This window comes from Phyllostomus hastatus, unplaced genomic scaffold (genome assembly GCF_019186645.2).
Source record: "Phyllostomus hastatus isolate PE091 unplaced genomic scaffold, TTU_PhHast_1.1 phas_contig_34, whole genome shotgun sequence".
In the NCBI taxonomy this organism is placed as follows: domain Eukaryota; kingdom Metazoa; phylum Chordata; class Mammalia; order Chiroptera; family Phyllostomidae; genus Phyllostomus; species Phyllostomus hastatus.
Genome location: NW_025333857.1, coordinates 10,306,452 through 10,378,540, shown reverse-complemented (window position 1 = coordinate 10,378,540; position 72,089 = coordinate 10,306,452).

Sequence of the window (72,089 nt, the reverse complement as noted above, 5' to 3'; positions counted from 1 at the left end):
CATTTATCTTCTTGTTCAGGTTTCTAGATGAACATTCTTATTGATTAGTGTTCAGACATCAACTACAGATGTCAGGAGTTTACCTAAACAGGAGGTATGTATGCAGCATGTCACTCACTGTGGTCTTCACCACTCTGAGTGCATTTGTATGCTCTGGCCTGAATCCACCACGCATGACAGAGGTGGTACTGGATGAAGAGATCTGTGCTTGTATTGTCCAGGGCACGGTTTCATTATATTCCTGTAAGCTATTTTAATTTGCATAATTGGAATTTCTCATTCTGGGGTGCACTATCAGTCGTAGCTACCTGAGTAGCTGGTGTACAGGTAATTCCTCTTTTAATACCAGTTGCTGGTGAAGCATGTAGGCCCTTTGTCAGATTAATAACTTCAAAACAACAACAATAATAACAATACTGTTTTTGTATCTATAGACCTCTTTTCAAATGAAATGCATAAAATAAAGTATACCAGGTTGCAAAAGAAACCAATTAAATTGAATATCTAAACATTAACATACACATTATATAGTAATATATGTGATTCTTTAACATGGTAAGGAAAAAGATCTAGCACTGATAACTACCATTATGTCAAAGCTGTGTCATACATAAGTATTTCTAGACTGACATCTCCATTGACAATAATTATAATGTGACATGCAAGCATATGTGATTTCTATTGGTGACAAAGTCACAAGTCCTGATAAAATATCACTGTGACTTGTCTCCATTTATAATGGAAACAAATGCTAAAACTCAATTGAAGGTTAGTTTAAATAAAATACAAACCAAAAAACATATTTCTTCCCATCCAAGCTCAAAATCCCCTGAATTCTATCCATGGGCCCTCTTGTGACCCACGGACTCCACACTAGGAGCCCTACATTCAGGTGATGTCTTAAAGCAGGACTGCCAAACTCACTTTCACTGGGGGCCACATCAGCCTCACCGTTGCCTTCCAAGGACCAAAAGTAATTTTAGGACTGTATAAATGTAACTACTCCTTAACTAGGGGTAAGGAGCTTAGTGCTGCCACTGGGTAGAAACAAGGTGCCGAGCCGGATAAAACAAGGTGGAGGGCCAGATTTGGCCCTCGGGCCTTGTGTTTGCCTAAAACCTGTGTCCTAAAACCTCATGAACTTGTATTAAAAAAGAAAAAAAAAGTTAACTCATCATGTTGTTTAATTTCTTCTTTTTGGACATAAAGATCTCTTACAGTAAAAACAGCCAGGTACACTTAAAAAAAAATACTCTTGCACACAAGCACTCATCTGATTCTCACAACATTCCTGTGAGGAAGGTCTAGATTAGCATTAACCCCACTTAACAAACGTGGAAACTGAGACAGGGCTTGTAGACCTGCCCTCCGCACATGGCCAGAAGTGCAGAGCTGAGATTCAAACACAGTGCTTCCTACTTTGAAGTCCAAACCCTGTCCCTAAATCCCATGTGTGATCTGTAACAGTGGGGAGGGAGACAACAAACATGAACGTTAAGACTCTTCTATCCACAGCAACCTACTGAACTAAGTTACTGCTAGACTGAACAGACCTTGGTAACTGACAAGCAACACCAGCTCATTCTCTCCTTGTTCACTCTCGTACACCATTGTCCATAACTGAGAGTCATTTTTTGGAATGCCAAAGGTTCCAGCAACTTGTATCTGGTCCTTCTGACCCAAACAGAATTCATCATTTGCTATTATTTCTGGAAGTTTCTTTCGTGTTTGTCATATTGTTTCTATGTTATTAGCTTTTTGTTTCCAGTGATTTTTTGACACATTTGTGATGACAAACTTCTCTGTTTGGGCTTTTTCTCTAAATGCTTTAAATTTCAGGTGACTTTCAATCTGTATAGTTCATGTTTTACATTTCAGACACAAAAGAGAGAATGGTTTCCTATGTTCAAACTACCTTAGAATATTCTTTTGTCAAAAATCTCATTCAAAACGCTTGGATTTGCTTGCCTTTGATTGTCCCAGTATATTGATTTATATCATCCTCCTGCTAACCTCTCTTTCTCCATACACATAAAAGCTTTGCTTTCTGGGAATACAACCACTCTGCTCCAATGGGCCTCAAAGGAGGAATTCTGATAAAAAAAAAAAACAACCCTAAAGCTTTCATTGTTTTTGCTATTTAAAAGTTATTTTTCCATCATAAAATGTTTTATAAAGTTTTATTTTCTTTACATGTAAATTTAATTTTATCCAATTTTTGTCTTCGATATTTTTGCTTTGACCTTTGAATTCATTTTGATACTTTTTTTTGGTATGAAAGTTCCTCTTGTTTTTCTGAAATTTAATCCTTATTCTGCCCAGCCTGCAAACTGACTCAGTCCACTCTTTAGGTCTTTAAGTCCTCTCCTTTTGCCCTTTCATAGAGTCCCTATGCTGAATTTCAGACACTGAAGAATGTTAGCCCTTGAAAGGGGTCTTTGCAGTTATCCTGTGCAGGAGTACAAGGTCTTTAACTTCTAAACAATAAAAATTATTCCCCAGATTAGAGAAAGAGGCTAGAGAGAGAAAACAAAGTAGTGTGAAAGGGAAAGATTAGGTCCAAGAAGTGCTAGCTTGGAAAGGGAAGTGGGAGGGAGAGAAGAAGGGAGGGAGGGAGAAACAAAGAGACAGAGTGTGTCTATATGGCATGACAGTGCTGTCCCATGGGAGTTCCCTTAAGTCCCCTGGCAGAGGTACAGTGACAGGAAGCACTTGAAACTTTGCAGGCAAAGCTCTAAGATGAACCACACCTGAGAAACTCTTAGGTAACCCTGAAGTGTTGCTCTCACTTTACACATCCACAGCCTGGGCATCTTGTCCAAAGCCAGTGGAGATTCAGCACTGGAAAATAGGTCCCTTCCTCTACTCCTCTCTGCCTGGGCCCCTACCCTTAATCCAACCTTCAAAGCACCATTTCACCTTCTTCCTTAGCCTTGACTCTTTTTCTGCTGGGTTCAGCTACATGAACTGCTGTCTCAACTCACACCTTCGTTATGCTGGCTCTGAAGGTTTTCCTTCAATCCTCACAATTCCAACAAGCTTTATACCACACAGAAGGTCAGGTGTGATAATAAAGGAAGGGGAATGATCATTTATTTAAATTTCACGACTGAGGAAGATATAATTATTTCCATTTCACAAAAGAGGAAACCAAGGTTCAAGGAAGGCAGTGCACTAACTTGCCCAGGGTTGCAATTAGTGGTATGCTACCCACACTTGCCACCTACACTTCAACACACAAACACGTATTAGAACTTTCATAGGTCAAGAAATGTTATTTCTTTTATTCCCTTGTTCATTGTTTAAAAAATATTCACTGACCACCCATGATGGGTTAGGTGTCCCAAAGGCTTTAACTGTATTCCAATTTCAGTGCCATGATTACACACACACACACACACACACACACACACACAGACTGTGTGATGCTTTTGGAATGATCTGCAAAGAAAATGTATAATCCATCTGAAATATCAGGCTTGATACTTCAAAGACACAACCTAGTTCTTTCAGTCATAAATATTACTACCCATTTCATCTATGTCTTTTGCCAGACCTGGACATGAAAAACTTAGAACAAGCTCTAAAAATTAAAGAAAAAAATGTGCTCTTACTGAGGACATTAAAAATGCCACACAAATGACTACCAAACAGTTTTTTTTACAAGAGTTCCACAAATATTCTGCTTAATTACTATAAAGTATAGCAAAGTAATTAAGAGTAGAGACGTGGGAACAGGAAAGACTTCCATTTGAATTCCGGGGCCACACTAGTCACCAGTTGTTAGAGCCCTTTAATCTCGCCAGGCCACAGTTTTCTTGTCTATAAAACAAGAACAATCATGGCACCTTGATTATAAGGTCGATGTGAAGATTGTTGGAGGTAATACAGATAAAGCATATGCAACAAAGCATGGCTCACAGAAAATGACCAACAGAGAGAGCAATAATTGTCATTGTTATTACTGCTCTGGCAATTAGAAGAGCTGAACACATTTTATTTTAATATTTGCTTTTGAAAAATAATCAAGCTGAAGTTGATACTCTACCTTTTTTGGAAAATAGTTTTGTGTTAGTTTTTAATAATTTGAGCATGTGTTCTGAAATAAAAGTAGACAATAATAAATTATGCTGTTCCATTTATATTTTAATATTCCCAGTATAAATTATGGCTTTAGGTGAGCTAATAATAGAGCTAACCCAGAGTAACTTTTCTATTATTCTGAAATATGTAGTTGTCTTATCACTTCTACTTTAATACATTTTGCAAAAAAATTCCACCAACACTTATGATTAGTATAATAAACTCTCCCTTGAGAAGGAAGATTTACTTTTCAGACAAATCTGCTTTTTAAAAATTATTCTTAATCAATTTATAATTAGCACTGTATTTTCATTGGTCTCTTTGTGATGTGTTACTTCAAAAAAGGAAATACAGAACATTATCTTTTACCAATTGCCAAATTTATTTTAAGAGAAAATTAAATTTTGTCAAATCTTTTGATCTTTGTCATTCCATATGATATAATGCCATTTTTCCAGAATTTGAAAAACTATAGGCACCAATGATAAAAATTTAATTGAATAATTAGTTACTTTGAAATATCCAATTGATTAGTCTTTTATATTTTCTTTTACTGACCTTTCCACATAATTTTCTCTTATCTATAAAGATATTTTCAGTACTTCTGGTTGAAAAACACAAGTCACTAAAAAAAATCTTTTGGCAAATTTGTTTTAATATTTAATAAGCCTAAGATATCTTATTATATTTTTCCTTTTATATGAAACTAGAAATTTATTTCCAGATATTAAAAAGCTATGATAAAATTTCAACTGTTCAATTATTAGAAGTAACTAGAATCCTACTTAAAGCCCCTCAGTCCAGGTACTAACTTATAACATTTTTACTTCAAATTCATTTTTACTTTACAATTCAAACTACTGTTTGTCATGACTAAGTTAATATGCACACAGATATTCATTTTAAAATAAAAATAAAGGTTGCTCTTTTCATTTAAAAAACCCATCCTAATCTGAATTCCAAAAGCAGGAATAACTAATAAAGCAAACTAGAATCTCCTTATTAGGGTGCTGGCAAACATGCAGCAGCATTATAGAATTATTAAAAAACAGTCTATCACCTGTCAATTGTTCCTTCTGTTTTTGAATTTCATATAGTTCCACTCTTATAGAAATCAGTTTTGAGTCACAACATAGAACATGTAAAGGAAATGTCAAGTGACAATATTACCAGTTAGTTTACTTGGAAATCCACTCTAATTAAAAGCCAGTTAAATCCTAATTTAAAAGACTTCATTCACTCTATGTAGATTTTACCACAGAGAGCTCACACTTTTATTGCTTTAGTCTATTGTTTCTTATGTGAGACACTGATTTTTATTAAGTTAATGTAGTAGAGATAGCAGGTAAAAGATCAGGTTTAAAGAAGGAAAAAATTACCAGAACCCCACAGGGTTACTCAGTAATGACTTTGTGACTTGAATTTCCATTTGAGTATACACTATAACTAAAAAAATCTGAAGTGATTTTAGTAAGATCTTATTAGTTTGACTTTTGAGAGACCAACCTTGTTTGCATCAATCTTTGGACTCCAAAATAGTTTCACCTCAAATGTATAATAATGTTGGTCTTGACTGGCCATTACATGTCACACCTAGATTAGTGAGAAGAGCACACATGCCCCAAGTTTCTGGAACAGGCCGTTCTGAGTTGATTTCTTTATCTTATTTCACACATATCCTATTTATTAACATGGCCAAAGTCTACCTGATTTGACGATTTGACAGAGATAACTTAAAGCGTTGGTTGTCAGATGGCACTGTGTTTCGATGGAGTTCTTTTCCTTTTCTGTTCTTTTTAGAATCAGGATTACTTTTAAGCAAAGAACTTAGATTTACAATACAAGGAAGAAAATCCAACAGAGAAAATCCAGCTACTGCCACCTCAGCAGTAATAAAACTTTTACATGACCAATGCTATATGATCCTGATCACTTTAAAATTTACCATTTTATTGTACTTTTTGCCTCTTCCAAATCATAGAGGCTGAAGTAAACACACACACACCCCCCCGAACCAAAGAACTACAATGCAAACTACAGGAATTCAAAGTAAGTGAAAAACCTACATGCATTCTTCAGCCACAATCTCTTAAATACTACCTACCCTGGAGGACTTATAATCAAATCATATTCCATATTTTTTTCCCAATTAGGTTGAAAGAAGTTTGAATAAGGCTACTGCCTATACACAAATGGCACTAATTTTCCCATTTGGTTATAAGTCTTTCAACTTCAGCTGTTACGCCCCTGGCAAGGAAGTGGAGCTGAATTGGACAAGACTAAAAGATTTCATGGGTTTGATCTGCTACGGATCATGAAGTCAGCTTTGCAAATGGCAGAGACACGACTGCCTTCTCTGCCAGTGCTAACTCACTGGAACCAGTATAAAAGGGCTGCGGGGATTCAGACTCAGAATTGCTCTTCTGGTCTGAATTCATGTGGACACAGTCTTACTGGGAAGAACTATGATCAGCCCATGTAGCTTGTTTTATTAATTTTCTCCTGACAGTCTCAAATCTCCCAGTACTTGACCCTTTGTCAGAAAAAGCAGAGATACAGAAATGGAAACTGGGCCCCAAACTACTTAGCATAAATGTCCCCAAGGCCAATAAAATATGCATTTTCCCTTTGCTAAAAGTATACTTTGTAATTAATACAACCATTCTTACTTTACTCAAAGGATTGGCGCAATTTGTGATGTTAAAAAACAGTCCCTTAAAAGAGGCATTTCTCTTAAAATGGAAATTACTTGTTTAATTAACATTTATATTACATTTACTTTATAAATTGGTCTCAAATGTTGAATAGCTTGGAAGATGGTATTTAGACAATACAGAGTAGGTTGTATATTTGTGATATAGCCATGATTAAGAATTTTCAAATGAGGTTTCTTTCCTCTTGTCTGCTGTATTTTAATACACTCAATAACTACATACTGGCTAAAAAGTCAGTTACACAATACAGTAGAAAGTGTAGGAAATCTGATTAACATGGATAAATTCTAATCCCAAACTCTTATTTTTCATCCTTTCTTTGCTGTAAACCAAAGCATGTATATAGCATAATCAGACTTGGATTTTTCACCTTCATTTCAATCCTCTTCAAAATTATTTTGATAATTTTCTGGACTCCTCTCCTCACACAAAATACAGGTGGACGGAGAGTTGGGAAGTCTCAATATCCTTTAATACAGCACGCACATGAGGGCACTTGCATCATACTAATGAAATAATTGACTTACTTGCTATATACTTATGTTTTTTGAAACAGGACACAGTCAAAAAGCCTCAGTGAAAATGTATTTTACAATACACAGATCAAATTTCATTTCTTATTTAAGATTCACCTAGATTCAGCAAGTTTTTTTTCTAGTCTATGCAAGTATGTTTTAACAGAAAATAAACTTTCTCATTCCTATAAAAACTTCTGAAACACTTGGAAGATTACTCCTAAGGAAACAGTCTGTTAAAAAAAATCGAGAAACTGTTGAAACATAATTATTGATTTTTTTGTTAATTTACTTTATGATTCCAAAAATTTAGAAAAGAACTATCAAAAACAGTACTTTTTAGAAATTATAGCATTATATGTATTCTAAAATGTCTTTAAAAGACATTTTAACTTGGAGGCAAATTTCATCCCTGAAATGCTAATAATTAGGGATATAATCTATCACTTTTCACAGTTTAAAGTTGTTAAGAGGCCGCATAGTGTTTGTATGTTAAAACTATCTAAATGCTGTAAATGAAGAAAAACTGCAGCAACTATATGAAAAATGTAATGACACCCACTGTCATTAAATGTCAATGTTCCAAGCAAAAGACATCTTACAAATCTATTAACAAAGAACAGAATCGTTAATGTAAATGATTTAAAGTACTTTAAACTGTCCCATACAGCCACCAAAAAAATGTACCTATAACTTTAATTTTAAGGCAAATCAAGATAAATATTTTTTTAATTTGAGAAAAAAATCATGTGCAAAAACATTCTTCTATTTCATCCAATTTAACATTGTTCACTTGAGGATGTGAGAGTTACAAGTGTGCATTCTCCTTGAAATTCTAAAAGTAGAGGGTGGGGCATAACTAGGTTTACAGTTGTGAGAACATGAAACACACAGTTTATTCTTGTATTATTATTTATTAATTATTGTATTATTTTCCATATAAACAACTTTAAACCTACTTTTTCCCCACCCTGTATAATACATACTTTTATGCTACATTTTTATTTTACTTCCTCAAGCATTTTTATAGTTTCTAGAATAGCTATCTAGTCATTACATTGTACAAACATTATATCCATAACTTTTCCTTACACTGCATTAAAAAAATGCTCAAGTCATTTTTTATCTCCCTTCTTAATCATCTATTTAAAATGACAAAAAGAGCCAACAATCCATGCTATCAGTCAAGAGTTTTATCTCAGATATACACTTTTTCAGAATGATAAAATTTCACCCAGAGAAATTTCACTCTGTACTTTTTAAAAGGGCTTCTTGACTTCTGCATACATTTACTTATGTAAGCAATAACCACATGTAGAGTCCAAACACGGGATAAATAAAAAATAAACACCATAAGCTGATAATTCCATAAAGTCTGATAATTCTATCAAGATAAGTATAAATAAAAATTTTTCATTTTCGGGCTTAAAATTCAACTTAAGATGTGTTTTACATTCTAAGATTAAGAAAGTTGCCCAATTTCTATAGGCCTGTCACATTTTAAGGCTATAGTTCTTACTTAAACCACTGATATTTTTATATTTGTCTCTTAAAACCAAGATAAAGCCCTGCACTTGAGGATTAACGTCTGGAGACAATGAGAAATAACCAGGATTAGATTTGAAAAATAACTTAAAAGTCAGTGTATTTTTAAATTTCTGTCCATGCGCAAGGATAATAAACTCCAGAGAAACAAAAGAAGGTCATTTCCTAATTTCACGTCAAAATTGCTACGGATTCAGTGAAGGAAGGTGAAAGGCCCCATTCCAGAAAGCAGAAGTCCGGAGTGGTGAAGGGTGTCTAGCCAAAGCCTCAGCTCCAACCCAGGTGTAGGTCCAGATCTGTATGTAATTCTTAGTCCTAATACCACTAGTGCAGGGGCAGAGGTAGTCCTGCAGGAAGCCCATTAAGGGGTCATTACACTTAAGTTTTCCTTAACTTCTCCCTCCCAAAGCGGCATTAAGTGACCATTTCGGTTGTGCTTCTCACTACTGCCAGTCTTGCTGTAGAACCAGAGGCTCTAATTTTAAGTGAAATACTGCTGGAAAATCGGGATTTTATACAGCATCGTTTTCCCACCTACATAAGGCGAAAACAAACTCTAATCCTACTACGTGGGGATTTAAAACACACGCCCTAACTTCTCTTCACTCTAAGAGGGGAAAGCTGAGTAAAGTGACAGTAATATTCGAAATGGACTCTCTTCAAAGGTTGGTAATTGAAAGCGCTCTCCCATAACCAGCTCCGGGACACACACAGTTCTTGCAGTTCCTTCTTCGCTGTTGAGGGAAAGACAGCGAACCTGTGACTTCGGAGATCGAGCCAGAGAAACAATCAAGGACTCGAGCTAGAGGAGGAGGCGGTTCTGCGCAGAACCAGGGCCGTGGTGCCCAGGATGCGCCGGACTCGGCCGCAGCATCCCCGCACCAGCGTCGACCCGCGCGCAGGCGGCCGTGTGCCCAGGCCCCGAAGCCGCTTCTCAACTCCGCGAGGGGCGCGTCCCCGCCCCGCTTCCCGCACCTTCCCGCTTACCTGCGGGTCCTGTCGCAGGGCAGAGGCGCCGCCCGGCCTCGCCCCAGCGCCTAGACAGTGGCTGCATCCTTCCCACCCACTAACTCCCGCTGGTCTCCCGCTGCCGCCTCCCGGATCGGGTCGGCGCGGTCGCAGCGTCCAGGGACGCGCGCGTCTTTTCCCCTCTGGCAGCCGGACGTGCTACCTGCGGCATCCCGCCGCGCCCCAAGTTGTGCACAGGTTGAAGCCATAGCGAAGATCCTGGGGGAATGCGGCCCCAGGCCCAGGCCGCTGGCCCGGGGCGAGCAAAGGCGAGACTGGACCGCCTCGCACCTTCACCTCCCACACCTGCCGCCGGCCAGAGCCAGCGCAGCCACGGCTCCTCCCCGGCTCCGCCCCGCCCCTCCCCCCTCCCCTGGCTGTCTGTGCCGCGGCGGTCGCGGGCAGGAAGGGGTGGAAGGAGGTGCTCTGGTTCGCGTGTGCAAACCCCGCCGCTGCGCCTCCTCCCTCCGGCCACGGTGAGAGGCAGGTCTCTCCACTGCAGCACTAGCCGGGGCGAGCGCCGGAATTTGGTGCGGGAAGCAGCAGCCACGACAATCCCCATGGCCGCAGCAGCCTTTTGCGGGTGGTAGCATCTCGCAGGGAGTCAGCGTGACGGAAGGGAGAAGATGCCCACGTGCGTAAACCGGACTTACCCGGTGCACTCCCCGAATCCAAAGTTGGCAAATTGCACAGCGGAAGTACCTCCTAAGTCAGACCCCTGTGTTTGTAGGGATCTTCTAAGACAGTGGCTAGTAGCAAGGGCCCTGAGGTGAAACTGACAAGATAGCAAGCGAGAGATGGGGGTGAGGTGCCCTTCTGGAGTGGCCTTCCTGTATCACGGTGTTTCCAGGCCTGTCTAGATACAGTCTCCACCATGAGATTTTTCCAGGTGGCCACCCGCTCCCAGATTTGATTTTGCCCTCTTTTGGACAACCTGGGGGCTTTTAACCTCTTCATCGGCCCTTCCTTTGGATGGATGAGAGCACTTTGTGAAAGGCGATGGACTATTTCACAGCAAATTAGTTATTTTTATTGTCCTGCGTGGATTCATATTCAGTACAACAGTATACAAGCAGGGCGGTTTGTGCTTTCCTAATCCTTTCCACTTGGGTTTAAATTCCTTGACGTCAGAGGCTGTAAGTTTTAGCTCTTCTCTGGAAGTTTTCAAGTAAATACTGAGTGGTACATAGCAGGATGATCACACCATGTGACCTAGTGGGAAATTCAGGTTGTCCCACTTATCTATATCCTCTTGAAAGTCCAGCATGACACCTTGTACCTGTATTGGGGGGTGGGGCGGTGTGTGTGTGTGTGTGTGTGTGTGTGTGTGTGTGAGTAATTAATTTTTGACAAAGGCCAGTTAAATTCTCATTAAAAAAATTCCCGGGTTGGGGATGTGGTGAGGCAAGGTTCACAGTGGTATTTTATTGATAGTGGAATATATCCATGTGAAAAATAATTTATTCAGTCAAAATAAAAAATCTTTACCAGATGTTTCCTAATCAATTGGTACTTCCTCAAGGCTCCTTTCCTTGGCCAACGATAGAAGGTAAGTCAAATGCAGTTGATGTATTGCATAGAATAATTTGCGTGAGCACTTGAGCTCAAGGAATATATAAAAGATTCAAGTTTAAAATTTTCTGTATGAAGCACAGTTGTCATTTCCTACACTTAAGTGTATGTTTTGAGTTGAGAGGTAAATAGTGTTTAATAATTAATAGTATTATGTAAACAGTATTAAGTATTAAGTAAATAATAGTATTAAGTAAACAGTATTAAATAGTAATAATTAATAGTACTAAGTAAAAGTATTAGGAATCCCACTTCATCTTAAAACAGGTTGAATTAATGAACTCTGTTTGAAAGAAGTGAGAAATTTCCAAGCTATCTTGACTATGGTTTTTTTTAAGTTTTATTGAATTTATTGGGTGACATTTATTTAAAAGTTAATGGATTTCAGGTATACAATTCTGTAATACATCATCTGTATATTGTATTGTGTATTCACTACCCAAAGTCAAGTCTCTTCTCACCATTTATCCCCTCTTTACCCTCTTCTACCTCCTCCTACACCCCATTTCCTCTTATAATCACTGTACTGTTGTCTGTGTCTATGAGGTTGGGGGATTTTTGCTTATTCCCTCTACCTTTTCACCCAGCCCTTCTGCCCTCTGATAGCTGTCAGTCTGTTTTCTGTATCTATGAGTCAGTTTCTATATTGTTTGTTTATTTTACTCATGAGATTCCATGTATAAGTTAAATCATATGGTATTTGTCTTTCTCTGACTGGCTTGTTTCACTTAGCATAATACTGTCCAGGCTCATCCATGATATTGTAGAAGCTATTTCCTTCTTTTTTACGGTCAAGTAGTATTCAGTTGTGTAGATGTACCACATCTTCTTTATCCACTTCTTCTTCTTTATCCACTCATCTACTGATAGGCACTTGGGCTGCTTCTAGATCTTGGCTATCGTAAATAATGCTGCAGTGAACATATTCTTTTGAATCAGTGTTTTGAGTTTCTTCAGACATATTTCCAGAAGTGGAATTGCTGGGTCATAAGGCAATTCCATTTTTAATTTTTTGAACAGTATCCATATTATTTTCCACAGTGGCTGCACCAATCTGCATTCTCCACATCCTCAGCAACACTTGTGTATGTATTGATGATAACCATTTGACAGGTGTGAGGTGATATCTCATTGTAGTTTTAATTTACATTTCTCTGATGATTAGTGATGTTGAGCATCTTTTCATATATCATTTGGCCATCTGTATGTCCATTTTGAAGAAGTGTCTATTCAGGTCCTTTGCCCATTTTTCATTGGATTTTTTTCATGTTGAAGTTTATAAGTTCTTTATGTTCTTTATAAATTTTAGATATTAAGCCATTATGAGATGTATCATTGGTGAATATGTTCTCCTATTCAGTGGGCTGCCTTTTCATTTATTTAATGGTTTCCTTTGCTATGTAGAATCATTTTAGTTTGGTACAGTTCCATTTGCTTATTTTTTCTTTTGTTTCCCTTGCTAGAGGACACATATAAAAAATTGCTATGAGAAATGTCCAAGATTTTACTGCCTATGTTTTCTTCTAGAATTTTTATGGTTTTGAATCTTATATTTAAGTCTTTAACCCATTATGAGTTTAGTCTTTTGTATGGTGTAAGAAAGTTGTCTAGTTTCATTTTTTTGCATGTATCTGTTCAATTTTTCCAGTTCCATTTATTAAATAGACTATCTTTACCCCATTGTATGTACTTGCCTTCTTTGTTGAATATTAATTGACCATAAAGGCATGGATTTATTTCTGAGCTCTCTATTCTGTTCCATTGATCTATAGACCTGTTTTTATACCAGTACCATGCTGTTTTGATTACTATGGCCTTTCATTGTAGTTTAATATCAGGTAGCATGATTTCTTCAACTTTGTTCTTCTTTCTCAAGATAGCTGTGGCTATTCAGGGTCTTTTGTGGTTCCACATAAATTTTTGGAATATTTGTTCTACTTCTGTGAAATATGCCATTGGTATCGTGGTAGGAATTGTATTGAATCTATAGTAATGCTTTGGGTTGTTTGGACATTTTAATAATGGTAATTCTTCCTATCCATGAATACGGTATATGTTTCCACTTATTTGTATCTTCTTCAGTTTCTTTCTTTAGAATTTCCTTTCTTTAGAATTTCCGTATAATTTTTGGAGTATAGGTCTTTTATATCTTTGGTTAAATTTGTTTCATTTTTTAAATGTCTTGATGCAATTATAAATGGGATTGTTTCCTTAGTTTCCCCTTTTTTAAATTTGTTTTTATTTTGTTTTATTTTTTTATCCTCACTTGAAGACATTATTTTTTTCATAGCTTTTAGAGGGAGCAGAGGGAGAGAGAGAAACATCAATGTGAGAAAGAAGCATCAATTGGTTGCCTCCTGTGGGTGCACAGACTGGGGATAAAATGTGCAGCCTAGGCAGGTGCCCTGAGCAGGCATCAAACCCACAACATTTCAGTTACAGGATAATGCTCCAACTAAGGAACACAGTACCTTAGTTTCTCTTCTTCATAGATAATTATTGGTGTATAAAAATGCAACTGATTTCTGGATGTTTACTTTATATCTTGCTACTTTAATGAATTCATTTATCAGGTCTGTTAGTTTTTGGGTAAAGTCTCTACAGTGTCATGTCATCTGTGAATAATGACAGTTTTACTTTTTCCTTTTCAGTTTGGATGCCTTTTATTTATTCTTCTTGTTTGATTGCTATGACAAGGACCGGTGGTACTATGATGAATATGAGTGGTGAAAGCACACATCCCTGTCCTGTTCCTGATCTTAAGGGAAATACTTTTAGTTTTTGCCCTTTGAGTATGATATTGGCTGTGGGTTTGTCATATATAGTCTTTATTATGTTGTGCTATATTCCCTCTATTCCCACTTTGTTGAGAGTTATTATCATAAATCAGTGCTAGATTTTATCAAATATGTTTTCTGCATTTATTGATGTGATGTGATTTTTATCTTTCATTTTGTTTATGTGGTGTATCACATTTATTTGTAGATATTGTACCAACCTTGCATTTCCAGAATAAAGCTCACTTGATCATTGTGTATGATCTTTTTAATGTGTTGCTGGGTTTGGTTCGCTAATATTTTGTTGAGGATTTTAGCATCTTTGTTCATCAGGGATATTGCCCTATAATTTTCTTTTTTGTAGTATCATTTTCTGGCTTTGGAATTAGGATAATGGTGGCTTTATAAAATGGGCTTGAAAGTTGTCCATTTTCTTGAATTTTTTGCAATAGTTTGAGAAGTATAGGTGTTAGTACTTCTTTGAATATTAAGTAAAATTCAGCTGTGAAGCCATTCAGTCTAGGACTTTTGTTTGTTGGGTTTTTTTTAAATTATTGCTTCAGTTTTATTAGTTGTAATTGGTCTACTCAGATTTTCTGATTCTTCCTGATTTAGTTTTGAAAGATTATATATTTCTAGGAATTTATCCATTTTTTCCAGGTTGTCAAATTTGTTGGCATATAGTTGTTCATAATATTTTATTTCAATTCTTTGTATTTTTGTGGAGTCAGTTATTATTTCTCCTTTTCACTTCTGATTTTATTTATTCAGATCCTTTCTGTTTTTCTTGATGAGTATGGTTAAAGGTTGTCAATCTTGTTTATATTTTCAAAGAATCAGCTCTTGGTTTCATTGATCATTTGCATTGCTTTTTTTAGACTCTTTTTTCCCCCATTTATTTTTGCACTGATTTTTATTATTTCCCTTCTTCTACTCACTTTGGGCTTTGCTTCTTGCTCTTTTTCTAGTTCCTTTAAGTGTAAAGTTGGATTGTTTATTTGGTATTTTTCTTGCTTCTTGAGATAAGCCTGGAATGTTATTAATTTCCCTCTTAGGACTGCTTTTGCTGTGTCCCACAGATTTTGGGTTGTTGTGTTCTCGTTTTCATTTGTTTTTAGTTGTGTTTTGATTTCTTGCTTGATTTCATTATTAATCCACTTATTGCTTAGTAACATGGTTTAGCCTCCATGTCTTTTTGCATTTTTCAGGGTTTTTTTCTTGTGATTGATTTCTGCTTTCATACCATGGTGGTCAGAGAAGATGCTTGATGTGATTTCAATCTTAAATTTATTGAGACTTGTTTTGTGTCCTAACATGTGATCTAGTCTAGAAAATGTTTTATGTGTACTTTAAAAGAATGTATATTCTTGATGCTTTAGAGTGAAATGCTCTGAAGATTCAGTTAAATCCATCTGATCTAGTATATCATTTAAGGCTGCTGTTTTCTTGTTGATTTTCTGTCTGGACAATCTATCCATTGATGTTAATTGGGTGTCAAAGTCCCTTATGACTATGTTTCTGTCAGTCTCTCTTTATGTTCATCAAGATTTGCTTTACGTATTTAGATGCTCCTATGTTGGATGCATAAATGTTTACAAGAGTTATATCCTCTTGTTGGATTGCTCCTTTTATCATTATGTAGTGTTCATTTTTGTCTTTTATGATAGTCTTTGTTTTAAAGCCTATTTTGTCAAATATAAGTATTTGATAAAATACTACCCCAGCTTTGCTACCCCAGTATTATTTGCTACCCCATCTTTTTAGTCATTTCCATCTGCATGAATTATCGTCATAATTCAGTCTGTCCAAGATTTTGCCAGGAGTCTGAGCTTAATAGGGTGGGAGTTACTGGGAGGAGGGAGGATGGGGCAAATGGATCTCCTGTGAGGGGGAGGTGCTGGTCAGGCTTTAGGGAAGATGGGCACCACACAACTCAGTCTGTCCCGGATTCTGCCCAGACTTTGGCAGGGTTGGGCCACCAAAGTTCAAGAGATTGGGGCCACCTGGAGCCAGGAGGGTGGGGTTAGAGGATCTCCCCAGCGAGGGGATAGGTGCCAGTCAGGTTCATGGTTAATTGGGGGGAACAGTCTCACCCCAAAGCCCTCTCAGTCACTGACATCCTCCTGAGTCTTCCCATACCTCTCTATACCCCAGCCCAGGCAGATGAGTCCTCAGCAGGGCATGACCTCTACAGGGTGGTGAGACAGGGAGTCTAAAGGGTAGGGCTATTGCATTCCCCCAAGCTGATGCCAGAAGAAGGGGCATGTTCCACCCAAGAAAGATGGCATCTGAGGTGCAGGAGAGTGACTCAGCACAGGAGGTCTGGAGACTGTCCCCTCACCTCTCTACCCAGAACAACAAACCCCAGTCTCTCCTCATACTACTCCAATCCACTCTTCCCTCCCTCTTTCGGAGCCCTGGGTGAGTGGTCAGGAACAGATTTTTTTGTGTTGGCCCTTTAAGAGGGCATTTGTTTCTCTAGCAGGCAAATCCTTGATCAAAAATGCACTGATTTTCACAGTCAGATGTTATGTGGGTGTCTCTTCCCTGCTCTGGTGCTATAGGCTGGGCAGCCTGGCTTGGGGTTGAAACCCCACACTCCTCAAGGGGAACCTTTGCAACTGAGATAGTCCTCTGGAAGGAATCTAAACAGCCGTTAGTGGAGTGGGGCCAGCCCTTTTCATCTCTCTGCCCTTCCTGCCAGTCTCAATGTGGCTTCTTCTGCAAATCCTTTATAAGACTTCTATTCAGCTAGTCTTCAGTTGGTTATTCAAGTTCATTGTTCTATATTTCACTTGTAATCCCAGTTTGGTCCTGGGAGAAGGTGAGTGTAACATCCACCTAGTCAATCAGTGTCTTGGATCCCTCTATCTTGACCATCTTGACCAAGAAATAATGAACAAATAATTAACAAGGATATTGCTAATATAATGTTCCTGATACTTTTGAAAAATTAGTTTTCAAAATTTATAGTCACAGTATAAAGGAAAAAGTAAATATTTTGCAAATTATGAAAAGTGGGCCATAAGATGTAAAAGACTATGAGCCTTAGAAAGAGTTCAGTGCTTTTGACTATGTGTATATTTAGTAAACCTCCTCATAGAAAACTCAAAGTCAAAAGCATTCTTTGAAGTGAAGAAATACGACTCTAACTTCATTATGGGAAGCATAATAGCAAATTTAAATAGTGGTTTTAAAAATAATATATAAAAAGGAAAAATAGATTTCATTATAAGTGAGTTGCATGAGGCAAGACTTTATCCCAAGTCCAATAGGAAAAGCTGTCAAATAAGTAAGCATAAGCATTTTATTTGTGAAACACAGTTTTAAAATTTTATACAGCAGCCCAGAATAATGTTGTAGAAAATGTCACACAATTACTTAACCAAAATTATATATCATAATATAATGAATAGAAAAGAGCCAAAGAAGGGATAATTCACTTCAAATAGGAAATGTCAACCCAAACAAAAACTACTTTAAACCCATGGAAGAAGAAGAAGTATCTTTTAGATTTCGGTTGGAGGCAAGTAAGCTGTTTGCCCTGAGACAAATATACGCATCACAAGGAATGCCAAGTTAATAACATAGCCATAAATGGCCCACACTACAAATTACATTGGCATCTTCTACTTAAACTATCAAAATGTCTGGCCCAGGGTATTTCATGTACAACTCTATAATGACAGTATTATTTGAAATTTGAGGTTTTCTATTTGTCCCTATAAATAACTTAAGCCAAAATTTCTCCCAGCATCTAAATAATCTCTAAATATATGACTTATAAAGGTTAATTTATTGTTTCAGTTATTAATAATTTATGTACCTTAAAACTGTTCTGTGTGACTCCCATCTTTACATGTTCTCTGACAAGTACTTTCAAAGGAGAGCAGAATAGAATTTTTATTTTATTTAATGTTTAAATACACACATATTTCACAAACACACACCCTCCACCTTCCTACATAAGTGAAATACAGAACAAATGGGAGTAGAAGAACTAAAATACCATTTAAAAAAATAAGTGTGCACAATAATTATGAAAGAAATCATTAACAGAAAGTCTACAAATGTATTCCTATTCCATTTTAATTAGTTTATTTAGAACACTTTTCCCCCCATCAACAAATATGAATTCTGGTGATTATTGGTATCATTTTTTAAAATTGACATGGTATAAGAGGCATGAGAAAGAATTTCTTAGAAGCTTTTCTGTCATCCTTTAAAATTCTGATGAGCTTTAATATGAAAATTATCAGATAATTTCAGTTTGATTCACCTCTGATGACACTGGCAAATATTTTTAATGTTTTCTAGTGAAAAAATCTTGCTAAAAGATAGTAGAACAGATAACTATGCAAAATGTAAACATCTGTTAAAACTAGATGGTAGGTATATGAATATCTCACATTATTTTGAAATGTTTCACAATTTAAGAATAAAAATGGAAAGAAATAAGAGAATATAATGATGGTAAATAAACAATGAAGTAACTTAAAAATTATTTGTGATTCTCCATTTGTTCCTACACAACCTTGAATTCTAGTTGTCTTCCCTTCACGGACATCTTTTTGTGGCCACCATCTCATGCTTGCTCCTCTCTGAGGGAGAGTTCTGACTGCAGAGAGAGGTGGAAAGGAATCTTATTTGGTGGGTGCAAAAGGGGAAACTGATTATTTCTCAAAGAAACAATACCATGCTTTTCAAAGTAAATATTGTAGTTAAAACAGTAACAAGCTAAAGCTCTTATATATTATATCTTTTATTCCATGCTGAGTTTGGAATATCATTTTGCATGGTAGTGTCATTTTCTTTAAACTATTAGTTAAAAATACATTTTATTTCTTCTAACTTCCATAAAGTAGAAATAGGGAAAGAAATATATTTCTAAAATAAACTAAATATGAAAAAATGAGCCATATCCAGTTTTGTTCCTTACATCATTTTTTATAAAAACATTTATGGAAAGCCGTGGTTTTCATTCATTCAAACATGAAATGACATATTCTTGGATTGTACAATTGCCGTTAGATAAGCATACACTTAAACTAAATGCTAAGTCAATTTCCATAATTTTTCAACTTTGCCCATTCAACCCCCATTTTAGGAACTGTCATGAAACTTTTCTTAATTAAAAATGTAATCAATAACACCAGCTGCTAAAAAGTTTCATGAGTTTCTAACGTACAGAAAGTTAATCTCTGGCTCAGAAATAAATCTATCTTCTGATCACTAGCCTTGTCCATCTTTGGCTCATCCATACTTTGAAGAATCAAAGGATGGAAGCAGTACCTATACGGGTTGACGTGTTGCATTGTATATCAACATCAATTTGGCATCTATTTTTAGTTTGTGACTGCAATTTTCAGGGCTTGCAATCTCTGATTCCACTCTTGCTCCTCTCTTGAGAGCAAATGAAAACAATGTTTTTAAAGGGCTAAACTTAAATTTGCTCTAATTAAAAGAGATAAATCATTCACATACATTACTCATAACCTCCTCAGTATTTACAGACACACCAAACCATTAAGTATCACAGAAGAAGATAAGTATTTAATACTTATCTTCTTTGTATTTAATACAAAACTCACATCATTATTAGTCTTATCCTAAAGCAAAAGATCAGTTTACTTTCTCTTACTGAAGACCCTGGTGTAATCTTGCTCTCTGTGTAAGTTTAGCCTCTAGCTGAGTAGCAAGATGGAGAAGCTCAAGGATGTATGTGAGATGAGAAAGCAATGGGAGGAACTGCTCTATAGTGCTTTTCAGTAGAGGTACATAGAATTGCGTCTCCTACTAGAGTCTTACTACTCAGCGAGTATGCTCTACAGACAAAGAGCATCAGTGTCATCTGGGAATTTGTTGGAGATGCAGAGTCCTGGAGATCCAGACTCCTGGAGATCCGCCCCAGATCTGCTGAATCAGAATTACATTTTAAGAAGATTCCAGGGGATGTGTGTGTGCATTAACATTTGGGAAATACTGAGATGCCAGAGTTGATGTAAACCTTTCCTATCCTGTGGTTTTGGTTGCCTGGCTTTTCTTACTGGAGAAAGGAAGGAATCTTCAAGGCACTGACACTCCTGAAATTTTTGTTAAGTCCTCAAAGAGGACATAAGATTCTCCAGGCAAGGATTTTTAAAGCAACATTTACAAATGGTGCCACTGGAATCATAGAGACAAGAATTTATAGAGATATAAAGTTCCCTTGAGAAATCATGTCACCTTTGCCTTTTTTCATTCTGGACAATTTTCTGTTGTTTCTCATGGCCTTCAGGACCATATCAAAGCCTCCTAATGGAGGCTAAGGGTGAGTTTCAGGGGGTGAGAAACCAACTGCATATGAAATGTGATTGTATATTTTTATTTTCCTAAAAACAGAGTTCTTAGTTTTTATCACATTCTCAAAGGGTCTGCCCCTACCTGGTTAAGAACTGCTGATCCATCTTACTTCCTTCTAAACCCTAATTCACTGTGTCATTCCTCTGGTGTCAAGTGTTTTATACACACACACACACACACACACTTGCATATATATGTATATATGTATATATGTACATACATATACACGTGCACCTGAAAACATTTCCTATTTTAATTTAACTCTCATTCCTTTTAATTGTCTACAGCAAGTTATCAGTATTCTGGATAAAATATTTTCACTTATGAAACTATTTTTTAAGTGCTAGAAATATTTAAAGACTAACTTTAAAGATTCTGGAAAGCCTGTCCCTTTGTGTCTCTCCCAACAGTAACAGGTTTAGCCATTGAAGAGTATCAAGTCCCACCCTTAATTCCAGGCATCTTTTCCTTGTGCAAAAGGTATTGGACTGATTCCTTCAAGGAATGCATCTGTTAGAGAAAAAGAGAAAAATAAAGAAATGATGGACTCTGTAATGAAGCATTTTGAATAATGTAAGGTGAATAATGATAAGCTACTTCCATCAGAAAAAGAAAGTGCTAGTACATCCTGTCTAAAGAATTCTTGTCCCAGGTAAGCACACTAAAATAGAATTACTTTTGAGGGGTACAAAATATGTCCTAGTTATCCCCTTACTCTGGCTTTATAATAGGTGCAGTATAAAATGTAATTAAGCTTTGGAATAAAGCAAGTATCCTGTTTTATCTCTGACTCTGTCCCTGACCTTGGATTAAAGGCCAACATCTTTATTCCTCAATTTAATAATTGTAAAAATGACAAAAATACTGTAATACCCACCTCATATGGTTATTGTAAAACTTAAACATTAATATATATGAATTGATTGACAGGGTGGAGGGTATACTATTTCTGTGTGTGTGTGTGAGAGAGGGGGGGGAACACCACCACTTCCATTCCTTTCCAGTCCTCTATAATGTTACTGCTGCACACCTAATGTGTTAGGTGCTGTATGGAACACATCAAAGACTTTCAGATGTCTTTGTGCTGCTGGTTTTAAGGCTGAAAAAATCAGTAATGTTTGGAACCACATCAAGGATACCAATCCATTCCCACTCCCCATCCAATGAATGACTAGTTTACAAAGGCCATGCCAGTATGCATGTTGGATACAAGAAAAAACAAGTTCACAGCCAAGGAAAATGGCACATTCCTTAAATCCCTGTCCAGCTATAAGAAGAGAGCTAAGATCTAAGCAGATGTCCAACTGAGGCCCGAATTGTGAGTGTGTACATCTGCTAAAGAAAAAAGTTCAGATTATCTTTATGGCCACCACTCAACCTCCATGAAACTATCTAAAACAAGAACTGGCTGTCTTAAGAGAGACATGTTGACAGACCCATTTATATTGTTAGGGTATATTTTTAATGGTTTTAGAAAAAGATGCATGACAGGGTCTTTTTACCCCTGCTGGCTATTTTCTAAATCTAGTACCTGACGTTCACATGCGTACATTCTTACAGTGAGACTATCACCAGGAAAGTTCTTCCAGGCACGGTCCTAACCTCCCTTCTTTCCTGCTCTGTTGCTTCATTGCCTGTTTTCCCACAAGTGAAAAACAAAACAATTCTGTATTATTTGCATTGCATCTCCTCTGGTAGCCTTTTAGGAACAAGTAATGTGCCTTATTTGTCTTTGTTTTATCAGCCTGGCCCATTTCCAAACATATGGCAGGTCCTCTATAAATGCAAGAATGAATACCCTGGTGCAGCATCTGCATTTGTCAAATTTGGTATCCCATGTTAGGTGTTCCATCAAAAAACTGGAGGGAGCGAGGGACAGGGAGAAAGAGACAGAGAGACAAAGAGAGAGACTGAGAAACTCAGGGTTTAAAAAATGTAACATTTTTTTAAAAAATGACTTCTCAGAGCCTTTAATGCTCTAACATGGATTGTATTCCCCAAACATTTTTGACTATAGAACCCACTTTCACAAATTCGGAGTTTATCAGAGTTCAGTTTACAAAACTCAGCTCTAATCCCAACAAGAGCAATTCACATGTACAGCAATGGTTCTTTAATGCTTTGTAAATTACAGTGTGCAATATCCTTTCAACCAAACACTGAAAGATTTACAAGTACCAGATTCTCAACAAAATTTAACACAATGGAATCCCAGCACAATGAAACAATTGAGACACCCCTCTTTGAGTGTATTGTAACAGGATTTCACCTGGGTTAGATATGAATCTGACCAATGTTATTTTACCCAGAGCAAGCTAGCACGAAGGGCAAAATAAAGGAAATGTTTGGCACAATATTTTATTAGACAATGGTGTCAGCATAGCAAGCAGAGTAATTACAGCTCTGGTTCTAGACATGCACTGTACACTTTTCAAAGAGCCTTCACTCACCTTCCTGGAGAGGACAGTTTGAACTGATGGAAAGCCCATGAGAAAGGTGATTGTGTGAGACAAACCCCTGCAGGTGGGGATCTTCTTGTGTAGCAGATTTTCCTCCTGTTTCCTTTCTACCCTCGCTGCCGCCCCTCCCCTCTCTGTCGTCTCCTCTCCTCCTCTTACACTCCCTTGTGCTCCTCAGAACACAGCACTTTTTCCGCCTGTTGTTCTATCAGGGCTGGTAGATATTGCCAAATCAACACATAACATATTGATTTAATCGAAGATAACATTAAAAACACGTCACAACTAGTATGGCATGGGCACTGGCCAACCACAGCTCAGGGCTTCCAGAACTGTAAAGTGAGGCCAAGAAAAAAAATAAATAAAAAATAAAGTGAGGCCTAGAAAGTTCCCAGACCTGTTAGAACTTAACCCATTAATTGCTGAATCAAAGGGCAGGGGGATGTCCTCAGGTACTGGGCCAGAGCTATAGGAGGGACCACAGGATAGTAGGTGTTTCACACTAGTTTTTGCACACCTGGTCGTAGCAGTGTGTGCCAGGTGCATGTCAGCCCTTTATTCAGCAGCTTTTTTCTGAGTGCCTACTTTGTGCTAGGCATTTTGCTAGGCCCTGATGATGGGGCCCGGAGCAAGATTTCTATTCCAGTACCAAATTCTCCAACTCACTGAGCACAGAGTGATCAAAGGCAAATTAAAATGGAGTCATGATCATTTCTAAGTGTCTGATTTAAACACCAACCTCCGTCTGTAGTTAGGTTTTAGGCAATGAGCAAAAGAGAAAATAAGAAAAAAAGAGGTTAAACTTGGGCATGGAAGTAACAAACAAAAAGAAAAAAAAAACCCCGTTCCTGAAAGGATGAGCCGCTGAGCTGTGACATCACGGAATACTTCGGCTTCTCTTTGTTTAGTCACGTTCCCCTTCACTTTTGGAAGCTTCTTTGCTAAAAACTTTTTCTTAGCAATTTTTTTTACTGAGTCTTCAATTTAATTTACTTTGGAAATTCTGAAAAAAATGTTTTTGAACATCTTTAATTTCAAAAGAACATAACAATGCAGAAAAGAACCTTTGTTTCCTAACTGGTGTGTAAAAAACAAATTTGTATCCTGTGTGCTACAAAGTTATGAAAATGTAATTATTGCTTATATAAAACATGATCCTTTTAAAATCTGTTTTTGTTATCTGAAATGTATGTTGAAACTTTCTCTCTCTCTTCCAGGCAGTGTTTAATATCCATTCACACACGATTTTTTTTGTACTTTGAAAACATTAATATGTTAAAGCTTTGCTCAAACTAAATTAATTCACTGATTCAATACTAGTTCACCAACTCTTTTTTTTAAGATTTTATTTATTTATTTTTAGAGAGGGAAGGGAGGGAGAAAGAGAGAGAGAGAGAGAGAGAGAGAGAAACATCAATGTGCGGTTGCTGGGGGTCATGGCCTGCAACCCAGGCATGTACCCTGACTGGGAATCGAACCCGCGACACTTTGGTTCACAGCCCGCGCTCAATCCACTGAGCCACTCCAGTCAGGGCCCTCACCAACTCTTAATAAATTCTGCTTTTGTTAAGATAGCATGTCTCTGGCATTTAGCTACATTAGTATGGCATCATTCTTTACTGGTATACAGAAAACTTCTGGTTTTCTAAGCTAAGTGCTTTCTCAGAAATATGTTCATTTCACAATTTGCCTTGTCAGCTTATTTTAAATAAAATCTTTTAAGACCCATTCACAGTACAAGTTTAAAGTTAAAGAGCTCTAATCCTGTAATAATGAAAAATTGGAGAGGGAATGGGCCCGAACAAGCCATTGAATGCCAAACCCTTACCAAATGGGATTTCTCTGTGTAGAGAATATCATTTGCCTCTACTGCCTCATTTATTTAAAACTGTTAGAAATTAGTCTGGATTCTAACAGCTTTCACAACTAGGATCTTTTTCCATTTTCTTTTTTGCAGTGCAGGTACAATTTTTATCATATATAATCATAATATATCATTTCATATTTATACCACATGCGTACATTCTTCTACTGTTGTCATTTCTGGAAAAATAAACATTTTGCTGATATGAAATGAGAGAATGAGAGGATTACCTAGCTTTTCAACGACAAAGTAAGAGAATGGAAGAAAATCCAAGTAATGAACTGAGAAATGGGACTTAAAAGTAAAGCTGCTTATGTAGTATTGCATTTCACATTGTGTTGTTCAGTACTTTTCTCTTTACCACCACCAACACTTAAGCTACCTCTTCCCCCAAAATCTGGAACATAAAATGTTTTCCTTCAGAAAACCAGAATTAAACAGTCAGGAACTAGCACAGCGCTGCCATCAGCAGAGGTGGGCTTATTTCCCAGGAAAATGAGAGGAGCTGGTCAGGACCACAGGAGTGGGCTTCGCTTACCGCCATACAAAAGGTAAACACCGAAGGGAAAGGAAACATGAAACATCACGGAAAGTAAAATAGGGAGGATGGGGAAGGCTGTGTGACTGGTAGCCTAAAGGACCCTAGAGTTGAGAACAATCCATTAGTAATTAATTACTGGGCATTGAATACCCTGTCCTGCACTGCACACTGGGTAAGAATATAGAAATATAAGATAGGACCCCTCATAACTTCGCTTCTGGGTGATGAACACAAGTAACCTAGATACAAACAATGGTTGACAGTGTTTTCTTTTATGTTAAATATCTTATGAGTTAGAGGACTTCAGTGAAGTGAGCAATCAAAGAAGACTGGTGACCTCTGGGAGCAGGTTAGATTTCCACTTGGCTTTGTCCCCAGACACTTACCTCTGTCACTAGTGATAGTGCTCATTTGCAATTTGGGCTCTTGTCGTCACAGCCAAATACACAAAAAGGGATTTCTGTGGAATAACTTAAATTTTAGAGGGGGCCTTCAGAGAGAAAAATCAATACAGCTTACAGGACAATTAAATTCCTAGCTGTTATAAAATTCTCTTAGTAATTTCTTTTATAACTTTCCTCTTTATCCATTGTAGAAGGAAAAAATACAGAGAGAAATGCTTTGAATACAAAAATATACCATGGTACAAAACTATTTGCTAATGAATTTGGTTCTCTTAATTCTTTGGAATAGAAACTGAGAAAAACTGAACTGAAAGAAAACATAGAAATGTATTTAACATTCTCATTTCACAGATGAGGAAAGAGAGTCCAATGAGCTGTAGTGAGTTACCCATGGTGATACAACTACAATGGGTAAGATTCCATGTCTCCAGGCTCAGTGTTCTTGTCTTTACACTGTAATATTTCCAGTTGTACTGTTTTCACTCTTAAAATTATATACTTTGCATATTAATAACCTGCAAATTTGGAAATTTCAGGTTATATGATAGTAGCAAGTGCTTGGAGCCAAACAGCCCTGAACTGGAATTCTGTTTGGCTAAGCTATATTTAGCTATTGCATCTCAACAAACTCATTTACTCAGTCATCAGATGGCTGCTGCGCACTTACCATTTATCTCAGCTCCTGTTTCCGTGCTGAGGATAAGAAGATAAGAAGCAAGCAAAAACTTACATTCTAGTTAAGGGAAGATAACAATAAACAAGTAGACAAACATTTATGATGTGTGATAAACCTAAGAAGAAAACTAAATCTGGGCTGGGGCCAGAGAATGACAAAGTTTTATACAGTATTAGGAAAGGTCTCCCTGATAATAGCTAATATCTACAGCATGCTCAGTATGTGCTGAGTGCTTTACATATCATGGTCATTAAATCCTCACATTATGCTGTGAAGCTGGTCCTATTAATCTCTCCCCTTTACAGATGAGGAAAAGGAAACCCATTGAAGTTAAGTAACTAGCCCCAGGCTATCCAACTAGTAAGTAATAGAGCCAGAGTTTTAACCCAGTTTATCTGTCTCCAGTGTCCTCTAACCACTGCTCATGCTGTCTTTCAAATAGAGAAACAATAGAGCAGCATGGTCTCTCAGTAGCAGTTTTCCTTCCTATACCAAACTTAATTGAAAACTATAAGATGTCGTATTTACTCAAAGCTTAGCCCTGTGTCTTTCACAAAGTAGGTTTTATAAGTCAGAATTCTTTGGCTGCAATTTACAGAAATCCAACTAAAGGTATCTTAAGAAAAATAAAGAATGTTTTGTTACATGTAAGCAAACTGCATGGGCAAGGGTAGAGGGGACCTTAGGGGTAACTGTGGTCAAGGACTTAAATGCTCAGATGGAGACTTCTTCCTTCTTCTTCTGTCTCTGCCTATGTGTTGGCTTTATTCTTTCCTACTGTAGATGGAAAGTGTAGCTGCGAGTTATAGATTTTAATAACTAATTAACGAACACTTGCCATATTGAAGAACTTTATCTGTACTCAAAACAAGTAAGCCTCACAACAACCATTATGCCCATTTTCAGATGAAGAAATTGAGGCATGGATATTGAAGTAGCTTACTCAAAGCCACGGGCTAGAAAGGGCCGCAAAGTTAGGCAATTTGTTTCAGGCAAAGTGCCCTAAGTCAACATGTTCTACCTTGACTGAACTTTAAAATTAAGAGAAGAAAAGAAAGGTGTGTATGTACTGGGGACAGAATTTATACCACCAGCTTCCACCAGACCATTCACGCATCTAAAAGCTTTGATTGACATCGTGGGCTATTGCCATCTACCCAGCCAGCCTCCTGTTCCCTGCACCGCCTGCCAGCTGTAGGATTTTGCCAGCTTTGCACTTGTTTTTGGCCTTCATTCTTGGTACCTCTGCTGGATCTCTGCTTAATGACTGTGAATCACTCTTTCTAAGGTTTCTTATGTACACTATTAACTGATGCATTTCATATTTTACTCTCAAAAATTTAAAAAGTGCATACCTAGTAGAGGAAATGGAAAAAACTTCCTGAGCTGGAATGAAAGGAAGTTGGGCTAAATGTTCAGTGAAGGCATCTGGGAATAGTGGGGACCAGTTATATCCAAAGACTGGGCTGCTTATTTCCAGGCAGTCTTCTCTGAGGCCTGCACAACAAGTCTAGTTCTTGGTTCCTCTCTTTATGGAGGTTAATCTTGAATTGCTGAAAATGTGGACAGTAGTCCAATTTGGCAAAGTACTTTTGGAACAGAACAACCCATAAAGGTTTGGGAATAGGTGTTGGGAAGAAAGATAAATCAATTGATTCTTACAGGAATCTGCAGAATTGGAGGCCATACATCTAACTGGAAATCTTCCTTTGCTTTGTGATTACTGGACATGGGACAGTTCTAATTTAGAATTATTTACTCTTTTAGTTCTGCCTAATAGTGTACAACACTGATTTTGCTTTTCTTCATAACATAAACTGTCAGAAATTATTTTTATGACAGTCATAATTGTTAGGGGACTACATGGAAATATTTTTAAAATAGCTGACTGAATACATGATTCAGAATGTATTGATCTAATGTGATCAACAATACAGACTCTCATATATCATTGTTGGTGGTGATATACCTATTAAGCAAAAACAGACTTAGCAAGTGGTCCTCCAGAGGGTAGCACACAGGCAGTATATTATGGGAAGCTGGCAGATCACAGAGGCCTCCTCCTGGGTCTGTTAGATCCTAAGCTCCTTAGAGTAGAGATGCTGTGTTGTTTGTTTCTGTATTCCAAATACAGACCATAGTGCCTATCATAAAGTAGATGGTTCTATATGGCTTGTTGGAATGACTTGCTTCTGCTGAGACACAGTAAAAAAATAAGATGGTAGCAGGAAAGTTGCCCAAGTTCAAAGTAAGAGAACTACAACTGATGGACAAGTAAAAAGGCAAGGCCAAAAGTGATAGGCAATGAGACTCGAGAATATTTCTATTCTAAATAGAATGAAAGTAAGGCATGGAGAGATGAGCTTGTCCAATGTTGTTCACTTCATAACTAATGAGTTTGAACAGTCCAATTCCATAGGCCATGCTCTCTAGCCCCTGAGATTTCTCATTTGAGCTCAGATCCCGGTGGGATCCAGGAGCACCTTTGGTGACTTAAGCTAAGTTCCTAGAATGCAGAGAGTAACCCAGGGCAAACAGGTACCAATCCCACTTCAAAGTGTTTCCAAATCCCTCCCACATTTGCTTCATCTGTAGAAACAAGTTTTCTTACACCCCTTCATCACTATCAGGATGAACGTGATTTAACAATTGTGAAAAACTAATGATATGGGAAACCTAAATGTAGACAGGGTATGAGATGAAAAAAGCTTAATTTTTTTAGGAGTGATGATAGTATGTAAGAACATACTTTTAAATTTTAGAGATGCACATTGAAACATTTAGAGTTTAAAATTCATAATATTGGGGACTTACTTTAAAATAATTAAGCCAAGAGAAAATAGATAAAGGAAATATGGTAAAAGAATTAGTAAGGGTAAGTCATTGATATGTAGTACTTTAGTATAATATTCTCTCTAATTTGTAGTACACTGATTTTTTTTACAATAATCTTAAAATAAATGTAATTTTATGTTTCCTAATTCATGTGCTATCACACTTTCCCAATTCTTATAGCAGTAGAGAGCACACAGCTTCCAGACACAGGGACTATGACTGCATCTACTTCCAGACTGTCGTTAGAATTCAGGGAATAATGTACACACGTTACTCAGTTCATTGCCTGAAACGTAGTCAGCACCCAATAAGCATTAAATATTTTTAGCAGTAGTCAAAATAAAAAAAATTGCATTCTACTTTATGAGGAGTCTTGACACTGTAGTTGAAAAAACCACCACTTAGTAAAGCAAAGCTACACAGTATAGTTCAGTTTTTGTCTTCCATACCTCAGACAGAGGCATCCTCTGGCTCTTTCTCTCTCAAATCAAATGGAAGCTGCCTTTTTTTCCACAACAGCATTTATTTCTTTGACTAGAGAGGTAAGGAGGCCTTTGGACAAGTTCTGAGCTCTGAGTATGTAAATGCAAAGGAGGTGATAAAAGCTGGGTTTGTTGAGCAGGCTTTGCTCAATCCAGATTACAAACACAGTTTGGGTTAAGGATAGTGAAGACACAGAAAGCAGTTGCACTGACATTTCAGCCCATTCCTTTAGCCTGTTCATTAATGCACAGCCCTTTGGATTCAGGGAACTGCCCTTTATTTATGGAGAATGTTCATTTCAGACGTGTGCCTTTAAGTCAATTGAAAAGGACCCTGAAGAGAGAGCCTGCCTTTCACACCTCCCCCCATCCTCAGTGACTCTAAATGCAGGGCTTTTATCTTCTATCTCCCCGCTTAGTTCTGTGATGCCCTGTTAGGTTGCTTTGATTTGGTTTCTCTGGGAGGCCTGCCAACCCCATCCTTACAGAAGGTTCGAAATGATTGAGATCAAACGCTCTGAGACAGTGTTACATTTCCTTTTCTTCCCCACGCTTTTCTTTGTTTCACTCCATGCCCTGTTTTGTTTTGAATCTTCTCTTCCTTTTGTGTAGTGCCTCTACAGCCAGAGAGATGCAAGGTCATAGAATTATATGCTTTTAAGTGATCCTAAAAGGCATCAAATCTGACTACCCAATATAGGAATCTCCTTTACAGCAACTCCAGTCCATGCTAATATTCAAATATCTCTGCCACACACTTTATAAAGCAGGGTTCATTATCACACAGGATGCTAATTTAATTTTTAATTTAACTTTTAGAAAGTTCTTCCTTATGATTTTTAGAACTGTAACTAGTCTTAATCTTCTAACTAGTGGAGTTGCGCAGAATGTCTATGGGACAGGAAGCTATCACAGTCTCTCCGCTCCTACTCGTCTTCTCTTTCTTCAGATTAAAAATCCCTTTTTCTTAGCATTAAGGAGGAATTAAGATGTGAAAGTGGAGGGTAACCATAAAAACATGCAGACAGATGGGTTTTACATCATTCATTCATTCACTCATTCATTCAACAAATAGCCCAAAGTGTGGTCCAGACACTGCACTACATTCTTGGCATTATTCTGTATACAGAATGTTTGTGTTCCCCCAAAATTCATACGTTGAAGTCCTACCCCTAATGTTGATGATAGGAGGTAAGGTCTTTGGAAGGTGATTAGGTCATGAGAGTGGAACCCTCAAGAATGGAAGTAATGCCCTTAGAAAAGAAACCCCAGAGAGCTCTTTCATCCCTTTGACTATATAAAGATACAGCAAGGAGACTGGCTGACTACACACGAGGAAGAGGGTTCTCACCAGACAACAAATCTGCCAGTAACTTGACCTTGAACTTCCAAGCCTCCATAGCCAAAAGAAATAAATTTCTGTTGTTTATAAGCCCCTGTCTATGGTAGCCCAAACGGACTAATGCACATAGTATGACACTCAGTACTGTCCTCACAGAGTTTACCATCTTAGCAAGAAATACAGACAAAAGGCAACTAACCAGAGACAACTACAGGGTAAAATAAGATTGTGTGGTAGGGGTGCTGTTTCTAGGTGGGTGGTCAGACAGTATTCCTGAGGAGAAAAATATTTGATCTAAGACCTAAAAAAAAAGGTAGGAATTGGCAGCAAGAAAGTATGTTTGTGGAGGAGACAGGGTGGGGAGGAGGGGTGGTGAGAGTAGAGGCTTTCTAGGCTGAAGACACGGCAATTGGAGCAGTTCAAGTGCAGAGAAACTTGATATATTAAAGGGATTGAAATGTGTGACTAGAACTCAAGTGAGCAAAGGGGAGAATCTTAAAAGATGAGGAAGAGTCTTATAGGGTTTTGGACTTTATTCTGAGAATAATAAGAAAGCAGGGGGGAATTTTAAACTGAGAAGTCATGGGGTTTCCAGGCATTTTACCATTGTGTCCACCCTCTTTCAGACAGACTCTAATTATTTACCATTCTGCTTCAGATGTGGCACACAGCACTAACCACACGCTCCACACAGGGTCTGGTGAGTACAGAGTGGGCTGGGTCACTGCTGCCTTTTTTCTGGACACTGGACGAATGTATCCCAATAGTGCATTTGCTTGGAGAGACACTATGTGATAGTATCATACCCTATACACCCTGTGCTCAACTAAAACAACCTCATTTAGGTTGCATTGTTGAGCTTAGATGGACTGCAAAGAAATCTCAGGTAAAATTAAGATGGCCAGGATTAAATTCCTCTTCTCTTTCTGTGTCTTATTCAGACTTTGTAATTAGAGAGCCTAGCTTTCATTCTGTTTTTCTCCTGTCTTTTATAATTTTCTCTGATTCTAAAAATAAACTTGTAAAATACAGAAAAAATATTGCAGAACACAGAGAAATAATTGAAGTAAACAGAAGTAACAACTGTTATCGCTGCTGCTTACATCTTCCTCCAGGACTCTGCCTGAGATCACTGGGTCACATGGCACTGCGGCAGGTTTTTTATTTCCCGCCATTGTTATTAGGTCATAAGAATTTATTTTTATTAAATGGCCTACAATATGCTTCTTGTTTGAGGATATCTAATGTTTATGGTTTTTTACTTTATAAAAGAGTCTCTTTATATTTAAATATTTGGTTGAACTGCAGAATATTTCCTCAGAGCAGAACTCCAGAAGCACATTTAAAGCTTCTTTGATACGTAGTTACAAAACGGTTGACTACATTTATACTTCTGCCCGCATCATACATTCTAAAAAATAAATTAATCAGCCCTACTGATTAATAGAGGAAAATAGAATTGCATTACTGTTTGTTTTCATTTTTAATTACCAGCAGTGTTAAAGATTTTATACCAGTTATTAAGCCACTTATATTTCCTTTTGTGTAAACTGAGTTATCTTTTTCCTATGCATAGCGATATTACTGATTTTCTTATAAATATGTTAATATTTTAAGCTTTGGTTTGTCATAACTCTTAGAAGTATTTATACCACTCTATTTGAAACTCTCAATTTTGTTTGTGATTTAAAAGATACAGACAAATGGAAACTACTGCTGTCTACACACACACCGTTTCAGTGGTACTGCAGTGAAAAAGAGGCTTCCTCACCCGATTTACTTCTCTTTCAGTTTGACGTGAGCTTTAAGAAAAATAAAAAAGAAGCTTTCATGGGCTTCATCCTAAATAAATCTTATATTAATCCTTTCAAATGTGGTTAGAAATAAGTCAAGAAAAGTCAGGACGTCTTATTTTCTCTAATAAAACTAAGGACTTAAAAATGTTGAGATGTGTTGGGGCCTGCAGAAACTGAATTCCAACACTTGCCTAAATGTTTCAGAGTGTGTTTCATTAAACAGAGTAAATTAATAAGATTCATATAATTCTTTTTTCCTAACTTGTTGACCACCATCAAATGATATTAATTTATTATTTCTTATAACTTTTGTTTAAATTCTAATTTTAACCCAGTCATCCTTTGAAAGGATTTTGGGATCAAAGAGTGCTGAACCTATTTTTCTCAACTGTAAAACTGGGATAATAAAAGCTCTTCTTGCACTGCTTTTGTTGGACTAAATACCATGGCATCCGTAAGTACAGAGCCCAGAGCCATCACCCTGGGTGTGCTGGGTTAATGCTGCTGGTCTCTATCTGCCACCCACTCTTGTCTCAGACTGAGAAAGAGCATGTGCGCCCCTGAGTGCAAGCATCCTACATCAGTATGGACCCCAATAACATGCCAGGCTAATACATGAATGGAAAAATAAGCGAAGGCTGAATTTTGCATCTGGCTCATTTAATCAACAAACATTCCTGAGAAACAAATGTGTGGCTAATATTGTGTAAAGTGCTGGTCATACAGAGAATAATAAAACTCTCTTCCTGCATTGATAAAACAGTATTAGAAACTCTTGAATAAATTTGTTGACCTAATTTTACCACTAGGTCTCCCTTGCCTGTTCTGCTACTCCAATCTTCAATTTCCCTGGAAACAAGAAATAATCACCCTAACCACCTGGCACTGAGGTTCTGCAAATGTGCCATGTGAAAATCCAGGGGAATCAGGAAAATAAGGTATTTATTGAGTCAACTAAGTATAGAAACAAGGGCTGTTATAGCATGCCACTGTAACATTTAATGCCAGAAAAAATGGTTCACATGTGATGCTCATGAAATATTCCAAACAAACAAACTCAAATAAGAGTATGCCATTTAGTCCCAGAGGAATTTCTGATTCATTCTTCTTGCACAGGGCAGATTCTGACCATTTAACTCTGTGAAATAGCCAAGTTTCTTGGAACAGCACTTCTTTTATTAATAAGTAAAATGAACTTTTCTGGATTTGTTCTAATGATCTTATGATTCACATTTTTGTGTAATTGTTTTTTTATTTTCAAGATGTGTATTGTCAAGACTTTGCCAAACTGAGAAATTTCATTTTAGAGAAGAATGGCAAAAGAGGAGATTGTCTCTCACCTACCTGATTTGTGTTACTTGACAGAATAGGAACTTACATTTTATGGTCTACAAAATGCCAATTGCCAACAGAGGAGTGATCTAATCTTTTTAAAAAGGCAACTATTTTCTTAAACTAGGAGAAATTCTGATTTAAAGAGTACTTGTAAGAGAAAATGAGAGTTGGTCCTCATTTCTTTCAACTTGAACATTCCTAATCTTTCTCCAGAACCCCAAGATCAAACAAATTTTACATTACTGGTCATTATTTCCAAAAGTAGACTTGACTCAGACATATTAAATCATTTCAACTGAAGGCTCTTTGTTCCTGAAGAAACCGTTCTCTTTAATATTAGGTGAGTGTTTGGAGCTTCCCAATGACATTACCGTGATTCAATTACAAACTACATCCACAGTGAACTGTGGAATAGTACTTATGTCACCATCATGGTTACACTCTCAGGTTCTCCTCTCTTCTCACCCAGTTGTATGCATGACTTTCTGGGAGCTGTATGCACAGTCCAGTGGGTAGGGCATCATTGGTAAGAGTCACCTGTCCAGTTCACAAATCTTGGATATTTAGGAGGTCAGGCAGAATAGGAAAATTAAAAAGAAAAGAACAGAAGGAAAAAGGAAAAAGAGAAAAGAAGATTAAAAAGAAAAGAAAAAGGGAAATACCATAGGGTAATATAAATGTGTTTTAATTAATTTGGATATTTTCTGAATCTTCTTCAGTGTAGTCCAACACTGCCCCAACAATATTATTTTGTCTGAGAGAAATTTAAAAAAGAAATGTGGAAAGTGGTAGAAATCTTCTGTCCTGACAGTTTCTAAGCATATGCAATCCAGACCTATCAAGAAGCATTTGCTGGATTAGTGTTGGTTTATAAGTAAAAGCGAAAGTAAACTGGCATAATTAATATCGCCAGCAGCACGGGTTGCATCTTTAAGGCAGTAACCACTCTTGAGAGCGTGCGTTGAGGTAGGAATTATTATCTCCTACCCCTGCCCTTTCCGATTGCTCATATGCCTTCCAAAATACACCCATGTCCAGAGGCACATGTACTTGATTTAACCTTATAATGTGTAAATGAAATTGCTTAATGCAATAAGAATTCTGTTCAGTTGCTATGTCTGGGGAAAAACTATTCCAAATGATCTAGAAAGGGTGCTGTGAAATTTGAAACTGATTTTAATTTGTTCTAAAGTGTAGCTGTAACTTGATGTACATAGAAATTTTGCTTGATGTCATTTATTAAATATTTACTTTAACCTGTCTCCCTTTCATTTCCAGCTTATTATGAAAAGTATAAAAATGAGTGCTGTTTCTCCCTTTAATTCACATCTTCTCTCCCTGACAATTTGGAATCCATGACATTGACAAGTGGTTTTAAGAGTAAAGAGTAAAAATAAAGTGAAGACTAGGAAAATTGAAAAATGTTGGAGGAAATAAATTTTAAAATATTAAGCCAGTCCACGTATTTACCTGATCTCATTAGGAGGAAACTTCCCATACTGTTCAGAGCATTGCTTTATGTTTTGTTTTACAGAAGATTATAGGAAGTTATCTAAGAACACCTTTGATTTAATGAAATGTATCTTGGTTCTTTCTTACTATGTTATTATACTTTCTATAATTCACCAAGTAAACCAGGAATACATTTTATTAATTTATTTGGAATGTGTGTATGAGAAAGAGAGAGAGGGAGAGGATACCATCAGAAAAGAGTGTCTTTGAGGTGAAGAGATTGAGAAATACAAATTGGCAGCTAAAAAAAATGGTCATGGGGATATAAAGCACATCATTGGGAATATCATCAATAATCCTGTAATAACTATGTATGGAGTCAGGTGCTAGGTGCCAGGTGGGTGCCAGAAATATTGAGGGAAACACATTGTAAAGTATAGTGATTGTCTAACCCCCATGCTGTATACTCTGAAACTAATACAAAATAATATTGAACGTGAACTGTAACTGAAAAAAATTAAAAATGGGAAGGAAAGACTGCTTTTGTACTGTTGTGGTAGCAGAGAGGGTAAAAACTATATTTGGACGAGTTTTGCTGTTAGGCTGCTGAAACAGCTTTTGGACACAGAGAGTTCATAACAGCTTACTAGAAAGTAGGAAACGAAAAGTGGAAGAAAAGTAGGGCCTCCTTTTGATAGAATTACATCAGAGCATGTGGGTTTTATATATTTTTGTTGCTGCTGTAATTTAGTTTATACAGGATCCTCACATTCACTAATTTCTGTTGTATTTGCCATACTCTGGACTACATTTCCAACTGAACACAGAGTGAGATCTGCCAACGCAATAATCTGCAACTTTCTTAGAGAACAGTGTAAAATTAAATGTGTTCACATAAACTTCAAAACATAGAGATTAGGTCTTTGTACTCCAGATTCTGGAGGAAAATGTTAGCTCTGTCTGTTTCTGTGGCTCTGACTCACAATGAGGTTTTGTGTGTGTGTGTGTGTGTGTGTGTGTGTGTGTGTGCGCGCGTGCATGTGTGTGGTTTCAGCTGCAGCTCTCTTAAAAGGGGTTTCAGCTATGGATGAGGATTGAGAGAATAGCTTTTAGTGAAGGTTAACTATAGCCCAAGCACCAACAATGGTCAGTGCATCTGGCAAGGTTAGACTTTACCAGAGACATCCTTGAATGCTGGACATTAAAAGTGCCCTATAAATGTAAGTAGAACTGTGAGTGTCATAAAAGCATAATAAAACCTTTAGGAAATGTTCTGTTTCATTTATTTTTCATTCAGTTTGAGGTTAGCTCCATGTTTTATAATAATTATGTTTTTCTTAATGAATCTAGTCTGGCTTTCCTGAAGTTTTCCCGTTCCACTGTTGCCATGGTATGCCTTGGAGCCTGAAGCAGGAAGACAAACTCTAGAAATGTGAGATAAAAGGAACAAATTCTTCTGTGTATGTGCACAAGTACATTTAAAAAAATGAACAAGTCAACAAAATCTGAGTCAAATTTGAATACAGAAAAGAAGAATGCATGCAGAACAAAAGAATAAGGATCTATTACACACACACAGTTGGGTCTCTGGAGGTTTTTGGTTACCTTTTTACCATGAAAACTACATTGGCATTGTGTGTGTGTGTGTGTGTGTGAGAGAGAGAGAGTGTGAGAGAGAGAGAGAGAGAAAATGACATCATGGCACAGATCTGATACTTGTAACATCAAATGTTAGCATTTATACATAGGACATTGTATGCATTTTAAACAAAAACAATATGTCATTCTATACAGAGAACTTATAAATTTCCTTCCTAATTTTATAGGCATTATAACAGAAACAATAGTGATTGAGTCAATAGTTCATTGTAACTGAGAGTTGATTTCTGTGTGAAAGTGGAAAATATAATCTGTTCTGCAGCTGACAGAATAAAAGAGTGATTAAGAATTCAGACTCTGGATCTAGATCATCAGAGTTCAAATCTTGACACTGCCCTTGGAGGTTACATGGCCTTGAGCAAGGTGATCAACCCCTTTTTCTCATCTGTAGGATAGTCATACCCAAAGTGCCTATTTCACAGGGTTGTTGTGAGGATTAAATGACTGAAACAGTGCTTGTTGCATAGGAGTATTTAGTAAATGTTAACCAGTATTAGTCAAGCAAGTCTGCAATGCTTGGGAACTCAAACTGGACACTTTCCTGGGAGGGAATTAATGGCTTTGTATTACTGTATATTCTACTGGTTTCTGTTTTTACAGAAAACCTTCAAGGCTAAGGAAAAAGTTAGCCTGTGCAGTTGGATCCTGCATGTGTGGTGGTCCCGGATCTGGTCTGTCACTTCCCTGACTCGCCTGGCCTCTTTAGTTTTTGCAGATCTGTTTCCTCATTTTTAACTTGGAATTTTAACCACATACATTGATTAGCCATTTGGCAACTGCACCCTCCTCTTTTTGTCTGTCTGCCACAGTGATGATTTCCAGCTTGTTCTGTTCCTTTTATTCAGCTCTTAAGATGACTCCCAACAGCTCCACATACATAGACTTTTGATGCCTATTTTGTCTCCTTTGGTTTTGCCTCCACTTCCTCCAGCTCCTAGCTCTAGGCTGATAGCAGAAAGAGGCCCCACAAAACATTGGTTTAGAAGCTTAATCTTCAAACACAAAAAGAGGCTGTCCTCAGTTCACAAAGGCTGCAGAATGTAGCGGTGATTCACACACTTTAGTGTACACCGGAACCATTTTGGGGGTGTGTTTCAAATGCAGATTTCTGAATCCTTTTCCCAGAGATGACTCTGAATCCTTATAGCAACAAATTAAAGCATCAATGATATCTTTTTTATTAATAGCTTACCTTTTAGAAGACAGAAAAAGGCCCAGACTTTCCCAAAGTTGCTCTTCTCTATTTTTTTAAAGCATTATCTCTTCATCCCTTAGATTTCACACAATTTCAGAATTATCACTTACCTCTTTAGAAGGCTGTGCAGTCAGAAGATGTGGGATAAAAATGAAGCTAATTTTCTAAGCTATTACTCTTGAGTCAATTCTTCCCTCCAATTTTCTTTTCTCATGTCACGACCACTAACCTCAAGCCAGAAGCTTGAAGAGAAGAACAGAGCTTTCTTCACTGAACAAGGCTGAGTAATGCCACGGTCCCACCTTCCCTGGGGCTCAGCGTGCCACTGTAGCCCAGCCAATACCGGCCTATTCTGGAAGCCATCCAGCCATCGCCTCTTGCCTACATGAGCTGAGTGCACTATTCTTGCCAGATCCCCAGAACTTCTGTCTGTGAGGAATTTAAACTACACAAGCAAGAATGAAATTTTCTCTTCTTTCCTGTCTTCTCTGGGTTAGTAGGTCTTCCTTTCTGTAATACCGTCATGTGTTGAGTGACTGTCTGTAATTTGCTGGAGCCTGGCTATGTTCTGCAAAAGAAAGACATTGTCTCTGCCCTCCAGGAATTCATCAGCTAGCCAGGAGGTGAGACAAATAAATGGCTAGAATGCAATATGACTTGCAACACAACTGAGGATGGACTAAGTATACAAAGTGCTCTTTCATATCAGCCAGTGATTAACAGTGTCTTTGGAGCCTTTGAGGCTCCTGGGATCAAAGTGCCACAATCACCTAAGCTCTCTTTCCTCATGATGGAGATTCCAGATCACTAACATTTCCAGAACCTGACTTAATGGCAACATCTGAGCTCTTCCTTTACCCTTCACAAACATACAAAGCTATTTCATCTCCCCTCAAAGGGAAGCAAATTCTCATCCTGTGAAATCCCATAGTACTCTGTCCCAACATCCCTGTGTTACTTACCAAGTTTACATTGCTTTATGGCTATTTAAATACATAAAAATTTCTCATCCATCCAGGTTAGAGATTACCTGAGGGCCAAGACTGGTCACCTCAGTGCCATGCACAGAGCACCGTACATAACTGATGCTCAACACATAATTGAATACATGAATCAACAAAGAAATCAGCTAAAAGATCCTGACCTGAAATATTAGATATTGCCCTGATCTGATCATTTCCTGTTGGTTTTATGTAATGCAATCCTCCACCTCTGGCCTTGGGTAGAGGTGCAGGAAAGAGCCAACCAAAATCCTCTTCATTTTGGAAAGACTATAGCAAATCTAAGGAGTCTGTATCTACAGATAACATGATGAAAGAAAAATATCAAATGTTCTAATTATTTCACGTTTCTATTTCAGTGCTTTGTTCACAAATATCTGATGTATAAATCTGAAGGCTGTTTTGTAATTTACTGAGAGAAAGGCATAATAAAAACAGTGGCTGTGGAACTTTCTCCAAACTGCTCAATTAATGTACTTTACCTTGACCTTGAAGAGTAAGTAAAAATACCAGATTCAGAATATTTACTTAAGTGTTTAGATAATGGAAAATAATGAAAGGGAGGAAAATTGAGCATTTACATAGATGTTCACCATTTGCTAGATTCTGAGCAAATTGCTTTCATTTAGATTATTTATTTACTATCTGCAGCTACTGGGTGACAATGATGTTACTAACTCTATTTTTCAGACTAGAAACTGAAACTTAGGGAACCTAAGAAACTTAACCAACATCATTTGTTTAATATGTGGAGAAACCATACTAAAAATCCTTTTCTATCTAGCTTCAAGTCTCATCATCTTTAATGATGTTGGCTATGTATCAGAGATGTAGCTGAGGCAAAATTAGGATTTCTCATTTTAATACATTTTCAATGTATTATAAGTAAAGTTAATAATTTATTAACTTTGCAGATGTAGTCTTTTAGCAGCTGCATTATTGTTGAAAGTTCATATAATATGTAGGTTTGAAATGGAGGTGCATAATTGCAATAAATTGTCTTGGAAATGTAACATAGGACATTATACACAGGAACTGTGTGAATCCTCAAAAAAGTTATTATCCAATTTTCAAATACTAAGCTTATGATTTCCAACCTTCTGGAAGGGGCGTGTCAAGCTACTGATAGCCATCCTCCGCATAAGGGATTGGAGTTAAGGGGATGGCCTTTCAATTCTTTACTTAGTGACTTACTTTACTCTCTTTAACATTCAGTTCTTTTACTTAAAAATCAGAAAAAAATAATTGTATCCACTTCGTGAAGATATAAAAATGAGATTAGGTATATAAAGAATTTATCAGAATGTCTAAGTAAAGCTTACTCATCTTAATTATTATTAAAGCACAAATATTCAACATTCATTCTCAAATATCAAGCATCTGAAAGTGTCAGGCAGTATTTAGGCACATTAAATATAACTGTGGATAAGACAGATAAGATAGTCAATGAAAAAGTAAACAATAACATTTTATTAAAGAACAATTATATTGCCATTAATACTATTATCTACTCAGTGCATATTTTTGCCAAGTTCCTTGCCTATCAGTTACACAAGTTAGAATCATTATTTCCATGTATGGATGACAAAACAGGCTCAGAAATAATAACTTGGCCAAGGCCAAAGAACACCTGACAAAGGGACCTGGGATTTACTCCATGCCTGTTCATCCCAAAATCCATATATATTTTTTCACTACACCCAAGACATTTTTTTAACCCAGTCTCTAACTTAAGCATTTCCAGCTATTATTTCCTGTATTTGTAGAATGGTGGAGCATGGTGATAGTTTTAGAGAGTAAAGTCTTTTTTTCAAATGTATTTTATTGATTATGCCATTACAGTTGTCCCATTTCCCCCCTTCACTCCCCTCCACCCTGCACACCCTCTCCCACCCACATCCCCCCCCTTTAGTTCATGTCCATGTGTCATAAGTTCTTTAGCTTCTACATTTCCCGTACTATTCTTGCCCTCCCCCTGTCTATTTTCTACCTACCATCTATGCTACTTATTCTCCTTACCTTTTCCCCCTCTCTCCTCCTCCCACTCCCCTGTTGCTAACCCTCCATGTATTCTCCATTTCTGTGGTTCTGTTCCTGTTCTACTTGTTTGCTTAGTTTGTTTTTGTTTTAGGTGTGGTTGTTAATGTGAGTTTGCTGTCATTTTACTACACATGTTTTTTATCTTCTTTTTCTTTGATAAGTCCCTTTCACATTTCATATAATTAGGGCTTGGTGACGATGAATTCCTTTAACTTAACCTTATCTGAGAAGCAGTTGATCTGACCTTCCATTCTAAATGATAGCTTTGCTGGATAGAGTAATCTGGGATATAGGTCTTTGCCTTTCATGACTTGGAATACTTCTTTCCAGCCCTTTCTTGTCTGCAAGGTCTCTTTTGAGAAATCAGCTGACAGTCTGATGGGAACTCCTTTGTAGGTTACTGTCTCCTTATCTCTTGCTGCTTCTAGCATTCTCTCCTTCATTTTAATCTTGGCTAATGTAATTATGATGTGCCATGGTATGTTCCTTCTTGTGTCCAACTTCTTTGGGACTCTCTTATTTTCCCGGACTTCCTGGAAGTCTATTTCCTTTGCCAGATTGGGGAAGTTGTCCTTTATTATTTGTTCAAATAACTTTTCCACTTGTGGCTCTTCCCCTTCCCCTTCTGGTATCCCAATAATTCAGATGTTGGAACCTGGAGGTTCCTAAGCCTCTCCTCATGTTTTTGAATTCTTGTTCTTCATTCTTTTCTGTGTGGTTGTTTCTTTCTTCCTTCTGGTCCACTCCATTGATGTGAGACCCAGCTTTCTTTCCATCACTATTGGTTCCCTGTGTATTTTTCTTCATTTCACTTATTGCAGTCTTCATTTTTTCATCTAATTTGTGACCAAAATCAACCAATTCTGTGAGCTTCCTGATCACCAGTGTTTTGAACTGTGCATCTGATAGGATGGCTATCTCTTGGTTGCTTAAAAGGATGGGTTCTGGAGCCTTCATTTGGTCTTCTGTTTGAGCCATCTCTTTTTTTGTTTGTTTGGTTTGTTCACTCCTGTTACAGTGATGGGCGGAGCCTTAGGTGTTCACCAGGGCTGGGCACCCCAGTTGCTGGGTTGTGATGTTATATGTGGGGGTGGGGTTGAGAGGGAACAATGGTGCTTGCTCTGTGGGAACTCAGTCCCTTCTGCTGCTTCTCCCGAGCGAACTGGGCCCCTCTGGTGTCAGTTCCCATGTGGGTAGGCTTGTGCATGCTGTGGGACTCTCCAAGGACCTCTCCTATGAGTCTGGGTATCTCTCCATGCGCCTCAACTCCCACAGGTGTCCTCAATCAGTGCCCCAAGTCTCCATTTCCCAGCACTGTAATCCTGGGTTGTGTGCAGTGCCTTGCTTCACAATCATTGTCTCACTGGGTCTGCTGGTTGCCACCCCTTGGCCAAGGTCTGCCAGCTGCCACTTGCACACTAAGGGTCCACCTGCTGTGGTCTTGCATGCCCTGGATGCCTTACACACCCAGTTCCAATGCTCTCTGCTCTCCACACCATGACCGGCGCCTGGCATCTGGCTGCCCGACTCTGCCCCTCCTACTGGTCTGGATGAATGGGTCTATTTCAACTTCCTGGTTGTCTGACTTCCATTCAGATCAATTTTCTATCAGTTCTGGTTGTTATTCTGTTTCTAAATTGTTGTTGTCCCTATCTTGGTTGTGCAAAGAAGAACAGTGCATCCACCTATGCCTCCATCTTGGCTAGAAGTCCTAGAGAGTAAAGTCTTAAATAGCCTGCTTGTAAGCAGTTTGGGTAAAGGTAGAAGTACAGTATGCATGCAATTAATGTCTCATTCATTCATTAATTTACTTATTTAATGAATATTTACTGATTACATTTCATCTGCCAGGCTCTATTGCAGCCTCTAGGGATATAATGTTGAATGAGTCAGATATAGTCCCTAGTCTTATGAAACTTAGATTCTAGTGGGAAAAAGATACAAAAGAGTAAACAAACAAATACATAAAATAATTATAAATTGTTATAAGCTGTATAAAGGACACAATGAACTGATATCTAGAATAATGAGGAGGGGTTATCTACCTGAGTTAGCGTGATCAGAAGAGCCTCACTGAGTAGTATGTGATATCAAGCCCAGGGCTGGGGTTGAGAAGAAGATAATCAGGAGGAGGATGGAAGAGAGCAAGCTTTGTTATAAGATGTAAAAATGTCATGTTCCAAGTATTCAATAAGATTCTGACTTTCAGGAATCAGAAGAAGGTGACAAGTATGTCCAGAACTAAGGGATCTTTCTTGGTCTTAGTTGGTTTATAGACTCAAGCTTGTCACTTTCTTCTTTCAAGCTCATTTCCCAGTCCCAGGGATCAACTATCCACTTTTCCCAGATGCTGACTCTCATTCTTCCAACCGAGAGTCTCTTCTCTTAAAACTTGTGTGGAATGGGGTGTAGTATTTTGACTTTCAGTTATATCTTTTATTCCCAGATGTGTCAGTCAAGATCTCGGTAGGAAGTAGGTTTTCTCTCAGATGTTTTCAATGATGTGATTTTAATCAAAGAATTATTTACAGAGGAGTATACAAAGTCAAGAAATTCAACAAGCAATTTTTAGAATCCATTCCATCCCTAGACATATAAAAGAGGAAAATAGTGTTATGGGAGCTTAAGTGAACTAGAGCCATAAAGGAAGGATTATCTGACTGGAGCTGTAATCAATAGAGGAAGCTGTAACCACAGCACCAAAGGGAGGGAACAAGGAAGAAATACCCTTGCCTGGTCTCCTCCTGGCACTTCCCCTTGATTGAACCCAATTAGAAGACAGAAGGCAAGGGCATTAAAGTAACACAGTTGCAGAGGTTGGTCTTCTATGGCTCATAGCAGGGAAAAGAAGAATAGAAATAGTTCTGAAGAGAAGTGACTGAAACTAAAAAGAAACCAAATTATGTAAAGTGAAGAATACAGTAATCCCCCCTTATCTCTGGGGGATATGTTCCAAGACCCCCAAAAGATGCCCCAAAACCAAAATTTATTTATAAAAAATTCTGTATTCTTTCATGTCTAAACTTCAGTCATTTTCAAAGTACTCTCCATTTGATGCAATATGCCCATTGAGACTTTTTTCCACCTCTCAAAACAGTTTTTGAATGCATCAATTTTTATGCCTTTTAGTGCTTCTGCCATTTTGTTTCACTTCTTCCATATTGGCAAAACATTTCCCATTGAGGACTTTTTTCATCCAGGGAAACAAACAAACAAAAAGTTGCTTGGGGCAAGATTGGGTAAATAGAGGGGTGGGGCATTAGGGTCATTCCATGTTTTTGGTCAAAAACTGCTGAACACCCAGAGTGGTGTGGGCAGGTGTGCTCGTAAATCACCCATCATGAAATGGGCAAATGTATTGAAAGTCTTCCAAAATAGTTAACCAAGTCCAGATGCAACCTCTCAGAACACCACCAGCTGGTATGCTGTTACAGATGGGTTCCTAGAAGACTCACCTGGTGGGAGCAGCCTGTACTACAAGGACCCCATCCTTCAGAAGATAATTCCAGTTTTGGGGGGGTCCTTCTTGTATACTATGTTTTTTACTATACAGGCATACTTCTTACTGCTTCTCTTTGGCACATCCAAATTGCCAGCATCACTATTCTTGTGCTTTGAGGCCATCACTAAGTATAACAAGGGTTACTTGAAACAAGCACTGTGATACTGCAATATAGTCAATCCGACAACCGAGATGACCACTGAGTGACTAATGGGCAGATAGTATGTACAGTGTGGAGACACAAGTGAGGTGGTGCAAAATTTTATCACGCCGCATAGAACAGTGCTCAATTTTAAACTTTTGAATTGTTTATTTCTGGTAGTTTCTATTTATTATTCTTAGACCACAGTTGACTGTGTAACTGGTGTAACTGAGATTTCGCATGGGTGAAATCTGCTTTATCTGGCACAGAATACCCATGGCAAGAGCACCAAAACTGCGGCACCAAATAGGGGGCAAGTGGGGGAGAAATACCCTGATTTTTCCTTCCAATCTGCCACTAGCACATTCCATTAGGTAAACTCAGTTGTTTTTATTGCTACTACCTGATCCATTAAGAAGTCACATAGTTAATGGAGGGGAAATTCCAAAGTTCTAAGAAGATGCAGCCATCTTAAATAATAACAATCATGAATGTTCATTAGGATGAAAATAAATGGAGTCATCTTCTTATAGCTTCCCTTTATATTAATTTATTTTTAGAGATATTCATGCCTAATCTACTTCCTTTTCCCCAAAAAAGAGGAGACATTTGGTCTTCTCAATAGCCCAATGCTTGAACCAAGGACTAATTATGAAAACTTGAGATCTCAGTGGGAAATGGAAACTCCATCTGTTGCTCTACTTACAAAGGTCTTCATTTGAAAAAGGGGAAGGAGCTCAAGAGGTGGCTATAAAGCGAAGATGTATTTTTCTTATTTCCAGTCTGCATTAGTTTTTGGTAGTGACAAACACTCAGTGTGTGCAGTAGATGATCTTCGGTGGTCCTTCTCCCTAACCTGAAGGTTCCTAATGACTGATTGCACTGACCACCAGTTAGTGACCATGTTTAATGAAGAGCCACTCAGGTCAGTCCGCACAGACTGCTGTGCCCTGCAGTTGAGGGTGACTTAAGAGGGGAGAGAATTTGGTATCTTTTGAGCTTTGATTAAATCTAACCCATTAAACACTGTGTAAGATACGCTGGCTCTAGACCACTGTATTAAATACAAGTCGAAGATTGGATTAAGATAGCAAGCCCAACCACTCAGAAAATGATCAACACTAAATGGAAGAACATTGGATTAGAAAACATTAATTTCATTCTAGTCCTGGCTCCACTACTTATGTATGTCACTGTGGACACCTCACTTCATTCATCTGAACCTCTAATTTCTTAAGTTAGAATGGTAAAGACCAATGTTGGCCCTACCATATCATGTCTGATTATGTATTATATCTTCAAATACATAAGGTTTAGAGTAAGCATCATAACGCTCAAGCAGATATAGGAATATTATAAGAACAAAGCTGGTTTCTTTCCCAGAAAGGAAAGAAAAGAGGCTGGGATATAAGGGTGGAAATTTAACATTTATACAGCATCCATTACTTGTCAAACACTGTTTCAGACATTATTTCATTAATCCTAATCCCAAATGTACATTTTTAAGTATTGTTTCCCTTTTCTTGACAGAGTAGAAAATGGAGGTCAAGAGAACTTTGCTATTGTTCCTCTTTCTTTCAGCGCTGATCTTTTTGGAATATTTATTCACTTTCTCCTTTCCCCACTCAATCTTCACTGGCAGTCTTGAATATACTCTCACCAAGGCACAAAGCTTCTTGTTGCATTTTCTCAGGATTTGTTGGGGCTTACCATGTGCTCTTTCCTGAAACCCTCTTCTGCCAGGCTTCTTTGATGCCTGACTTTCCTGAATTAGCTTCTATAGTAGTAGGTATAAACTTTACATACCATGTAGTTTAAGCATATAAAGATGAAATTTTATTCTATTTCTAGTGACTTTCATGTCCAGTAGTGATGAAGAACTTAAATTTGTCAAATCAGAATCACTGAGGCTTTTCTGTATTAAAGCACAGATCTCTTGATTCTTGCCTTCTCCCCAGACTGATCTAAGCTTTTAGGGTCTTAGCTTTGCTTTTCATATGGGAGAGACTGTCTTTTCTGGAATTTGCTTTTGATGACACTCCTGCTCTCTTGCTCTGCACTGTGATGGCTCCTGGCACCTCACAGCTCTGCCCCTGCTGACTCACTCTCCCCTCACGATGATTGGCACTGTGATCCTTTCAGACTCAGTCACATCCTCCTTTCATTCACAGCTTCTGCTGACCACCCTGAATCTTCTGTAAAAGGCTCTGCTGGCCTTATTTTATTCTTTAGTAACTGGTCATTTTGACCTGTTTTCTTTTGTGGTAATCCCTTACAGGAAGACTACTTCTCAATTGTCAGGTATTTTCAGTATTTCATTAGATACACAGATACTTTGGGATCTCTTATGTTTCTCATGGATATCTAAAGAGTCTGGCAGGCGGGTGGAGAGAGTGGGGAGAGACTACCCCAATCCATGCTCTGCCTAAACATGCCTAGGAAACAGTTGCTGTGTAGCCACTTTCCTGTGGCTACTCCATGCTGACAGAAGTCCTTCAGGATATCCACCTGCTGTCAGAGTTTGAAAAAGGAGCATAGGCACCCCTGTTTTTCCAATGTATCTAGGCATCTCTATGGCTCACACAGATTTTGACCCTGAGACAAGAGTTCACACTAGCATCTGCACTCCCTTGCTCTCCTTTCCCATTCCTCTTTCTAGGTTTCTCCTTTCCTCAGACCAGAAAGAATTCTTGTTTCAGTCTCTATGGTGTAAAACCTGCTCTTGAAAGATCATAGATTGTTACAGATTCTATAGTTAAAAGAAGAAAACACTCAAGAGTCCACCAGACTCTTAGCTGTGTGTGTGAGTGTGTTCTGGGAGAGTTAAAATAGGTTTCTCTTCCAAAGTTAGTGTTCTATCACTGCCTTTCAAGAGCTTCTTTTGGAACTCAAAAAGAATAATCTTTCTTGTTGCTGAGATTACTTCCCTCCCTTTATTCTTTGTTTCCTTAACACATTAAGCCTCAGCCTCAGGGTTTGTAGTCAATTATACTTAAGAAGGAATCGACAAGAAGGAAAAATACAATACATTGGGTAATGCTTCAAAATCATCTGTTAAGATTATCTTTGCTTCTTTTTTGGTTTCTCTATGTTCTCCTACACTGTCACCATTGGTGTTAATTAAGACATTGTCAATGAACAGCTCTGTTCTTTCTATATGTTTATTTTTAATGCTTACATATAGTTTTGTACCTGTAATTCTTTACTTCTTTTGGGGTCATGTTCTCTTATGAAATACTGTTGAAAGTCAGGGACTTTTTACCTAGAAAAATACACTTAAGCCTATACGTGTTGTCTTAGTCCATTTTGGCTGCTATAACAGTAATAATAAAAACCCATACTGGGTGCCTTAAACCGCAAACACTTATTTCTCACAGTTCTAGAGGCTGGGAAGTCTAAGATCTGTGTCTGAAGGGCACCTGCTTCCTGGTTCACAGACCACTGTCTTCTCCCTGTGTCCTCACATGGTGCAAAAGGCAAGGGAGCTCTCTGGGACCTCTTTCCTAACGGCACTGATCCCAGCCAGGAGGGCTGTACCTTCACAACCTAATCACCTCTGAATACAGTCACATGGGGAGTTAGCATTTCAACATGTGAGTGTTCACAGGATACAATCATTCAGTCCATAACATACATGATGTCTGTTTGAATTATTTGAAGAGGTTCACTGAGTTTCTTGTGCCTATTATTGAAATCATGGAGAATGTAATTACTTGAGTTAGGCTGCATGTGTGTCTTGTTTATTGCTATAGTTCCAAGGCCTAAAAGAGAATCTGCTATAACACAGGTACTCAGAGTCAATTCTTTAGTTAAATAAATGTATTAATATTTCCACTCTCTTCTTTTTCCTGAATTTTAGCCCATTTTAGCCACTGCCATTCAGATGTCACTTAGGAATCTTAAACACAATATATTCAAACATAATCATTACCCTTCACTTTATTCCCAATTTAATCCAATGGTCCCTGCTCTCCTCCAAGTTTTTCTGACTCTACCTTTAGCATCTTTGGCTCCTCTCCCTTTACATTCAATTGGCTTACAAGGCCTACTAATTCTATCTTCCAATATTTTCCAGTTTTCCACAACCTCTTGGCACCGTACGAAGAAGGTATTTTGAGATCTCTATCTAGCTCAAATAACCCATGAGCATTAATTCCTCACCCTCAGGAAAGTTACATTTAACTTTCAAGAAGTAACATTTCAAGAAGTAACTTTCAAGAAGTTACATTTAGCCGTGGCCAGTGTTGCTCAACGGTTGGAACATTGTCCAGCAACCTAAGGGCTGTAAGTTTGATTCCCAGTCAGGGTATATACTGAGGTTGCGGGTTCATCCCCACTTCGGGCATGGAGTATGCAAACCCTGGTCCAGACGAATATGTTCCTGGCCTCCAATGCAGATCCCTGGTCGGGATGAATGTGAAGATAACCTTGATGCTTCTCACATCAATGATTCTCTCTCTCCTTTCCTCTCCCTCCATTGAAAAAAAAAAAGGAAGGCACATGAAAATGTCTTTGTGTGAGGATAAAAAAACATTATGTTTATCACTTGCCCCCATGTCTATGGTTGATTGGATACCTGACTAAAGCTGGGCCAGGCAAGCAAAATATAGCCAGAGACATTGAAATTGACAACAAACTGACAGTAACCAGAGGAGAGGGGAAAGGGAAATAATGTGGGAAAGAAAGGAAGGGACATCAATGAACATGTATAAAGGACCCATTGATGGAGCCAAGGAGGGGTGGGATTGAGGGTGGGAGGTGGGTGTGGGTGGGGCAGGGGAAGTGGTGGTGGGAAAATGGAGACAACCATATTCAAATATCAATAAAAAAAGGAAAAGTAAATAAATGAAAATGGTAAATCCAAATGACTGTATTGGGATGAACATGCCAAATAAACATAAGTATCAATAATAATAATTTAAAAACCTGGGCCATTCACATTCTATCTTTTATGAACTTGGAATGAGGACTGAGAAGTTCTAATTTACTTTAGATTAATTCCTCAAATATAGGACATATAAAATCTACAGAGTTCTGAGACATCCACTGTCAATCAGGTGGAATGAATAGCAAAAAAAGAAGATATGATGAGAGAAAAGAATAAAATAGTCATTCAGACAGAAGCAGGAGCCAACAACTCAGAGCCCAGAGATAGTATCCCCGGCTCCGGACTTCCCAGCCCCAGGTTCTTTTCTATTCCTGAATTCTGGTGATATTACTGCTAGTGAGTCCTTTAGGACACCATTTTTTATTCTTATACCCCTTTCAAAAGTTTTCTCAATTGCTTTGTTTGCTTTCTCTAGCTTGTGGCTTTCTGTTATTTGTGGGCTATATGTTAAAGTGGAATTTGTTCTGTCTCTGTTTCAGCTAGGGCAAGATGATAGATGCCGTATCTCATGGTTAGTTGAAAGATGAACCTATCGTGTCTATAAATATTAACACAAATTTTGAACTCCCTTGCTCATATGAGGCTATGAAAGAGCCTCCACTGAAAGAGTGAAGAGCAAAAGGGAATTTGTGAGAGGATTTCTTTTCAGGGACTTCAACCTCCCAATATTGGGGATCTTAATTTCTAACATGCTTCAATGGAACCTGGCTGAGTATTCTTTTAAAAAGGGATCCTGCCCATCAGAGAATGCCCCAGGGTATTACACTTGATTGAGGGGAAATCAAGAATATCCAGAAAGAGAAAAGGCACAGTCATGTGAAGACCATGCAGCCTAGTTGCAGCTCAAGCATACAACTTGTGCTTGAAACTCTGGCAGTTACTGGCTTCTGCATTCTGCTTATTTTTCCCTGTTTTTTATCAGCCTGTGGTCATTGAAACAGTAGGCTTGGATGTGAAGGCAGCTCACCCTGTCAATGGGTTAGCTCTCACCATCTGGCCAAGATGTCTTAATAGTAGGAACTTGAGAAAGCCTGGTATGACACCCCAGTCTGATAGCCCATTAAAAGCAACCTCTGCCTCGGCCAGAACTTAGTTGCATATTCATACTTCTCACAAGGGAGACTGGGATATATTGACTTTAGCTGGGCTGCTATTTGATCACCTAATACTCTGGGGTCCTCTTGCTAATAAAGGAAAGGGAGAATGAATACTGAGGGCAGCTGGTCATATCACTCATAATTCTTTTACTAATTCAATTGACCTTACCTAATATTAGCTCGTTATTCTTGCTAAAGTACAAGTTGTTCATTTCACTTGTCTTCTCAAAAAGTTTCAGTGAGCTTGAGTTCCCTACTGAATAAAGTTCAAACTCAGTTCCCCTTAAAATAATTTTTAGTGTTTTATTAGACAAATATACCAGAAATTTATCTACTTTTCTATTCTTGAAGATTTATATATTTTTCTTTCTTTTGCTATTATGAGCAATGTTGCCTTAGTATTCTTGTAAGTAACATGATGCATCAGTCACTTTTAAAAGGGCATCTAAAGAATTTTATTCACAGAACTTTACGGCACTTCATTTAACATGTAGCACAAGATTCATGTTTGTTAATTACTTGCTCTGTGAGTAACAAATGGACTAGCTCTGCCATGGATTAGTGAGCTATGAGCTGCAGAATCTCAGGTTAATGAATACAGTTCCAATAATTAAGTTCTAACTGAAAGCATCAAAAGCGAGATAAAAAAGGTGGAGAAGAAAGAACACGAAAGAGCCTGGAGAATTTAATACACTAGAGTTAGTGCAGATAATTCCAGCTGCTATAACAAATAAACACCTTATTAATTGTTCAACACAAAATAAAACTTTATTTTTTACTGAAGTAATAGTTTAATATTGATCTTTATGTTTGGAGAGAGAAAGAGGGTAGATCGCTATGGTGGTAGTTACGCAGGAGCTGGGCTGACAGAGGCTCTGTTGTCTTCAACAAAGTAGCTTCCGAGGGTGCTAATGTCTAGTAGGAAGAGCAGAGAAGAGGAATGGTGAATAAGGCATACCTGATTCTTAATGACCTTGACCTGGAATTACTAGTTACATGGCTCTATTTAGATCAAATGGTGGCTGGAACAAATAGTCCCTGGCTGGGCAGCCTCATCTAAGCAGCGACTCTGCACCAAGGAGAGGAGCTGAAAGGGAGAGACAGATGGCTGCCCTCCATCTGTCTCTCCTACATCAGCATTAACTGAAAAACACAAAATGACTTAAAATCGAAGTAGATCACATATATATGGAGGGGAGAGGAATTGAAAGGAGTGTACTTTTGGTCTTCCTCATTTTACTTCTCTCACCATCAAAATGGTGTTCATATATTCTTTGTTTCCTTTATCATTGAGCATGAGTCTTAAGAGCAGCCTCTCTCTTCTATTTGATACTTAGGTTGGAAATAAATACAAGACTAGGTAACTGCTGAATTCACATTTTCTGAATGTGAGTTACCATTGTAAAATGGTAAGAGCCTGGGGTTTTGAATCACACAGGTTTAAGCTTACACGCTGGCTAGCCACAGCTAATTATGTGTTTTGGTGCAAATAATTTAACATCTCTTAGCTCCAATGTGCCCATCTGTAAAATAGGGAGAAGCATTTGACTGACATAAGACAATAAATGTAAAATGCTTGGCTTCAGTGTTTTGCCTTTTTAAAGACTTGATCCCACCCAGAATGGATATGTTGGGTGATCTTACATAATGTTGAAAAATTTATTTTCCTACTTCACCCATTCTTATTTAATCTATAGCTGGCTCCTTTTTCTAGACTTTCTCCCTATATGGTAACAAGGCTACTCATTCCTTCTGCTTGTCTCATCATATCCCTTTGTTTAATGGCAAATCTAACTTCCTTCCGCTAATAAAATCTTAGCTTGTTTTCTGAGTTTGTTTTTTATCTCTGTTCTAGTCAGATTCACTCATAATCTCTTCTGAGTAATTCTCCTCTCAACTTAATGCAGAGCCTGAAATGCTCTTTTTTATAGACTCCCTTTGTGATTTCCCTGTTGGTTTTAAAAAACAAATCAATATATCCCTATCGCCTTCCTCTGGGTAAATCCCAGAGCCCTTAAAACCATTCTCCTGCTCTCTGCCCCCATCCCATTTTGAGCCTTCTCTCAGAGTACAGAGAGATACTTGGTAGACTGCACATGTGAGACTCTCACACTCTACTAAAGATGTCATGCAGGAGATTCATTGATAGGCCTTCTTGCATGTCTCTCTGAAAAATGCAATTTTTACTCAGACCATGCTGTTGTAATCTTGGCCTCAAAGAGAGTTAACATAATTCTGACTTTCACACCATCATCTTTTCTGATTGTTTTACATTGACAGATAAATAAGCACAGGCATTGCTGTCATGGGAACAGGAATATGTCCCAAGCTTCAGCCAACTTTTCCCTCTTCTTTTTGTCTTCCATTTACCAGCTACAGAGGACAGAAACTAAGCCTCCATAAGTGGGCTGCATTAACAAATATCTCGGGTTCAGCCAGGCACTCCTCACTTTCATCTCCTTGCATCCTTGCCACAAACCATTACATTTCCAATGAGAATGGTGTGTTCCATATGTAACTTCAAACAGAGTGGGAAAATGAGGTCACTGCAGGCAAAACTGCATACTGCAAACACTTGCTGTTATTTCTGGCTAGGCAGCAATGAAGACCCTATTTTATTTTGGGGAAGCACCTCCTCCAACCCTGTATGTGCCTTGGTGAGAGGTAGGCACACTAGCTTCGATGTTTCTTTTCCAAACAGCCACCTGGAAGCTTGAGCATGTGACCAAGGCTTGACTAATCAGCTGCTTCCACCTGGCAGTGTTATTTTACACTCTTCAGACATGAGGTGATTTATGTAGTAATAGATAACCAAGATATGCTATCTAAGTGTATTTATTATTAGATGAATGAATAAAGATCTCACTTGAGCTTTCTCTTGTGACAAACCATGGTAAATGAATGAGATTCCATTTTGCAAGATCCAATAACACGCCTTAGAGCATAACTAGCTGTCACGTGACCCAGGAGCCACCACATCTGCTGAAGAGTGGGCTGATATATCCCAGCACTTTGTTTCGCTGAGAGTACCCTTGACCTCCTGCCATCACTGAGTCTTATGCAGCCAATGGCCTACAAAGACATTTATCTTTTATAATCAAATATTGTATTTTATTTTAAACAAGAAAATATTTTTAAGAACACAGCTTAAGTGTCCATCAATAGATAAGTGGATTAAAACCTGTGATACATTTATACAATGGAATACCATGCAGCAGAAAAAAGAAGTTCCTACATTTTGCAACAGCATGGTTGGAACTGGGGACTATTATGCTAAGTGAAATAAGCCAGTTGGTGAAAGATAAATACCATGTGATCTCACCTATAAGAGGAATATGAGGAATAAAGTAAACCAATGAGCAAAATAGAACCAGAGGCATAGAATTATGGAACAGACTGACAGCAGTAAGAGGGAGGATGTCTGAGGGGACTATTCAAAAGAGGGTGAAGGGATTAAAGAACATACAGGAATGACCCATAGACAGTGGTGTGGGGACTGATTATGGAAGTTGGGGGCAGGCTGGGTAGAGGGGGCAAAGGTGCAAAAAATTGGGACAACTGTAACAGTAAAAACAATAATAATAAAAAAGTGTGCTATAACCTGAAGTGTTATTTGGTTTTGTCCAGAATCCAAACTCCTTTTTCTCTATCAGAATATTTTCATACTAACACTGAGAGCAATGGGGGAATGTACCTAACAGCCACCTTCGCTAGAATATTGACTCATAATTGAGCGTATCCCTAGGGATGTAACTCACAGGTAAACATGAACAGTGATAAACAAAGGTAAGATGAACAAAATGCAAGACAAATATCCAAAGATTTTCCTGTTTTGACAAAATATTGATCTCTCTGGCTACATCTCACCTGACTACAACTCCAGGGGTAACTGGATCACAAAAGACTCCTCTGCAGGGGAAAGAGAGTCTTTGGCTGACAAAATTGGATTCTGAGCCTACATTCCCATGGGTACCTCTGTAAGAAATACTCCACCAGCATTTAGGATGAATCCAGGCTAGATAAATGTTTTAATGTCTTACTACAATATTTCTTCCATTTGGGTCATTTAATGTCTCTGAGTCTCAGGCTCCTGGGAAAATGGTACCAGCCATTGCCAATTCTCAAGAGGATATAGCTAGCTAATGCTTGTAAAAGAGCCTGGGTCAAAATTGGACTCTAAAAGTGGTCATTATTATAACCAGCTGTCTCCTACTTGGGAGAAAACAGATCATAACAGATCCTCCCGGGGTTCCAATTTTCTTCTAGAATAGGATAAATAACTGTTTAAAAGGAAATCCATCTTTTAGGCAATCTGTTTTCCTCTTTTTTTTTTTAATTACCTGAGCCCAAAACCGGTGACTCGAGTTTGGCTTGAAGAGGATGGCTGCCATAAGAGCAGATCAACTTTCTGGGGTGCAAGAAACAATGCCCTGGAATTTTAAGTGACATTGGGGTAGTCCTTGAAGCAATTTTGTATCTTTACAGAATACCACAAAAAGAATTGTTGGCTGTCCTGGCTATGTTCCTTTGGAATCTATGCCCTGGCTTGCTTGGTAACTCATCTAAGAGGCGCTGCTGGTTGAAAATAGCATTGGGTCTGCCCTGTTCCTGCCTAGTGGGAGCAGACAGGAACTGAGTCCTGTGCAGGCAAGGTCATGTTGGCAGTGGAAGGTCTGTCCTCTTGTTTACAAAATGTTATAAATATGTTCCTGCAAGAAAACCTGGAGAGAAAGAACTCTAAACTACGTACTGAGTAGCAACAATATTTAAATTTCCGACACACACCCAAAGGTTTGTCTTATTTCCAAAAGGGCCACTTTACACACATATGTATGAGACCATCAACTGAGACAGCTAGTTCATTAAATGTGAATTTTGTTGGTTGTAGAATGGTCTAAATGTTTAACATTCCTCCTTAAAATTTTACTCGGGACACTACCTAGAATCACCTCTGACCCCAACCACATCCCTAGCAGTATCTTTTGCTGTATTTAATCTCACAGTTTTGCAGATTATTTACACTACTATCTCTTCCACTAGAATGGGAACTCCCAGAGAGAACATAATTTCTTTTTGCATTTTTATGTTTATATTACCCTTATATCTATATCTTTTCATTTTACATTTATTTTTGTATATGCATATAGCAGTTAGTAGGGGTTTAGTAAGAGTGAGTTAATTAAGCTAAACCATCTGCTCCCCACGAAGCCCAGTACATGCAGTGTTAGAAATGTTTTAGACACTTGTTACACCTCCCACATTGGCTTACCCGGAGCTTAAATTTAGAGGAGCTTAAAATGGAGGGTAAAAAACACCAAGTCCAACTAACAAACATTACACATAATGGCTCTAAAAGGCAGAGAGGTTAAATAAATTACCTGAGGCCGCAGCTCTGACCAATGGCAGAGGCAGAACTGGCATCAACTGACTCTTCAGTCAGTATTTTTCAGATGATATGTAATAAAACATCATTTTAAAACCAGAAAGCCCTTTCTTTCAGTGTTAGTGTTTCTTTGGTTGCCCATGGCAACTAGGTTACAGTGGGATCTCGCCTGGTCCATGGAACCCACAGCACTAGCTTCCTGATCTCCTCTCCATCCCACTCCTTAAAATTCTGCCTTGGATGTTCCAAAAGGAAAATAAAAATTCTCCCTGAGGATCCCATTCCGATTTTCCATTGGAACATTCATCTTCTTTTTGTCAAAATCAATTGAAAACAAAATTTAAAGCAGTGTTTTTTCCTTTTTGGATAATTTTCTTGCAAATTGGAGTTCATCACCACTTCCCAAAGTTTTAAAACAAAATATTGAAACTTGTTTGTGACAGATCTTAGGAGTGAGATATTTTAGTTGGGTTTTCTTAAGCTGAAAACAGTTTTACCAACTGTACAAACTGAAGACATAAACATCACTTAAACTGCTATATCAGCTATGTTAGGGTTTGAATCCTGTTACAAAGCTGACAAAAAAATGTTTATTTCTATTGAGATTTTTCAGCATTTTAGCCTAGAAAGAATTCTTTTAAGAAGAAAAAGTTAAGTAGGAGGCCTATCCTCAAAAAAAATATGGCACATAAATTATAAACTTTAAATAGATTAGCTTTAAAAAATAATAATAATGACCAACATTTATATTTGAGGTTATTATGTGTCAGGCATGTTTCTGATAGCTTTGCTTTTCTGTGATTCAATGCTTATACCCACTGTATAAAGTGCTCACTACTCCTGTGCCTATTTCACGTAATAACAATAATGTCTAGCACGATAACATCTTCTGAGCAACATCTATGTGCCAAATACTAAGTTAAGCACTGCATGTACTTTTCATTATTTAACTCTCATGTTGCTCATGAAAGATTAGTAACATCTCTAAGTAAAAAGCTGAGGTTCTGCAAAGTCAGGTCCTTTACCAAAAGCAAAGTGAATGGTGGAGTGAGAGGCAAACTCACTTCTATTTAACCCAAAGCCCATGTTCGGTCCACAGGTGGCAGCTCCCCTGAACACGGGCAGAGATCTGTGATTTCTCTCCAACCTTTACTGAGGAACTTGGTGAACCTCCCCTTCTACCCTACCACTGTTGACAGGTTGAGGTTCATAAACAGACTTGGTTATGCTTAGGGTGATAGTCACTATATTTCTCAAGCAGAATTACATGAATACTAGTCCATTACCATCACTGGGTCATAGACCTGGAGAGGTGGTTGGGTTCACTCCAGGCTTTATTCTTGTCTGTGTGTGTGTGTGTTACTCAGGAGTCTCAGGACAGTGCCTGCTTATCAAACACCATAGAAATATTTTAACATTTTTCGAAGTGATAATTGTGTAAAGCAAAGGAACATCGAGTAATACATTTCATGAAAAAAGAAAAATCCTGGCAAAATAACCTCATGACAGGAAGTAATTAACAGTAGTATAGTATAGATGCTAGGAGCTTAGTCTCTGGATCCAAATTACTGCCTCCTAGTCAAGTGATGTTGACGAATTACTCAGCCTCCGTGCCTCAGTTTTCTTCATCTGTGGATGAGGTACTGTAAATGCCCCATTGGTGGGACGGAGGGGAAGGGACTTCCCAGGCAAGAGAAGAATATGTACAAAGTAACAACACAAAGGCTAGAAAGAGTGTGATGCATTCAGGGAACCAGGAAGAAGCTCAGATGGCTATAGAGAGTGATGCACATGGGAGGGTGGAGGTGAAGAGGCAGGTAAGAGGATCCAGAACAAGAGGAATCTTATGTGCTGTTCTCAGGAACTTGGATCTAATCCTGTTGACAAAGGATCTCCTCAGGAGTGACCTGTCATAAAGAGAACACAGAGCCAGTGGCAGCAGTGGCAGGACGATCTGAGGGGATGTCAGGAAGAAAGTTAGCTTTTCATTTATGCTCACTTGTACTGACAGTGGATATGCGATACCCCTTTGAAGTGTGACACCTGAGACGCGCCAGGTAGCAGAGGGCAGTCAGACTGTGAGTCATATACTGTGCTGTGGACAGCGCTCTCAACAAGGTAGGCCTGTGCTCCTGGAAGGAGACTCCCCCCACGGGCTTTATGTGTCCCTAACTTGCATTCCCACACCATTTGTTTTTATCTCTACAGTGCTCTTAGCACAGAGACTTGTTCCTTTCATGCCTACCTGACACTTTGGAATACAGCAGCCAAGAATAATGCCTCTTCCTCAGGCCCCGTAAGGTTTGTGAGGCACAGGGCATGAGAATAGGCAGCAGTGTGGCCCGAGCTTCGGGTGGAAGCCCTCATTGATGTTCTGTTGCACTTTGGATACAATCCCAACAGATTCCTTTTACTTCCCCTCAACAACTTCCCAACACAGTGGCCTTGAGCCCTGCCCACAGCAGGATGTGTCCACATGCTGTTCCCTCAGTCCCCTTCTTCTCTCCTCCACCTAACTCTGCAAGGCTGACTCTCATCCTTCATCACAATGTAAGTATCGCTGCCTAGGGAGGTCATCTCCCGCAGTAGCAGGCTCCCTCGCTGTCTCCGTACCTGTATTCTTCATCACTGTGCCTTTTTGCCCATTTGTAGCAGTTGTGGCAGTTTGTAATTATATCTCCTTTTTTTAACACAGTGTAACTCCTTATTGAAAATTCACAGTATGCAAAGCATATTAAAGGCTCTGAAAAGAACTGTAGTTAAAAATGTATTTTAAACTTTGTTTTATGCTGTGTTTATCAAGCTTTTTGGAAGACAGAAACCCCCCTTCCTGACTTGGTTTTCCCCTCAGGAACCAAGCACAACATTCTTTGGGACTAGTGTCTGCAGAGCATATTTTGCAAGTGAGAGGTAACTGGGATGTGCTGACCAGGGCGTATTTAATGCTATCACCTAGAAAGGTGATGGCTTCATAAGAGGATACAAATAGAAGACATATTTTCAGCTCTGGCTCCAGGCAGAAAGAAATTCTTCCCTCTGAATATCTAAACAGCCCATTCCAGAGCCACGACTCCCAGAGCACAGTGCAGTCTCTTGGAGTGGCTGGCAGCACACAGACGCCCCACAGGCACAGCTCAGGTGAGTCCTGTACCGTCTGTAGCTGTTTCTGGACAGTAACATTAGCCCAGTGCACATGAGGCCACCTGGAACCAGCACAGTGGGGAGCAAAGGAGAAGCCGTTGTGGGTCAGAGAAGAGCCTGTCTCCTTCAGCCACTCTGGTCGTGGGAGCACTCCTATAATGAGGGGGGCTGGAGGCCATATTCCGACCTCCTGGTTTAAACTTGATACATGTTAAAAAAATACTCACGACAAGCAATGTACATTTGCTCATGGAGCACAGTCTTTTATACAAATTCTTGTTGCTGCCTGCATTTTTCTGAAGTAATAACTCTAGGATTACATTGCAAGTTGCCCCAGCTGAGCTCTTTAAAGAAGTCTGCATGTTGGCAGGTTGGGTAGATTATTTGCATAAACTGATATATTTGAAGTTTTATCTTTTGAGTGGGTTGGAGTAGGAGGGAGGGATTTATTTTACCCTACTTCCTCTCTTTTGTCTTCTTCTCTCTCTCCTTCTTCAAGATAAGGAGGTGAATGGGTGGGCTGGGGGCACCACCTTAGGCGCTGGTACCAGGTGCCCACCGTGGTGAGGGATTATCTGTGCTCCTGGCTGGGAGAGTGCAGGCTGTTGGGAGGCCCAGGTGCCAAATGGGTGGGAGGCACAGAACCAGGAGAGAGCTAGTTCCTTGGCACATGGCGCACATGCAAACACATATATACAGACATGCACACATGAGCACATATAGCCACATACATGCACACATACATGTTTGTCCTTTGTCTCATGTGACATAGCACCTTTGTAGCCATGAGAGCTCAAGCAGCACAGTCTCAGAGAGCACAGCCAGCAGACACCATGACAAGTGCTATAGATGTGAATGTTTGCATCCCTCCTGAATTCATGTGTGGAAACCCAATCCCCAACATGATGGTAGAAGGAGCTGGCCTTTGGAAAGTAATTAGGCCATAGGAGTGGAGACTCATAAATGGAGTAGTGTCCTTATAAAAGAGACCCCAGAGGGTTCCTTTGCCATGTTTTCCATGTGCAGACACAGCAAGAAGACACCTGTCTGTAACCAAGAGCAGGCCCTCACCAGAACAAGCAGATCTGTAGGCACCTTGATCTTACCTTGGGCTTCCCAGCCCCTACAACTGTGAGAAGGAAGTTCCTGTTTATAAGCTGCCCCTGACTCCCCACCCCCCGCAGTGATATCCTGGTATAGCAGCTCAGTGGGCTAAAACAACAGGGCTGCAGTGGAAGGATGTGAGGAGCCTTGTTCCCACAGACGCAAGAGATACCAAGGACCCACACTGGTGTCCTTTGCCTTTGGACCAGGGTCCTGAGCTGGCAGATGGGGCTACAAGCCATCGTGATTTGGGTGTTAGTGTTAACTTGTCCTCATTTGTGTTTTTTGAGAAATGGAAGAAATGTAGAAAAGTTTAAAGGATAATATATTGAATACTCATATTCCCACCACCCAGAATTAACAATTGTTAATGTTTTGTCATTGTTGCTGCTTGTTTATTAAGAAATATTTACAGATAAATCTAAATATCTCTCAAATATGACCCTCTAAGGCTCATTACTTTCCCCACTTTCCCAGAGGCTATGACCAAAATAAGCTTTGAATGTATACTTCCAAATTGGTTTTCATTCTTTTATGTGTATATACTAGTATCCATATGCTGTCATTTCATTTGTGTGTTTAAACTTACATGTCAATATGTAATTTTGAAAATTTTTTCACTCATCAATATTATTTTTGGATACATTCATGATGATTTTAACTGGTCTGGACCATCATATAAATTCTACCACAATTTTTTTATTTTTTTAAATATTTTATTGATTATGCTATTACAGTTGTTCCATTTCCCCCCTTCACTCCCCTCCATCCTGCATACCCTCTCCCATGCACATTCCCCCCCTTTAGTTCATGTCCAAGTTCTTTAGCTTCTACATTTCCCATACTATTCTTGCCCTCCCCCTGTCTATTTTCTACCTACCATCTATGCTACTTATTCTCTGTAACTTTTCCCCCTCTCTCCTCCTCCCACTCCCCTGTTGCTAACCCTCCATGTATTCTCCATTTCTGTGGTTCTGTTCCTCTTCTAGTTGGTTGCTTAGTATCTTTTGGTTTTGCTTTAGGTGTGGTTGTTAATAATTGTAAGTTTGCTGTCATTTTACTACACATGTTTTTTATCTTCTTTTTCTTAGATAAGTCCCTTTCACATTTCATGTAATAAGGGCTTGGTGATGATGAACTCCTTTAACTTGATCTTATCTGAGAAGCACTTGATCTGACCTTCCATTCTAAATGAAAGCTTTGCTGGATATAGCAATCTTGGATGTAGGTCCTTGCCTTTCATGACTTTGAATACTTCTTTCCAGCCCTTTCTTGTCTGCAAGGTCTCTTTTGAAAAATCAGCTGACAGTCTGATGGGAACTCCTTTATAGGTTACTGTCTTCTTATCTCTTGCTGCTTCTAGGATTCTCTCCTTCATTTTTACCTTGGCTAATGTAATTATGATGTGCCTTGCTGTGTTCCTGCTTGGGTCCAACTTCTTTGGGATGCTCTGAGCTTCCTGGACTTCCTGGAAGTCTATTTCCTTTGCCCAATTGGGGAAGTTCTCCTTCATTATTTGTTCAAATGAGTTTTCAATTTGTTGGTCTTCCTCTTCCCCTTCTGGTACCCCAATAATTCCAATGTTGGAATGTTTAAAGATGTCCTGGAGGTTCCTAAGCCTCTCCTCATTTTTTTTTAATTCTTGTTTCTTCATTCTTTTCTGTGTGGTTGTTTCTTTCTTCCTTCTGGTCCACTCCACTGATTTGAGTACCAGTTTCCTTTCCAGCACAATTGGTTTCCCGTGCATTTTCCTTCATTTCACTTAGCGTAGCCTTCATTTTTTCATCTAATCTGTGACCAAATTCAACCAATTCTGTGAGCATCCTGATCACCAGTGTTTTGAACTATGCATCTGATAGGTTGGCTATCTCTTCGTTGCTTAGTTGTATTTGCTGTGGAGCTTTGATTTGTTCTTCCATTGGGGCCTTTTTGGGTTGTTTTTTTTTTTTGGTCTTGTTGTGCCTGTTATGTATGAGGAGCAGAGCCTTAGGTGTTCACCAGGGCAGGGCAACCCGGTAGCTGGGTTGTGATGCTGTGTATGTGGGGGCGGAGTCCGAGAGGGAACAATGGCGCTTGCTCTACTCTCAGTTGAATTTCAGTCCCTTCTGCTGGTTTCCCCATGAAAACTGGGTTCTCTTGGTGGCTGATTCCCATGTGGGTGGGCTTGTGTACATTCTAGGACCCTGTGGGTCTCTCCAACAAACTCTCCTGTGAGGCTGGAAATCTCTCCCTACACCTTAACCCCCACCGGTGTTTTCAATTGGTATTTGAGGCTTTATTTCCCAGCGCTGGGACCCTGGGTTGCACAGTGTGTCTCGCTTCCCAGTTTCGCCTGGTTTATGTGTGCGTGAATGTGGGACCGCCTGGTCAGCCAGCTGCCTTGTGCACAGTGCCTCATTTCAATATCCCCGCCTCGCTGAGTCTTCCCATTGCCACCCCATGCCCAGGGTCTGACAGCTGCTGCCTGCACTTCCAGGGTCCACCCGCTGCCATCTGGTGCACCGGAGGTGCCTTGCATGCCCAGTGCCACCGCTTTTTGTGCCTCGACCCCTCTCTGCCTGGCCACCCAACTCCGCCCTTCCTACCGGTCTGGATGAATGTGTCTATTTTAACTCCTTGGTTGTCTGACTTCCATACACTTCAATTTTCTATCAGTTCTAGTTGTTATTTTGTTTTTAAATTGTCGTCATCCTTATTTTGGTTGTGTGAGGAGGCACAGTGTGTCTGCCTATGTCTCCATCTTAGTGGGAAGTCTTTTGTTTTTATTTTCTTACCAATAGAAATTAAGGGAGTAGTCAATTTTATCTATTTACTTACTGATAAAAGGTACATTGCAATGAACATGTCTAGATTGAGAGGGTTTTTTTGTTTTTAAAGATATATACTCAGGTGGAAAAGCTGAGTCACAGGGCAAACACACTTTCAGTTTCTCTATATATTTATCAAGTTGTTCATGAGTCACTTTAGCAATTTACACCTGTGCCAGCAATATGTGAAAGTGTAATTTACCCTATATGAGTACCAACATCTGCTATTCTCATGCTCTAAAGTTGCAATACTTTAGATATCATAGGCAAAGGGTGACTATACCTCACTGTAGTTTTAATTTATATTTTCCAAATTATAAATGAAATTGAATTATATAGAGGCCCTACCCCATTTTTTGAAGACTTGGGTGACTACAGAAGGTTAGGTTAGATAGCCAATCCTTTTATGGAATTGCGCCTTAAGTAGGCTTTATTTTTCTATCAGGGTATCACAAACATCACACCTGTGCAGTTGTTGCACATGGTAGTTGCATGAATGAAGGATGGAAATGTGATAAGTAAATGGAAGAAGGACCAGTTAAAAAGCTACTTAAATGTCTTTTAGACTTGTTATTTATCATAGCTATACCCATGAATAATATTACTGAGGATCCACAGCTTTTAAAAATAAGCTAGTGTTACTTTTCAAAGTATTATTAAAAACTTTTAGAATACATTGCTTTCTAAGCAAATGGATTTTTTAAAGAGTTTGAAAGTAATTGCTTTTTAATATTGCTTCTCCGATGCACCTACTTGAGAGCCCTTTGTATTTTTGTCATGGGCAGTAACACTGCAGCTGCATTTCCACATACACAAATTTTAATTAGGGATATAGTCTCAATTTAGTCTCTAAATTGGGTTCACCATGTTGAATTCAGAAAGACATAACCGTAGTATTTCTGTTTTCAAAGAGGTCTTTATGATTCTCCCTTTTCTTCACATAAAATTACAGAAACTATTTATGTTCATTGTAATAAGTCAAGCAGGATAAAGGGAAATTAACAACAGTATTCATTTAATCCAAAAATATTTATTGAGGGCCCACTGTATTCCAAGCAATCTGGTAAAGCAGGTGGATGTAATGAGATAAATAGGTGGGAAACTGGAGGTTCACACCCATTGCTGTATATTAGGCACTAACTCATGCCCTGAGGATACCAGAATGAGTAAAACACCACAATTGCTGTTCAAGAGCTTTCTACCTGGTAAACACGTAATAACAACACAGGATGGTCTCTACTAGAGAAGAATAGAGCACACAGTTTTATGGGATCCCTAGGGGAACTGGGGATTCTTGGTTGGTTGGGGTGAGGTAAACATGCCGGTGTGCCAGCCTGGAGAGTCTGATAAAATAGTAAGCCCCACAGCTGAGTGGAGTAATCAAGGCAGATGACACAAATGAAAGTTGCAAACTAACATCAAAGGCCAGAGTCAGATCTAGTTTCTCAGCAACTTTGAAGTTTATAATACAGTATTGTTGTCTATAATCGCTATGCTGTGCATTGGATCTCCAGGACTTATTTTATCTCCTGGTTACAAGTTTGTACCCCTAAATAACACATTCCCAAGTCCTTTCACCCACCCTTCTCCTAGCACCTGGTAACCATCCTTCTACACTCTGTTTTTATGAGTTTGGCCTTTTAAGGTTCTGCATGTAAGTGATCTCATTCAGCATTTGTCTTTTTCTGTCTGACTTATTTCACAGAGCATAATGCCCTCAGGATTTATCCATGTCATGACAAATGGCAGGACTGCATTCTTATGGTTGAATAATATGCCCCACAAATTCTTTAGCTTTTCACTTACTGAGGGACACAGTTTGTTTCCATTTCTCAGCTATTATGAATAATGCTTCAAGAAATATGGAGAATATGGAGGCATCTTAAGTGTTCTTACCATACACACAAAACAATGATAACACTGTGATGTGGTAAAGGTATTAGCTAATATGATGGTGGTATATGTAAGTATATCAAATCAACACACTTAAACTTACACAATGTTATATGTTAATTATATCTCACTAAAAATAAATTTTTTTAAATGGTCAGGGATAAACTGGAGGCTGGAGACTGGGAAGGCACAGAGTTAGGGGCGGTGAACTTGAGATACATAACAATAGTGAGTTCAGGCAGAAGCTGTAGCCAATATAAGGGTGACCAACATGTGTTTTCATGTGGTGTCAGCTGTGGGATGTGGAACCAGGACTGTTCAATTAAAGGAGCCCAGTAGGACCACACGGACAGATAGACTGGCATGGGTTTGTTTCTTAAAGAATGAGTAGCAGGCAGGTGAACTGGGGTGCATTACTGAAAAGGGGGCAGGAACTGGCCAAGGCATTGGACACTTTAGAGGACCTGAAGTTCCAGGCAATGGTGGGGGATGTAACTTCCGCAGAGGGTAGGTAGTGGTGTGTGGCAGGCAGGGACTGTTGTCAGGGAATAGTAGGAAGTTTAGAGATCATCAAATTGCTTTAAGTTATGAGAGAACTTGATTAGGTCTATGTTTTCGTTACCAATGGAGTATGTACAGGAGAATATTTAGAAAGGCATTGAAACAGGTCAGCAAGAACAGAAATAGGGGGTGCAAAGTAAAGCATTTGACATGTGAATAGAGAGAGGAGGAGCTAGGAAGTTGAGAAACATGTCAGGATTCAGGGAAAGAATATTTCTTGTTCTGAAATAACCAGCTGCAGAGAAAATATAAGAATGGAATCAAACATTTCTTACTCCTTTTTATACAACTTCATTTTTAAAAGGAATTTAACTAAATTGGAGAGAATATTACAAGTATAGTGTGAGAAGCATTTTTCTTTCAATTTCCTCTGAAGGTAAGAAATATGCAACCACATCAAAATAAAAATTTAGCACAAAAAACTTTCCAAACCTTTAATAGAGGTCTGTGTCTGCCCTTATGTTTTCTGATACAGATTTTTTTTAACAAACTGGAATTGATTTTCAATGAAGCTATAAGCATGGTAACCATTTGAATGTGTCTTATGTTAGAGAATAAGAACATTCATTTGAATCCTCTGTCCTATTACACATGTGTTGGTGTATGTAATGTATTACTATACTGACGGATGAAAAAGAAATAAAATGATAAAAGAATAAATTCCACTTCTCATAACCTGAATTTCAAATCCTAATGTGGAAACAGTTTCCTCTCTACAACAGTGATAGACATAAGATCCAAAGTATTCTCTTAGAAGCACAATTTTAAGTTGCCTTTCAAAGAATCATTAATCTTGACATGTGTCCCTGGCTTCAATAAGAAAATAATTTCCTTAATCTTTCTTTCCCTGAATCTGGCCAACTTCTCTCTCTAATCTGTTTTGTTTTCCACAAGGTCCTTTCAAACATGAAATGTCCATATGTGTGTTCCTTTCTGCCCTTCAGCAGCTGCATTCTCCGCCACATATTTACATAATCTGGTGGCCAGCTCATCAGTCCAGTCCTTCATGTGGAAATCACTGGAGTCCAAAGGCCTCTCTGGGGTGGCACTGCACTAATTATTTGTATGACATTGCTAGGGGAGCCATGCTTGCTCCAGACTCATTTTGAACTTATCAAGGAAGGATGTGGATGACATCAGGGAAGGATTTTACAAGACTCTGTCTAGACTGCCAAAACAATCTGTGGTGAAAGAAAATTGCGTAAATATGGGCTACCAGGAAACAGTCATTTTTCTTCTCCCCTCCTTGTGGTCTTTTTTTGGTGTGGGACAGAGTGCAGCCTGGGCTGGCAAGTCTGTAAATTATACTCTTTGAATCATGTAATAATAACTCAAGGACCAGAATGATTTAATGCCATATGGTAAGTGAATGTGGGAATCATCTCAGACCAAATAAATAAATAGAAGAAGCAAGTGACTTTGAGCTAGTTTTAACTTACATGTTTCTTCCAAATTTCTTAGCTTTATCCATGGTTTTGTGGGAATTTTAGATAGACACTCCAAGGATAAATAGTAGAGGGACAAGTGATGATCCAGTGTTTCTCCTTTGGATGGAAGACAGTGAGGGCCCAGAACCAATCCATAGGAATATATGAGAATCTCTTCACCTGCACCTTCTCCATCCACTCAGGGACCTGACAGGGTCCCTGGTCAGTTAAACTGGAAAAAAAAAACCCTACCAAATTTCTCCCATGTGCTGAACAATGAGCTTTTTTTTTTTTTCCTGTCCAGAAACACAAAGATCCACTGGCAAATAAAATGAATTTATTTTTGTAGGTGGTGTAAGTTGGTGCTCAAGTTTCATTTTTTTGCACGTGGCTGTCCACTTCTCCCAACACCATTTGTTGAAGAGGCTATTTTTATTCCATTTTATGTTGCTGCCTCCTTTGTCAAATATTAATTGACCATAGAGACTTGGGCTTATTTCTGGGCTCTCTGTTCTGTTCCATTGGTCTATGTGCCTGTTTCTATGCCAGTACCAGGCTGTTTTGACTACAGTAGCCTTGTAATATAGTTTAGTGCCGGGTATTGTGATCCCTCCTACTTTACTCTTCTTTCTCAAAATTGCAGCAGCTATTCGGGGTCGTTTATAATTCCATATAAATTTTTGAAGTGTTTGTTCTATGTCTGTGAAATATGCCATTGGTACTTTAAGAGGAATTGCATTGAATGTATAAATTGCTTTGGGTAGTATGGACATTTTGATGATATTAATTCTTCCAATCCACGAACATGGTATATGTTTCCATTTGTTTGTGTCTTCCTTGATTTCTTTCTTCAGTGTTGTGTAGTTTTCTGAATACAGGTCTTTTACCTCTTTGGTTAGGTTTATTCCTAGTTATTTTATTTTTCTTTTTGCTATTTCAAATGGGATTTTTTCCTTGATCTCTGCTTCTGCTGTTTCATTGTTGGTGTATAGAAATGCCTTTGATTTCTGGATATTGACTTTGTATTCCGCTGTTTTGCCAAATTCATTTATTAGGTCAAGCAGTTTTTTGGTAGAGTCTATAGGATTTTCTATGTATACTATCATGTCATCTGCAAACAGTGACAGTTTTGTTTCCTCCTTTCCGATTTGAATACCTTTTATTTCTTTTTCTTGTCTGATTGCTGTGGCTTAAACTTCCAGTACTATATTGAATAAAGTGGTGAAAGTGGACAGCCTTGTCTTGTTCCTGATCTTAATGGAAAAGGTTTTAATTTTTGTCCATTGAGAATGATGTTGGCTGAAGGTCTCTCATATATGGCCTTTATTATGTTGAGGAATGCTCCCTCTATTCCCACTTTGACGAGTGTTTTTATCATGAATGGGTGCTGTACCTTATCAAATGCTTTTTCTGTATCAATTGATATGACCATGTGGTTTTTGTCTTTGCTTTTGTTTCGTGATGTATTACATTTACTGACTTGCGAATATTGAACCATCCTTTCATCCCTGGAATGAATCCCACTTGGTCATGGTGTATAATCTTTTCAATGTATTGTTGGATGCGATTTGCCAGTATTTTGTTGAGGATTTCAGCGTCAATGTTCATCATTGATATTGGCCTGAAGTTTTCTTTCTTTGTTGTGTCTTTATTTGGTTTTGGAATTAGGATGATGTTGACCTCATAAAAAGAGTTTGGGAGATTCCCATCTTTTTGGATTTTTTGGAATAGTCTGTGAAGGATAGGGGTTAGCTCTTCCTTAAATGCTTTGTAGAATTCTCCTGTGAAACCATCTGGTCCAGGGCTTTTGTGTGTTGGGAGGTTTTTGATTACTGCTTCAATTTCTTTTGTTGTTATTGGTCTGTTCAGGCTTTCTGCTTCTTTTTCATTGAGTTTTGGAAGATTATATTTTTCTAGAAAGTTGTCCATTTCACCTAGGTTTTCAAATCTCTTGGCATACAGCTCTTTGTAGTAATTTCTTACAATCCTTTGTATTTCTGTGGTATCTGTTGTAATCTCTCCTCTTTCATTTCTGATTGTGTTTATTTGGGTCTTCTCTCTTTTTTCTTGATGAGTCTGCTTAAAGGCTTGTCGATTTTGTTTATCTTTTCAAAGAACCAGCTCTTGGATTCATTGATCCCTAGAATTGTGCTTTTAGTCTCTATGTCATTTAATTCTGCTCTGATCTTGGTTATTTCCTTCCTTCTGCTTGCTGTGGGCTGTCTTTGTTGTTGTTCCTCGAGTTCTTGTAGGTGTAGGGTTAGGTTGTTTGTTTGGAATGTTTCTAACCTTTTTAGGTGGACCTGTATCACTATGAACTTCCCTCTCAGGACTGCCTTGGCTGTGTCCCATAAGTTTTGGGTTGTTGTGAGTTCGTTTTCATTTGTTTCCAGAAACCTTTTGATTTCTTCCCTAATATCATTCATGACCCATTCATTGTTTAATAGCATGGTATTTAATCTCCATGATTTTGAGTGTTTTTGGCTTTTTTCCTTGGGGTTGGTTTCTAGCTTCAGTCCCTTGTGGTCTAAGAAAATGCTTGGTATGATTTCAATTTTCTTGAAATTCTTGAGGCTTGTTTTGTGTCCTATCGTGTGGTCTATGTTTGAGAATGTTCCGTGTACATTTGAAAAGAATGTATATTTAGCTTCTTTTGGATGGAGGGCTCTGTATATATCAGTAAAGTCCATTTCATCAAGGATATTGTTCAATGCCACAATATCTTTGTTGATATTTTGTTTAGAAGATCTGTCCATTTTTGATAGTGGGGTGTTAAAATCTCCCACTATAATTGTGTTGCTGTCCATATCTTTCTTGAAGTCCTCTAAGATTTTCTTTATGTATTTCGGTGCTCCTATGTTGGGTGCATATATATTTACAAATATTTATGTCTTCTTGATGGATTCTTCCCTTGAGTATTATGAAGTGACCTTCTGGGTCTCTCTTTATGGACCTTTTTTGGAAGTCTATTTTGTGTGATATGAGTATTGCTACCCCGGCTTTTTTTTTCCTGTCCATTTGCTTGGAAGATTTGTTTCCAGCCCTTCACTTTCAGCCTGTGTAGGTCTTTTATCCTGAGGTGGGTCTCTTGTAGACAGCAGATATGTGGGTCATTTTTTCTTATCCAATCAGGTATTCTATGTCTTTTGATTGGAGCATTTAATCCATTTATGTTTAAGGTTATTATTGATAGGTACTTATTCATTGTCTTTTATGTATGTGTGTTCCTCTCTCTCTCTCTCTCTCTCTCTCTCTCTCTCTCTCTCTCTCTCTCTCTCTCTCTCTCCTCCTTAAAGCAGTCCTTTTAGAATCTCTTGCAGAGCTGGTTTGGTCGAGGTGTATTCTTTTAGACTTCTTTTGTCTGGGAAGCTTCTTATTTGGCCTTCTATCTTGATTGAGAGCCTTGCTGGATATAGTAAGTAGCCTTGGTTGCAGACCTCTGGTTCTCATTACCTGGAGTATTTCTTGCCATTCTCTTCTGGCTTGAAGTGTTTCCATTGAGAAGTCAGCTGTTAGCCTTATTGGGGCTCCCTTGCATGTTACTTCCTTCTTCTCCCTTGCTGCCTTTAAGATTCTCTCTTTGTCTTGAAATTTTGTCATTTTAATTATGATGTGCCTTGGGGTGTGTCTCTTTGGGTTCCTCTTGATTGGAACTCTCTGTGTTTCCTGGATTTGTGTGACTTTTTCTCTCGTCAAATTAGGGAAGTTCTCCTTCATTACTTGTTCAACTAGGTTTTCGATCCCTTTGCTCTTCTTCTTCTCCTTCTGGTATCCCTATTATACGGATATTATTACATTTCATATTGTCTTGCATTTCTCTTAATCCCTCCTCATTCTTTCTGAGCCTCTTTTCCTTTTCTTGCTCTTTCTGGATGCTGTTTTCTACTTTGTCCTCCAGCTTGCTAATCCGATCTTCTGCTTCATCAATCCTGCTTTTCATTCCTTCTACTGTGTTCTTCAGTTCAGAAATTGTATTCTTCATTTCCTCTTGACCTTTGTTGAGAGTTTCTATTTCCTTTTTTCATGTTTATATAGTTTGCAGTGAGATTGATGTAGTTTCCCTGTAATTTCTGAAAGCTCATTGTGAGTTCATTGAACTTCCTGGTAATCATTGTTTTGAACTCACTATCTGGTAGTTGAGTTGCCTCTATTTCATTTAGCATTTTTCCTGAGGCTTCCTCATTTCCCTTCAGTTTGGGGTTGTTTCTTTGTTTTCTCATTGTTCATGGGTTTCTTCTTTTTTCTTCTTGTTTGTTAATTTGAACTGTTCTGATTCCCTGTAATTATGGTGTGAACTTCTGTGGTAGAATATTTTTGTGTTTCAGTGGTGCAATCTCCTTCGTGTATCCCGGTGTTCACAGCTTCCCCCTACTCTTTTTTGGGATCAGTTGGGGGAGTAAGGCAAAATGGTTTAAAACAGCAAGACAGTATACTATGATATTTACTTTAGCAGCCAGTAGAGAAGAGATGGGTTATCCTTTGGCTCCTTATAGTGTTATCCATGATC